Source organism: Tinamus guttatus, unplaced genomic scaffold, assembly GCF_059628265.1.
Source record: "Tinamus guttatus ecotype Peru unplaced genomic scaffold, ASM5962826v1 Tinamus_guttatus_pri_ptg000244l, whole genome shotgun sequence".
NCBI classification, from domain to species: Eukaryota; Metazoa; Chordata; class Aves; order Tinamiformes; family Tinamidae; genus Tinamus; species Tinamus guttatus.
Genome location: NW_028288778.1, coordinates 714,480 through 785,738, shown reverse-complemented (window position 1 = coordinate 785,738; position 71,259 = coordinate 714,480).

The window sequence follows — 71,259 nt, the reverse complement described above, 5'->3', positions numbered from 1 at the left end:
GGCGCAAATTTGTCCCTCCTGAGATTAATGTTCGCTGCATTCTGCTGTTTGTGACTCGAGGCTCATGATGTCATGTCATGTTTATCTGTGAAGGAACCTGGGTGTAGCATAATGCGAACATGACAAAGTGTGATGGAATGCCAAATGCTAAAGAGAAACATATGACTTCTGGACTGAATACCTGCTTTGCCCGAGTATCTAATAAGAAGAAAACTGGGATGTGGAAACAGGGTGAAGAGTAAGAAGAGAAAAAAATCTGGCACGTCTTTTGTTGAAATCCAATCCTCTCCCTCTCTACTATGCCCAGAAACCATCTGCAAACTTTTCAATCATTTTTTAGGATACAGTGAATTTTATCATAATTTTGTCAACCAAAACCATATGTGCTTTTTCTATTGACAACATAGAATAACAAAATCATATTTGTTCAGTCCACAAGGCAGGTAATAAATAACTGTGGACACAATGCTGCAACTTAAGGCTTTTCAGAAAAAGTATTGAATATTACCAAAAAATTTAATTTGGGAGGTAAAGTAAACTTTTGAAGAGAAAACCATCTGAGAGAGAGCTCGTGGCTCAATAACTTTTCCCTTCCTGTTAGACCAGTTGTAGTTTGGTGTCCTGAGGCCATAATAAAATGAGATCTTCTACCAACTGCCCTTGGATTTGCATGGAGTAGAGACCTGCCGACTGCGGGGCGACGGCCCGTTCCTGCTGCGCACCCGTTTGCAGGTGCTCTTGCACTCCACTGTTTTAGCTCATGCTGGCCATTATTCTGGGAAGTGTGAATCTGGGAGCTGGAAAGATTAAATGTGAATTGAGGTAATTTAGGGCGTGGTTCTTCCTAATTAGCAGGCCATGAAATATCTTTCCTCACTGGTACTAGTCAAGCTGATCTCTCAAATGTTACCAGGTATTGCTATGATCATGCAAAAATCCTCATTCTAGGTTATCAAAACAGGCCTGGTCTAGATAGGCTTTGGTGGCGGCCAACATTTATTAAACCTATGAGCCTAAAAATGCCAAAGTTTGGACACATGCATAGCTGAACAAAAGGTTGTGGTGGTTCAGGCTTCTGCACTCATCAGTGCGTGGCGTGGGACGTGGTGCCCGCATGCCCCTGTGCTGCAAGGACAGCCCATGGACCGAGGAATGAGAAGCTCTTCTGTCGCCCTCCCTTTGGCGTAGCTGGCTCCTTACACTTGTGTTTTTCTGCTTTCTCTTGCTTTTGCTTCTTTTTGTTTTGTTTTAAGTTTCTTTGTGCTGCGGTGGCATTCCTGTGACACAAGTGGCTTTGGGCAAGGCTTAGTGCTGGGAGCTGTGCTGCCGACAAGGTCGCAATGGTCTGGGAGAGCAACTTGGGGCAGGGAAGGCTGGGCAGTGTCTGAAGAACTGAGCGGTGCTGAGGGACTGGGGGAGAAAATGGCAGGTGAAATTTGATATAAGTGATACAAAGTGAGAGAGATGGGGAAAAAAAGTACCTAATTGCCCATTTAAAAGATGGGCTCTGAGCCCATCTGAGGGCATCTGACCACTACTACCGAGGAGTGAGATCCTGGAGTTCTACCAGACTGTTCACTGGGAATGGCGACTCAGGGCTCAGCAGCAAAGCAAGAGAAGAGCACAGGGGATAATCACGTACGAGCGAAGATGTTATCATTGGCCATTTCATATGTCCACGGTGCAGCTGCACCTTGAGTGCCGAGCGCATCTGAGCCCCAGCTCACCCATGTCAAAAGCAGGTGGAGAAGGTTGAGAGGAGAGCAAGATGGGCAAGCGGAGCTGCAGGGTGCCCTGCACCAGGAGCGGGATGCAGCGGGGTGCCCTGCGCTCCCCGGCCAGCCGCGGCCTGCAGCGCTGCGGCCTCGCAGGGCTGCACCGTGCGGCGGCGGGACGAGACAGCCCCACGCGGCGGAGGGGAAGGGACGGAGACATAGAATTTTTCAGCAGTGATAATGATAAAATAATTAATAGACTTTTCAGGTCTTTAAAAGCTTCCTGCTAAGGTTCTTGATGATCTTAACAAATAATCAATTAAAGCTTTCTGAGATTAGCAAGTATTATTATCCCTGATTTATGGATTAGGTGACTGAGGTACAAAGGGATTAAACTCTCTGTCCTGTATCTTTTGCCCAGGTTAGTCCTTCTTCTGCCCCAAATGCTCTTAAATATAGTTTAAATGCTGGCACACAGCAGATTACAAGAGGGCCTTCACCAGGATTTCTTTCAGGACGACACAATGGAAGCATGAGAGAGTCAGTGAGGTTTAGCTTGGACTCTGTGCTTTTATCCATTAGGCAAAACTTCTCTTTTATCCTGATGGTTGCCATAAGTCGCAGTTTTGTAGCTGTTTTTAACAAAAACTCAGAAAACAGGCATGGTGTTGGGCACGCTTCAGACAAAATAGTGCTTTAAACTTGGTGTCCCCAAGCCCTTAGGGATAAGTCCTCCTCAGAATGGATGTTCTCACAAAACCGGGCATGTCTGGGCACACATGTGGGTCATGGAGATTCAGTGTCTCCGTCACCTTTAGACCACAAAACCCACCAAGAAGTGAGCGGGAGACGCAGCAGCGCGTTAGCAATGGGCTGCCTTCTCCTGGTGCTGGTGGCCGGCTCCAGCCGTGGGGGAATTCAGCCCCTCCTGGGTCGTGGCCGCACCGGGAGGGCCCGGGCCCCGGCGCAGGGTGGGTGGAGGCTGCGCCGCGGTGCTGGCTGCTGCCTCTTGCCTCTCGGGCCCTGGGGCGCTCGCCCTGCCCTGCCTCAGCGGCTGCGCTCGGCCATCCCCAGAGGCGTCTTCCAACCTCCACCATTCTGCGACTCCTAAACTTCTTTCTTAAACCGCAGATGCCAGAACAGAATCCAGTGCTGAGGGCCGTGGTTCTGGACCCTTCCACGTGCAGCTCTCCTCCGGGCCCCGCGGGCTGCAGTGTGGGTCCGTGCCGGCCGCAGCTCGCTGGAGGCGGCTCAGCGGGGCCTCCATGCGCGCTGTCCTCCCCAGAGCGAAGCTGCCCGTCACGAGCGCTGCGTGGAGCGAGGTGCCTCCCGCGAGTGGCACCTTTCACCTTCCCAGTTGTGGCAACCTGCCTTTGGGCCCAGCGTTTAACCTCCTGTGCTGCTGCGGGGAGAAAATGAACTTTCTGGTTGAACTTATTAAGCTGCAAAAGGACTTGTTCGACATAAGCTTTACTGAGCGAATCAGTATCTCCGTGAGATTTAGGGAAAATGTGGCAGCTATCTGGTTAGTGGAAGATGCACTGGAAATATCCAAAATATATCCAAGTTTCCAGGCATAGCAGAGATAATATTTTTTGCTCTAACAAATGCTCTGTTTTTCATCCCTTTGACTGTTTACTAAAAGAGTCTGTTTTCTCTCTCTTTATGTCAAAAAGGGATGATATTTGTTCTATTAATACACAGACTGTTTCTGTCTTCTTAGAAATACTAAATGTTCAAGTCCAGGCACCTGTGTCCAGGCTTCCCCTGGGTCAGTTGAAAGGGAGAACGTACATTTTGGCTTGCAGTGAAGTTACAGGTATAGGAACTATTTGTCTTCCTTATTTTTGAATAGTGAATGAGGAGTGTTTTGTAACTGTTTTCTGCCACATGCTTGAACCTGCAGAGTCCGGGGCATCTTTTATAACTCACGTTCCCCTATTTGTTTGTGTTGCAAATTCAACTGTTTTTACCCTCCTCTTTTTTTTTTCTCAATGTTTAATATTGCATTTAATATTCAACAATCATAGAAAAAGTGCTACTGAGTGTGTGATGCAGAGCTGTGGATTGAACGTGGCCTGCTAGGAGTCCTGTGTTGAACAGGTTATGGTGTGTGGTTTTTCGCTTCCCGAAAACAGAAACTAGAACAGTACTAAAGTCATTTCAAGCGGATATGTGCTTTGCAGGTTTGCAATAAATGGAAGAACCCTTTCCTAAATATGTTTTAAAGAAAACCAAGATTACAGTTTCTTTCACAGCCACCTTACTTGGAGGCCAGAATTTTCCAAAGCGCCTTCTGTCCTGGGAAAGCGGACGGAGCGCGGCGAGGGCAGCGCCTGCGCCGCCGCGGGGGTGACGCTCGCAGGGAGAGGGCTGCGAGGGAAGCCTGGCTGAAGAAAGTGCTACTTAGAGTAAATGCTAATGATTTAAAACGTTATTCCTTCTGTGCTCTCAGAAGGGGTGGGGGAGGGAAGCAATAAAGGCTCCCAGCCTGTACCTCATCTCCAGTCACTCTAGTGAAATCCCCCAGAGAGCATCCAGGCTCCCCTCTCCCCCTCTTTAAAAATGGTGGACCTGGAACCACTTACAAGAGAGGCTTAATAAGAGGCAAATGTGTTTTATATTTTGTATCTTGTTAAGTGAAAAAAGATGGATTCTCACAAGTAGTCTCCTGGTGCAGATTTGAGTGGTCTATGCATGCAAATGTTGTGATGCTTCGTCTGCTGGCGTCCCTGCTCAAGTCCCCCTTGGCCACTTAAAATCCCACCCCCCCAGAGCAAGCAGAAATGAAATTGCTTCATTTGTACAATGGATCTGCAGATCTAGGAAACTTGTTTCTATCTGATTTGCTGATAATTTACTCCCCCCCCACCCCACTTGAAGAAAGAAAACCGTGTCTCAGCTCACATGCCTTCCCTAAGGAAGAGGGAATTGTTTCACAGAGCTCAGACTATGATTGAAAGCAACTGAAAAAATTAATAAAGATCTACACAAAGATGGCACATTTATTAGAGGACAAGAAAAACCCTTTGCATCTGAAAAAATAGTAGTAAAATTTTAAACTTACATTCCTGCCTGCAGAAAAACCTGCTAGAAAAATGTAACTATTAAATATATACAGTACGTTATGTGAATGTGTGTGCTGAACAGCAAGACATATTCCCCTTCTGATAATCTTTTTTATGACCTTTTGGTGCAAGAGAGTGCCATGCTTACTGTCTGCTTTCACTATTCAGTGTTGAGGAAACGCATTATATTCGTCTTTGATCCACAGATCTGGATTGCTAAAACTGATGGCCGCAATTAAAGACAGTCCTGTTGAAAACCTGACCTCTGTCTGCTCTCAACTTCATGTAAACTTTTCAATATGGATGTAATTTGGTATTAAATTACCCATGCTTTATTGCTTTTTAGCACAGCTCTGTCCTGTTGCCTTTAAAAAATATAAAGACTAACATAAAAGAAAAATTGCAGTGTATCTGCTTAATTATGTAATTATATACTTGTTTTCCTACACTTAGAAACCTTTTTGGATACGTTGTCTATAGAAAAGCTGTAATACTTGAGATGAATTACTCTTCTGTTCTCAGAGCATATCCAGAACAAAGCGTGTGACTGCGGTGAGAGTCGTGTCACTCTGGAAGAGCTTGCATGGAAATGTGTTCTGTTGTTAGGATGGCAAAATAAGCCCGCGAGGCATTTCCCCAGCCCTTAAACATGACATCAGCCCAGGATTTTCACTCTGTGGTCTTGTAGACTTTCTGTTTGAGTGAGGAATAAACTCCTCAGCTTTAGGAGATCATAGAAATCACAGACAACATAATTGGAACAGACTTGGAGGCATCAACTAGTCTCTCACCACTGCAAAAAAAAGCAGAAAAGGAGGTGGAATTCAGTGGCCAGGAGTTCCTGAGTTCCTGTTACCTTGTGCCATGTGCTACCGTGTCAGTGCTCGTGCCTCCAGCCAGCTCCTGCTCCTGCTCCTGCTCCGGCTCCTGCTCCTGCTCCTGCTCCTGCTCCTGCTCCGTGAAGGGCCGGGCTGGCTGCAGCCTCGGGCCGAGTCCGCTCCTCGAGTGTCCTCTTTGCCACCCTCTGTCACCTGCACCTCCCTATCCAAACATCCAGCACCTGAGCCACGGTGCCTCCTCCAGGCACTCATGGATCACACATTTTGATCTTGAAATGATAATTTTCTTTTTGCCGTGGCCTTCATGCATGGGGCAGCACATTTAGTAGCCGACAAGAAAATTACTGTTCATCTGAAAACAGCACTAAAATTGCTCCCTTCTGCTCACTGCTTCAGGGCTTCTCCAGCCTCTTCTAGCATAGCTCCGTGTTTCTGGCCCCTCGTTTTCGCTCCAGTGCTTTACGCTTTGCTGTTTGCGGTTTGCTGGGTGCAGCAGCGCTCACTCGGCTGCCGCAGCGAGGCCCGTCCTCACCAGCGCGCGGAGAGAGCTCTACGCCAGGTCCCTGGGCAAACACTGCCACGAAAGACAGCCCTGCCCTGACTGCTCGGCTTGCACCTTTGTAGGTCTCAAGATGCTCGGCTGCCTGCTAGAGGGTCCTGCTGCCGCTTGCAGGGAAAGCCGCCCCGTCAGCCCGTCTCTGAGATTCTTAGCCTTTGGATACGTGAACATCCCATTCCTAGGGCATGTGTTTGGTGTGATAAAATGCAGTTATCTGCATGCAGGCCAGAGCTTCATTTTTATCTGATAAACTTTAGGCAATGTGTCCAACGTCTAACCCTGGCCAAGAAGAGGCAGTGTAACCTCTCCTTAGACGCTGGCCCGTTGGCGGAGCGGGCGACGGAGCCTGCTCGCAGGGCCCGCGGCTGCAGCGGAGCCGTGGGGTGGCTGCACGCAGCACGTCTGGTTTGCCTCAGTCTGTAACACCAGGAGGAGGTTAAACCCAAGGGAGATTTTTCACCCCGGCTGAGGATGGGGGCGATGGCTCCTCTCCAGGCGCTGGGGAAGGAGGAGGTGATTCTGCGGCTGGAGGTGCTGCGAGCGCTGCGCTCGCTCACGAGCTGGGCACTTAGAAGGACAAGATCTCTCAGGGTTTTGATTTTGCAAATGTTTTAAGTTTCTGGTGCCTTCTAAGAGTAAAATGACAGCGTAAGGAATTCCTCTGTTCCAATTCTCATGTTGCTATTACCTTGACCAAATGGGTTATACAAGGAACCCAGATAAAGGATGGCCTAAACAAGCCCCCGGGTGGGCTTGTGAGCACCAGAAGAGGCTCAAAAATGAAGCAGTATTTTCAGAACTGGCAGCAAGTCTGGAATTTTTCATGCCCCAACAAACTCGTCTCCGATGTCTCTAGACCTTGTAGAGACAAAGTGAGAAGTAGTGGCTACATTTTCCCCATCCGCTTCTTTCTTGGAGGCAGCTGGTTCCATGCCCAGTTAAAAGCGACGCCCTGATCTATCACCAGCTTAAGCAAGAAGGACTCATCCCAAGTTAGGGTGTTGTAGCAGGTTCTTCCTCTTGCTGTTTCAGGCGGCCCTGCTGCTACCTAAGCTGTAATTCGCACATGTTATTGGGATAAACTGAGAGGTGGGCAGCAGGGCCTGTCCCCACTGCCGCTCTCCTGCTGCAGGACGAAGGACACGGGTCTCCCAGTCAGCAACATGGCACAAGGACCACAGGGGCTTTTCCTATGCTCTGCCACGTTACATACACTGTGAAAAGGCTTTTCCACCACAGCCGCTCAGGTGCGACAGTGAATAAACACACAGTATCCAAACATAGCACCCAAGGGAGGTAAATGCGATTTGCTAAAGACTTAAAATATAAAATTATAAGTTCAGAAATCATTAAAAATGAATCTAACAGGTGCAGTAATAAAAGAAGAGTTAAAGGTGTTTGCAATGTAATCTCGTTGTACCTACTGCCTTTCCTCTCTCATATTGCCTTACTTTGATCCTCTTCTCCTTTAAGAACAAATGCAGCTTTACCCAACTAATAATTTATTTATAGCTTATTTTGTAAAAATTGCATCTACCGGAAAAACAGATACTGCATGGAATTTTATTGACTTCCATGCAAAAATATAACTGCAGACCATCAGGAAACTGATGGAACTAGGTTTATATCTTATCTCACTTTGTTTATATATTTATTTTTGCATAGGTTCATATTTGGGTTGAAAGCAGTCACAACAAAAGCAAAAACAAATCAAAATCCACCTACAGGTGTGTTTTTCTTTTTCCCCCCTTCCAAGGCATTGTATGAATAAGGGTCCATCATTTTTTTGTTTGGTCATGCATCATCCAGCTCCCTGCTGTTGCATATATTTACTACTAGTACTTCATCTTTGCAGACATACTGCAGTATACAGGAGCATGTAAAATGTATGGACAGGTATCGAGAAGCAATATGCAATGGTGACAAGTTGAAAATACATTTATCTCCCTTACTGAGACTCAGATAAGTTATATATTTCCCAGGAGAGTGAAACTATGAATGACTTGGAACGGGAAGGTACTTTCTAAAGTGTCATATTACTATTGATGCATATTATTCCTCTTCTTCTAAAAGCAAGGGTCCAGTTTCAGTTAAATAATCTGAGTATCAAAATACTTCCTGCTGTGTGTAAGAGGACAGCCTTCAATGAAGCTCGGAGTGGGAGCAAAGGGAGACTCTGCTCTGCTCCCAATGCGGAGCAGAAGGGTTAGCGGGGGGCACGAGCAGGGCCCGGCCGGGGAGGAACCCCGTGCGGCCCCGTCCCCGGCAGCGCCGGCGCGTGGGGCTGCCGCAGAGCCAGGGCCGGGGTTACTGCCCCCGCGAGCAACGCGCCGGTGCCGGCGCTCTGGGCACCGCAGCGCGAGGGCGCTGGGCACAGCGGCTGCCCTTCCTCAGGGAGGAATCGGGGCCGCATTTTCCGTGAGCAGACACACATGTTTAATAAGGAGGCAGGTGAAATTGTGCTATATTATAGCGAGAGACAGAAAGCATCTTAAAATAATTATTGTAATTCCGATTATTAAGCCAGGGTCAGGAAGCTTTGGAGCTGCCTCTGTTTGGCGGCATATGGTGACCTTGGCAGCGGCATTTGAAACAAGCGCAGCTACTGGGGGCCTGTGAAATTTTGCGTGCGGGGTCATAGCAAAGGCTAAGGTTTTCCTGCATGGAGTACTGGTGAAGGGGAGAAACCACATTAAGCTAATTAAGCTAAGGAGCTGGAGAGGTTGGGAAAGAGCTTCACTCACACTTTTTTCTCCCAGCTAAATATGTGTTGTGAGGAGATGGAATTTTCACACACGCACACACACACGCAAATTTTGAAAGAAAATCGTAGACATTTGACCTGAAAAACAACAACTGATCTTTGAAAACAGATTTTTTTTGGCATTTTGATTTAATCAAGCAAACCATCTTTTTCTGTAAATGGAGCTTTTTTTTATGGACAAAAAAAGGGAAAAAAATGTTTGCTGACAAGCTTTAATAAAAAGACGGTTAAGGGGATGTTTTCTCACATGGATTACATTTCCTGGGATTTTGGATGCAGAAGCCCAGCACATCCGATACCCATGGGCATTTCTGCTGCACGTCCACGTAGGTAGGAGCTGTGCAGCTGCGAGGTGCACGTGGGGACGTGTCCAGGAGTAAGGTCCCCAGACAGCTGCGTGCTCTGCAGGCAGAGGCAGGGTGGGCCGCGCGCTGCCGAGCCGGTGGGGCTGTGCAGAGAAGGGAGCGCGTACAGCGAGAGCTCGTGTTCGGGCTGCCGCTGCGCGCCGGGAGCCGCGCTGGGACACGCTCCCGCGAGCCTCGTGTGCGCGTGCCCGGCATGTGCGGGTGCAGAGCCGCTGCTGGTTAGGGCCTTTGCTGGTGCGAGGAGGCGGCGCCTGGGCGCTGCTGCTGGCCGTGCTCGGCGCTGGCGGCCGACGGCCCGACGGGGCCGCGCTCGCTGCGCAGCCGCTCTGCGTGCCGGCACAGCCGCGGGGTCTCCCTGCACCTACAGGGAGCTGCACCGATAGCTGGGTGCCGTGGCGCCTGCGGGGACAGGGGCTGCGAGCAGGGCCTGCCTCATTTCTGGCTCTGGAGGAACCACGCGCGGTGCTGGGTGTCGCGGTGCAGCGCGGGAGGCTGCACTCGCCCCGCGCAGAGTGCAGCTACTGCAGGGGAGACGCAGCAAACAAGCGCCGAGGAAGGCAGCAACGGAGCTGCACGGGCGGACAGCAAGAGCGGAGATTGTGGATGGACAAATACGGAGACAGAGGATGGAAAGTCTAAAATAACACAGTGCAGAGGGGCTGGTGCTGGAGTCATTAGTTCTGACATAGCTGCTGAAATATGGTCCACACTCGCTGCTTACCAGGGGAAAAAGTAATTTGTTAAAGGTTTGCATCTCATGTTGGTGGTGGGAGAAGCCGGGGACTCCAGGCTGGATCCTGGGGGGAGGCGGGGATGCCCCTGGAGCCAGGCCGTGATGCCATCCCCGCTGCCCCTGTCCTGGGACACGCTGCCACCAGCCTCTCCATGGGCTCTTTGTTCATTAACATTGCTTCTTTCTGGCCTTTGTATTTTTTTAACCTGTTGAGGTTTAATTTCTGCCTTTGAAACACGACAGTAACAGTAATTTTCCCACTTGCAGAACTCGGGAGGGTTTTTCTTTTCCTGCTGCTGACGGACGTGCCCCTTCTCCTTGTTAGAAGTGACGCGATGCGTCGCTGGGTCAGGAGGGAGCCCTGGGAAGGCCCACGCCGACTCTTGGATGGTTCGTTGTGTGCATGTGCATTCGTATTACTGAGGAGCTCCCTGCATGAGCCGCTTCTCCACGCTTGTTCCAAATTTTAATTTGCACTTGTGGAAAGAAGTTCCCTTACTGATTTTGAATGCATCACCTTTTAGTTTCATGCGGGATGCCCAGGTACTTGTGTTATAAGATAGCCCAGAAGTGGCTGATCTATTCCCTGTAGGTTGATCATTATCTTATATGCTGGTTTTACTTCTCTTATCTATCGCCGAGTTAAGGTTAAAAAAAAAAAAAGTCTTTCAATTTCTCATCATATGAAAGGTTTTCATATCCCTAAGCATTCTTAATGGTTTGCTCTGAATCACCTCTATTATGTAATACTCTTGCTGAAGCAGAGTGGTCAATACTGTACATTATAGCTGGGAATATATACATATAGCTGAGAATCACATATTAGACATTATTTTTCCGTAATATTCAGCATCTTCATGTACTCGCATTTCTGAGCGTGGCATTTCAGCGCTATCTGTTCTAGAATCGGGTTCCAGGACTTCTTGCCTTCAAGCTTGTCCCAAAGAGCAGCTGCTCCCCTGCCCTCATGCAGCCGAGCCGCAAGGGCCCCACTCCTGGAATCTGCTTCTCAATCCCATGCGCAGGTTGCTTCACCTTTCTTCATTAGGTCTCTTCCAAAAAGAAGTTCATTTCTCCGTGGGCCTCACAGGCTCCCATCCATGCCATCGAGCCACTTTCATCATCCTTCAGTACTGAAGCAGAATTTAAAAATGATAAACTAAGTGTCTGATCCTGCAAATGGTTACACATGCGAGTCATCTTGTTGACTTCAAAGGAACTGCTCGCATGAGGAAAGTTATGTATTAGGGTATTTTCAGTAATGAAAATTCCTTAGGCTTCTTTTGCTGGTAGCACGGAAGAGAATTTTGTGTCTCAATAAATAACTATTCATTAGAACGGGAAGTCAGGAGGCTTACTTAGGTACTTCAGATTTAGATACATGCCTGGCTGTCTCTCAGGCTGGTTCTAAGTGCTAAACACCCCGCGCCGCAGCAGACGGTTTGGGCACGTGCGTGCGCGGCGAGGCGGGGAGGGCGTCCTGATTGAGTGTCGCCCATCGCAGGGGCCGTGCGAGCACCGCACGCCGCAGAAGGACGGTTAGTGATGTGCTTTTTCATTCAGAGTGAAGCACTGCTTATTTTGGAGATCAGGAAAAATGCAAAGATTCTTTTAGGAAGAAGACTGTTTAAAATGTAATGTCTTCCTTCCAGCTAGAGGGCCATATTTAATGTTCACTTTATAGTAAATCCTTCTAAAGTCCAAGATTCATTGGTCTTATAGGATTATTTGGCGCTTCATAAAAGAGTTTTAAGCCAAAGGAAGGAAAGGCATTACATTGAAAACCCGCTTCCAAACCAGGACTTTGCGTGGGCCCGTTTCTGTACTGCGAGTCGAGCGGTGCCGCGCGCATTGCGAGCTTGGGCGCGTCCCCTGGGCACCGCGCAGGCGCTGCCTGGCACGGCCGGAGCGGCTCATAAAACACGCAGCTACTGCACTGAAAAGGAGGGAGAAAGCACATGGATTTTTTTAGGAGTGTTGTGTGCCAGCGTTGTCAGACCTTCCACCTGACATGTTTTTTCGCTGTGTTATCCTTTGTTTGGGTCTCTTGCCACATCTTTTCTCATTCTCTCACCCCTCCGAGACGAGCGGCTGGTTTTGCAGCAGGACGGGGAGCCTGCAGCTCCGTTGCCCTGTCCCTCGCTGTGCAGCTGAGGGGATGCTGCTGAGGCAGGCTCGGTGGCACTGTGCCCAGCTCCCACAGCCCAAATCTGAGCAGCAGGAGGTAGATGTTAAGCCCCAGGTGGCCCCAATTTTGGGTGCCACAAGGGCCCCTGAGCCTCGGCAGGGAGCAGAGCGGAGTGACGGGGTCCCACGTGCTCATGTTAAAGGTTTGGAAAGTTAGACTGGCCTTGCTCAGGAGGCAGCCCGGGGCCACGCAAAGAGAAGCTCTAACGCCGTGGGGTTTCCCCATCCCGCTCCCAGTTTGAGCTGCCACAGATGCACGCACTCATCAGCACTAATGATGGGGACGCGAGAGGTGAACGGCGTGCTCGGTTTCTAAAACTGCTCCGATTTCTCCGGAGAACTCTTTGTACCCCCCCCATAGGATTGGCTCTTTGTTTGCTTGACTTTATTTGGTTCTTTTCATTGCAACAGAGACATGTTCAGCTTGGGTTTTTTTTCCTCAAATGTGCCCTTTGAAAGGGAAAATGGTAGGGTTCAGGGCCATAAAGGTTGAAATTAATAGCTCACTGTTTAGCTCTGACTGAGTAAGCACCAGCCAAAATGGGGCAGGTGTTTGTGTTAGAGCCTGAGTCCCCATATATACAGAGGGTTTTTTGTTGTTAGTATTTTTGTTTTCAAACTGCTCATTTTCTTGCTGTCTGGAAAATACTTTTTAAATATAGATACCTTCCTAATTTTGTTTATGCCTATGAAATTTTCAAGGTTGGGTGGCAGGAATAAGCCTTATCTCTTCTTTCCTGGTTGCTTTGCCAATGCTGGTTGCCTTACATGAGTAGTTTAAAACAGGAGCAGTTGCACATAGCACGTTCTGATACAAGGAAGGTGTGACCTGTAACAGCTGGGAATTTGTCTAAGTCCCTGCTTCCTTGGATGAAACATTTTGAAACCAAATGATTGATCTACAGAACTGAAGCTTAGCAGTAAAACTCTTTCTGGAGATCTGCTAGTAACTGCTTTTAACTTATTTTCTGGAATTAAATATTGTCTACTATTTTTTTCCATCTGTTGTCTGCTAGTCCATGTAAACATTTTGTAGCACATTGGCTGAACTGGAACTGCCTCTGTCCTTTTTACTACAGCAAAGAACTGCAGCCCCAGCCCTGGCCAGGCGCCAGGAGCTTTCCAGCCTCCTCCTGCACCTGTGTGCCTGGGCCTGGCATGGCTGGCGGGCTCTGCAGCTGGCCAGGGACATCCTGGCTCGGCTCTGCACCGTTCTTGGTGTTCACGATAGGCAGCAGCATAAGGGAAAGAAGCATTTTTGATCCAGAGGATACCTGCAGATGCATCAGGCTGCACATAGCCATTGATTCCCAGCCTGCATTTTCATCTGTCCTTGTTTTCCCACTCCTGGTGGTACTGCCTGAGATAGATCCTTGCTACTTCCCTTTCCTTCTGCAGAGAAGCCTGCAGTGGATCATACCCCGTGGTGCGGCTCGCGTGCATGCCCGGCCCCAGCTGGATTCTCAATGAAGAAAGCAAAAAAGTGTCTTGTTCCAAAAGGTGCCGTGTTGACTTGGGTTGTGTCAGGTTGGGTTGGGTTGGATTGTGTTGCGCTGGGTTGGGTTGTGTTGGGGTGGGTTGCGTTAGGTTGGGTTGCATTGGGGTGTGTTGGTTCAGGTTGCGTTGGGGTGGGTCGGGTTGGGGTGGGTTGCATTGGGTTGTGTTGTGTTGGGGTGGGTTGTATTGGGTTGTGTTGTGTTGGGTTGTGTTGTGTTGGGGTGGGTTGCGTTAGGTTGGGTTGCATTGGGGTGGATTGGTCCAGGTTGCTTTGGGGTGGGTCGGGTTGGGGTGGGTTGCATTGGGTTGTGTTGTGTTGTGTTGGGGTGGGTTGTATTGGGTTGTGTTGTGTTGGGGTGGGTTGTGTTGGGTTGTGTTGTGTTGTGTTGGGGTGGTTTGTGTTGAGTTGCGTTGGGTTGGATTGTGTTGGGTTGGGTTGGGTTGCGTTGGACTGTCCGCGCGACCCGGAGAGTCGTGCGCGCGGCTCCGCTAGCAGGGGCTGCAGGGCAGCCGGGGCTGCCACCTCCGTTTGCCTGTGCAAACCTGCATGACAGAGAGCACCCGAGCGGTGCTGCGGCCGGAGCTCTGCGCGTGGGGCACCCGGCGCACGCGGGAAGCGGTTCAGCACGTTTCCACACAGCGCAATTCTGTAATTTTGCCAATTACGGAATTTGCAATGAAATTAATTTAGGTGTGTTTTAGCATTATCACATTTGTCTTTGCTTTATAAATTAATATTTTGCATAGGTACAATGCTCAGAATAAAAAAGCTGAGCTATTAGCTTTTTAGCTAGTGTAAATTAGCTGTGTTTACTGGAAGACAAATGTCTTCTTTTTATCGTGGAGCAAAATTTGGTTGGCTTGGGTAATTTCTGCTATGAGGGAGAGCAATCGAGGCTAAGATGTCTGTTTGATATTTAGGGAAAGATTTGATGCTTTAATAAGGGAATCCTCTGTCTCCTTCATCCATCATTCGTCATCCTCATCCATCCAAACAGCACTGTAAATTTGTCAGAGCCTCTTCCATATTCAGTACTTGTATAAATAATGGCTGTTGTGAACTGAGAGAAGCAAATGTGCATTTTCTATTTCTGCTCTGTCTCCGCTCCCAGTCCTGCAATTGTTTAGCAGGTTTTGTTTTCAAAAGCAAAATGCTCAGATCATATAATATAATTGCATAAGCAAAAGTGCATTCCAGTGTTGCCCCTTATTGTGGTTCCTACTTGCCAAAATAACATTAGTTTGTGAGCTTCTCTATAATATATGAAACAGTCTGTGCTTCATTACTAGGCGCTTTTATCCCCCTTCATCATGTCTTCCTTCTTTTCCGTGCTATCTTAGGGATTATGCAGCTTCTCTGCAATATTCTGAAATTAATCAAACCAAGCAAAACCTCATGCTATATTATCCATCACTGGCGGAGACTGATTTCCACCATCCGGGCGGCGTTACATTGTTTTGTCCAGGGGCTGCAGCAGAATTCCATTAACGGGAATACAGAAATTTGATTTTAACAAAATGTATTTGTTAAATATTTGCAGCCAGCAAATTTTTAGATTGGATACCAAATACAAGCCTAATCATATTTTTTTCTTTTACTTTAATTAGAAGTGGTCAAGCACAATGTCCACTCCTTTCTTTGAATTCGCTCTCAGCTGAGCCGCTGCCTGCTGCTAATGCAGCTCGCTTGAAGAAGCTTTCCCATGCAATGGGATAGGCTAAAACTTAATGGATGCTTACCCAGACTATTTTATATTTTGTCTATTATATAATCAGCTCTACAAGTAATTTCTTTCAATAAATTAGTAACCGTGCTGCCGATTGCAGACACTTAGTTTGATTGAAAGTAATAAAGGGAGATTATCCATAGAGTTCGTTGACTGACAGTTCTGACTTGACCCACTGCCCAGAGAGATAAGAATTAATCTTATAAACCTCTCCACACTTCCACGCGCTCTGATCCTCGGAACGGGAGCGCGGGGTCCCATTAGCCCCTTTGTTCGCAGCAGCCCTGGCTGGGCCCCGGGGGCTGCACGGTGACACTGTGCTCCAATGACAGTGGCACCGAGACGCCCGCCCGGCGGCCGGCCCCAGCACAGCGGGGCCCAGCTGCTGCGGAGCGGCTGTCCAGCCCCATGCGGTTCTGCACGAGCGCATGGGAAACGCCGTGATGGCCAGTGAAGCCTGGCCGAGGTTTGTACCCTGTGAGAGACGGGTGCTTACGCTGCAGACCTCGGTGTCTCCTCGTAGAGCAGGTCCAGGTCCGTGCCCCGGGCCCGACGGGCAGTCCGGGCACCCCTGCCTCAGCTGCTGGCGCTGCCTTTGGTGGCTCCCGGCTGCAAGGCTGAGCAGCGTCGCTGGAAGGGAACCCACAGCCACGGCTCCTGCCCCGCCGACCTCGGCAGCGGCTGCAAGCACCGTGAAGCTCTCGGTAACTCTGGTTCATCCGGGGCTGTGAGCGAAATTCAGATCATTTCTGCACTCCAAAGTGACTGTCCTGGTTTTTCCTCCCGCTGCTGGTCCCCCCCTCCTGCTCACCGCTTTCTTCCTGGAGCCTCATGCTGCCACGGGCTATTTTTTTTGCAGAGATTTTACCATTGTCAGAGGTATTTCCTCTCTCCAAATGGCATTTTAATGAGTGCTTCCACAATTACTGATGATAATGTCATTAATTTATTTTCTACAGCTTTTGATAACAACAATGAGCTGTTTGCTTGTAATGATGCTGACTTATCACCTCATTCTTGGCATCTTTGGTGTTGAGTGTTATGTTAAGTGGAGAAAATGAAAATGCCTTTAAAAAGCATAACTGAACCATCCTGGGTGTTTGGGGAGCAAATCCTTCCGGAAGCCCTTGAGAAGAGGGAAGCAACATGGATCAGAGATGGGGTGAGGCCGTGGAACCGGAACGCGGGGTGTATCTGGAGACGGCAGCGAACACAACCTGGCCATCCTCTCCCTTGCAGCAAGCACCAGGCCAGGGCAGAGGCAGAGCAGGTTTCTTAGGGAAGAGGGGAATTTGGTTTAGACTTTTTATGTTCGATGGTTCGTTTGGGAAATGAGAGGGTCGTGCATTTTGTGCTAGTTTCTCAGCACGTGTCAATGGCTCTGCGCTGCCTTGGTCTGTGTTAACATTCCCCACATCCTTGTCCTTGTTCTCAGCATTGCCTGTAAAAATTGAGCTGTAGTCAAATATGCGACATAACTGTCAGGCAGATGTGATGAGCGGGGATGCTTGCTGTTTTGTGTTTGTTACTTTATTGTGAAATAAAATACCAATGTTTTCAATTTGTGTAGAAACTATCAAACTGCTGCTCTTCTCCCTTTTTTCTTGTCAGAATTTGTGACTTCTGTTAAAATTAAGAGATTAGGATAGCATAAATCTGTTATTTAACCGTCTCAACCCTCAAAAAAATAGTACACTTCTGTTTTTATTTTGTGCTTTCCATTAAGGATATATACTGTTGTAGGAGGACTTCAGTAACCGGTGAATGATGACGCTTCAGAAAAAAATTCTACCTACCAAAGCAAAGAAGTCAAACACCCATAGTGCAACTTCGGGGCATTTTTCAGCTGAAATGGCACAGTAGCCTCTTGCCCCACCACAAGCAACCCCCCCAGGAAAACACACATCTCATCAATTACTGTTGCGATGGGGTTGGTGTTTTGTGGTTTCCCTTTTTCCTCCCTGGCCCGTTTCTCTCCAGCTGGGCGCGCGGCGGCGCTTGGAGTCCCCCGGCGCGCTCCGCGCTGCGCGTCCCGCCCGACAAGACGCCGCGCTGGCGCGCCATCGTGCACGCCTGCGCTCGTCGGTGCGGGGCCTGACACGCCGCGAGTGAACGGGTGTGAGGGCGACCGCAAGCAAACCCCCGGTGCACATTATTTCATATCAATGAATAGTCATATGATTTGACACAATGGGGTAGTTTCGGCTCAGACACTGGGAATTAGGTCCAGCTCTACTGGTCTGGGAACCTCTCAGCTACGTGTGAATTCAGACAAACACTTGGCATTTCTCATCACTGAGAAATGTGGGAGACAATATGGAATAAGGAATATCTTATTTTTATGACTTCAGAGCCACCACAATAAGAGAATTGGAATCCCTGGGTGAATTACGCGATGTCGTTCCCCACTTCCAGACAGGCAAATGTAGCTCCTTCATCTTTGCTTCCTCTGTTGATAACATGGTGGAATTAGGGGTTTTTTGGGTTTTTTTGTTTTGTTTTTTTCCTTTTAAAAGCACAGAACAACTGCTCATTGACAAACTGAACATCAGCATGTGAGAAGGACATTCGTGATACTGCAGATGCTGGTGGTAACGCAATCTTCAGATATTCTGATGCAAATAACAGGTTTGAGTTTTAGGTCTAGATTACTTGATTTGCACTTTCTTTCTTAAGACCCTATGGGTGCGCTGCTTTGGGTTAAAGAAGCAGGAAAAGGTCAAGCACCACTGAGCTGGCCTCAGAGAGTAAACAATTATTTTAAACACCGTGGTGTACTCGCTTTCAATAAGACAGTTTCTGCTTGCAAGCAAAACAGTAGCATTCAAGTATTTAGGTCTCCTTAAAACTGTTTCTTCCCCACTTGTGTTAATACAGATATTAAGCCTAATAGTATCTACTTAGCATAAACAAGAAGATAAAAATGATTTCTGTGATTGAAATGTTTGTTATTTAGCATTAAGCATCTTCATACTCTCATGTGTTTTGCATTTTAATCCACTCTGTGCTTGGTTTTGGGATTGATAGATTAGTTTTAATCCCCTGTCTAATAGTGGAGTACTGGTGAGATTTATTAAACAGGCAGGGTTTGGTACTTGGATTTAAGAGGACTCACATGCACTGTTCATGCATATTAAATTTGGGAAACCACCGGTTCAGTTTATAAAGGGCTGTGATGTCCTTTATCACTGAGTGTTTCTGTTGTGCTTCACTAGTCCAGTAAGCCTTTATATTCCGTAATGGAACATTTCTGATGGTTCTTTCACACTGCATAAATCTAATATTCCAAAGACATGTTTTTCACTGTTAGAAGAGTTCCTGGAATCCAGTTTGCCTTGGGCTGGCCGCGTGGCGCCCTCCTGCGCTGCACCCAGCAGGGCGAGGGACGGAGCTGCAGGGGCCAGCGCTGGGCACCGGGGCGCTGGGAGAGGCTGCTGCCCACAGGCTGGTTTTCCTGCCCCTTTGCAGTTCAGCTGTACTTGAAATGGGCAGAAATCAAAACAGGTACTGACTTCTGTAGGTGCATTTAAAAACCAGCAAGAGGCGGAGGCGAGCGCGGGCCGCGGAGCGGGCGAGCGGCACATGGCGAGGGCGGCAGCCGCGGCGCCGGGGCCTCCCGCCGCGCGTGCGACTGGCACCCTGGGCGCGGGCGCTGGCGCAGGACGGGCGCTGCGGGGAGCCCTCATGGGACCTTCTCGACACAGGGCTGCGCGCTGCCCGCAGGCGGCACAGGGCGTGCGGCCGTCGCGCCGGCCGTGCCTGCGCGCTGCCCGGGCCAAGCACTGCGTGCGCCGTGGTGATCACACCACTAACATCACCGCCATGTGTGTCTCACTGCTGTACTGGGAAAAACAGAGTGTTGCCAATAGCTAAAAGCATAGAAAAAACATCCAAATTACAAATCGAGGCACTATCAGTAGAAGATCAATCGTCTCAAACTGCAGCTTTACTTCAGATTTACCAGTTAGGCAGCAATATTGTAATGAGATGTGTGCAAAATTAACTTCTTTGTTAATCTGATTATGAGGTTGCTGTATAAAGAAAAGTTGTTACCTGCAGAGGTGAACACAAGGAAATATCAGTTTCAGATGAATGATAAGGTAAAGAAACAACTAAAAGCTTTTTGCCATTAGATGCTTTATTACAGCACGTTTACTTCCATCTCTAGGTAACCCATAGTTTTGATTTACCTAACAAATCCATACAGCAGATTATTGTAAATACAAGAGGCAGTAATAGTAATAACCAGTGTCGGACCCCAGTGTTAAGACTGGAGCATGGATAATGAAGGAGTTCCTTCTGGTATTTAGACCCGATCAGCCCAGTAATAAACTAAGGCACCAAAAAAAGGAGAATCTCAACACCTGGCTAATGGAAGATGGTTTTTAGAAACTTAAATTGGAAAGAATTAGGTGAAATCCTCAATAATTAACAATACTCTTCTACCTCAGCTAAAGCAAATATTTTATTCTGCAAAAAATAATACAAGCTAAAGAGATAAACAGGCAATTTCCTGCTTCCTCCCCCCTCCCCTCACTTCTAATGCAAGAACCCAGTCAGTGACACTGAAAGGTGGCAAATTTAAACACTGATATTTTTGCACGATGCACTGTCAGCCCTTGGCTTCATTGCCTTGAGATGCTGATGCAAAGAGATTGAAAATATTAGATATTTTATGACTAACAAGAACATCCATGCTAATATATATATATATATATAATTTCAATTAAATAATCAAAATTCTACTGCTCCAGGACATAAGACAATCCCTAACCAATGGTAATGGGGAGGGAACTCCCCTGTGGCCAGGTTATTTCATAATTATCGGCAGCGATGGCTCCTGCACGTTGCAGTGAGCGAGGATCCCGAGCAGAATTAACCGTTTGTAACATGGGAGCTGGCAAGCTGTTTGGTTCGTCAGGTTTTTCTGTTTCTTCCAAAAAATCTGTAGGACATTTGCAGCGTGGGAGTTTTGTGGGAACCTTATTTAATCCGTGTGAATTTTCAAAAATATTTGTAGTTATGACACGTTGCCAGAAGGGCAGAAAATTACTTTATATCTTTTTTCCTGGTTTTCCCTTGTGCATAAAGCTTCAGAGACCCAGGCGATTTAACACAATTTAATATATTAAAAGGGGGGCCGAGAAGCTATTTTGTATGGAGATGTCACAGCATCTTCCGACCTGGACCACGGCAGCACTGCGGGAAAGGGGCTCTCAAGCAGTTGCATTTGTAGAAATAAAATCAGCTTCACGTCCTGCCTGATGGAGGGGGGCTGCTAACGGAGCGTCCACAGGAGAAGCTCTTTGGTTTCGGGCTTTCCTCGGACCGAGGGGCCCCGTTTTGCGGAGCCCCAGTTGCAGCCCGGAGCCCCTCGCTGGCTCCAGCGCAGCGAGAGCCCCGGCGGGGAGGAATCCAGCAAGCCTGGCTGAGCTTGTGCCCGTGCCACGCGGGGAGCACGGGCTGGTTTCCATTTCCAGCTCTACTGCCAAGGCACGAGGCACCACTGGAAACCATAGGCAGCGTATTTGGTTTTATTGTAGCAGCCACCTTTGCCTTGGATGTAGGAGGAAATGCAGCGATGTGGTGGGCAGTCTTCCTCCCGTTGCTGCTGGCTGCCCGTGGGGTTCGTGCTCGGGGTGGTGGTGCTGGACCGCCTGGAGCCCACCCTGCCTGGCTGCAGCCGCCTCAGCGCTCACCTGGGCACTGCTGGCAATCAAAAAAAACCCTTTCCTCACTCGGGATGATTTGTGGCATGGCAGTGCATTACTAGGGAAAACCTGAATGAAAGAGGCATTGGAGTTCAAAGCCTGTTGCTGCGATTCTGCAGCCACGGGCCAGCTACAGGCAGGGACTGTCCGTGGAGGTGATCATTTGTGGCCATAGGCTTGGCCATATCCTCACCCAGCTGATTTTTTTTTTCTTATGGATTAATATTGGACCCCAGAATGTTCTTTAATTCCAGCATATCTCTTATCTCAAAAGAGACACAGTAGTTCCTCATGTCTTTGCCATCTTTTCTCTATGTGGATAAATGAAGAAGTGCCTCTTCAGACGAGCCACGTGCACAAGCAGCCCCGGCACGGTCGGTGCTGGCTTTGGCGCCCACCGGCCCCAGCTTATCCCTTCCCTGGGTGCCGAGGTAGGTTCTGTCCCCGGCTGCCACGTCACCCGTGGGCCTCCCGACCGCAGCCATGGGAAAGGGCAGCAAGGGCAAAGCCCAGGGGCAAACCCCACGGAGGAAGGAATGAGCATTCCTCGTCCCGCCGGGATTCAGCTCTGTGCCTCGCAGCCTTCCTGAGCTTCTGCTGCAAGGAAGCGTTTCGCAACTGTAGGTAGTTCAGTTTTGCCCCCGTTAGGTGGAGATGCTTGGTGGGGAGAACAGCTGTGATCTCCAGTACTTACTTTTCCAAACCACTCACATGTACTGAGACATTTCATGATTATTCCTGCAGTTTTAAGTAGCCTAGAGATGCAGCACCAAGAGCAAGTTTCCGCTTGGCACCGAATTCTGGTTGCGTCCTCCAGCTTGCCCTTCGCCCTGTCCCTGCAGCGCTTCCCGCGGTGGCCTCGCCGGGGTGCCCATCGTCCCCGTGCGTTCGGCAATGCCGCGGTGACGTCGTGGCCCTGGGCCGGGCCGGAGCCAGGCCGGGCGCGCGCTGCCCCGCGCGGAGCAGAGCGCCCGTCTCCAGCGTGGGGACGGGGACGCTGCCAAGGCGCGCGGAGGCCGCAGACGGACGGAGCTGCCCTCCCCGCTGGGCTCGCGGCCTCGCTGCCCCCCTCGGCCGGCCCCGTCTTTGAAATTAATTCTCTATAACACGAAGCAAGAGAGAACAATGTCTGAGCGCTAAAAGTAAGAAAATGTCAACTTTCCAATAATTCCTGCTTGCCCCTGCTGTATGTCAGTAGTTTCTGCTGTTTGAAGAGAAAAAAAATGTATCTTTTTATGTAAACACATAATGTTAAAAAAGACAAACTATAAAATGTTAAAAACCCTGCAGGGTATTAAAAATACCAGTCTCAGTGCGTGTGTTCATCCCTTTCACTTTCTTTTTAGCTCACCAGTGTTGGTACAAAATGAGCCGGGAGAAGGAGAGAATTCTAATTAGGTTTAAAAAAGAAAAAATATGGCAGTTTATTTTGAGCGCATGTCTGATTTGCAAAGGCATATCCCATTTCAGATGCAGGCAGGATGAATCATTATTACACATTTATCATCATAAAAACGCTTATTTGGACTTTTTTTTTTAAAGAAAGGGAAAAAATTAGAAAAAGGGCAAAGCAGAGAGCCATCTCTGAAGGGCAGTTATTGCTTGCCCTTGCCGGGGAAGAAAGGCTTTCTCAATGGGATTACGTCCCCGCTCATAACCTATCAGCCGTCTGATCAGAAATTCATAACGCAGGCCATCCATTTCCAGCCCTGCGAGGGCTGCATGATTGAATTTAAATAGGCAAATGCCAGGCTTGAGCTTTGACATTCTCGCCGTCTCTCTCAATCTCGCTCTTCCCGGCGCTCCCCGGCTCGCGCCTCGCGCCCGCCCTTGCTGCCGGCGCCGCTCCCGCTCGCGCTCCCGCTCCGCGCGCCACCATTTCGCACGAGGCAGGAGCACGAGTTATCAGCAAATGGAGGCTGGGCGGGGGGAGGCAGCGGGAGGCGCGGCGAGCGTGCGCGAGGAAGATTAAGAGAACTGGACAGCAGAAAATTACAAATTGTTGCTGTCATGCTTTCACTGGGACAGTAAAATCTGTTTTTTAAAGCCCCTTCCTTTTTTTTTTTTCATTTAAAAAGAGATATTTCAAGATATATTAATAGTCCGCATCCTCACCCAACCTACAAGGTGCCTGTGAGCGCGGAGCTCCTAAGCTATGCTCTTTTTTCTCTTTTTTACACAGACGATAAGGATGAAAATGAATTCCAAGCTGCGTTTGCAGTCAGGCTCTCTAAGGTGCCACGCGTGGAGGCGCTGCCTGGTGGCAGGAGCTCCCCACGCCGCGCTCCCGGAGCCGGGCGCAGGGCAGGGCGCGCAGAACGCGAGCCAAGAGGCTTTGCCATTGGAAAAGTGGCCTCTGGCGGGATGAGCCGTGAGCCCGCCAGCCGCGCGAGGGACCTCACTTGTTTCCACAGTGTTTAAGCTTAGAGGGATCCTGCACTTTGTGTCCTCTTTATCAGCTGACATTTTCTCAATTACTGATTTTTCCAGCCAAAACCTGCAATCTGATTGAGGCTTCTCTAAAGAAAGCCACTGTATTGGGATTAAAAACATAAAAACTTGGAGAATCCACCCTTTCTTCCCTAATATTTTCTAGGGATAAACCCCCTCGTGGTTAGAAATGTGTGCTTGGTTCTTGCTTGAATTTGCCTGGCTCCAGCTCCTCTGCAGCGGGTTGTTCTGCCTCTCTCTGAGGCACAGGACACATGGGTGTCTGCAGTGTTCCTCTGAGAAGCTGTCTATTCGCTGTAATCAAGTCATCTTCGAACCAATTCTCATTAATTAGACAGATTCAGCTCCTCACCTCTTTTGCTATGAGGCATTTTCTTAAAACCTGAAATACCTTGGGAGCTCTTCCCTTCTTCTTCTCCAGTTCGTGGTTTTCTCAATACGCACACGGCGAGTGGAGAGCCGCTCTGTTGCACCCGCTCGGAGGGCCCTGCACAGCGGGAAGGGCCTGTGGTTCCCTGGCAGGGAGGCCCTGGGCCCTCTCCGGCAGCATCACCCCGGAGAGCCAGGTTAGGGGTGTCAGTGGTGTGGGGTGAGTGCTCCAGGATGGAGCTGCCTCCTCTGTAAAGCTGGCTTATATTCTTTATTTCAAGATGTATAACTTCACATTTGTTTGAATAGGATCAGTTTAGCAAATGATCCAAATTGCTGCCTGTCCTCATTATTTATTCACTGCTCTGGCACTTTCTATGTCATCTTTATGAACAGAGAATTTATTATTGTTATTAATATCATTAATAATATCATTATTAAATTAGCTCAGAGTTCTTGACACTGTCGCAAAATGCTGGGTCTAGTGCGAGTCCCGCAGTGCTCCCGCACACAGGTGGGTTTTCCGCTGCACCGTTAGCCTGATGATGAGATCTCCCTCTATTTACTGTGCACCCTTCCGATACCGCACGTTGTTGAACCTAAATCAAGGGCTGCAGAAAAGTCACCTTCAGGGGACACATCTGCCTCCTCAAAGAAGCGCCTCTGCTTGGTGACATCCATGGCCACAAAACTGCACCGACTGTCACCGATTCTATACGTGCCCCTGCCAGTTGTTAAAGCAGGTCGAGCCCCGTTATTGCCTTTCCTTGTTTCATGTGGGTGTTGTTGCTGCCTCTCCCTGCTGAGCTGCCCAGGACGCAGCGCTGCCCGGCTCCCTCCGGTGCTTCCCTAATGAACTGCCGGTGCTTCCCTTGCCTTCTGGGAGAAGCTTCTGTGGGAATCCCTCTGCTGAAGCAGGAGCCGGTGGGAGTGCTCTGATTTCTGCAGGACACTCTCAGCTTCCCCGTGGTCCTCTCGCTGTGGCCCCACAGGAGCGCGAGCATTTCTGCACTATCACACTTTAAAAAACTCCTCTTCCATACATAACTCTGGGACCATTTTTGTGCTGCCTTCGGGTGCCCTTAGCCATTTCCCACATCCCCAGCTCCCGGTTTATTTTAACTGTGAGCAGTTTCCCTTGTTCTCTTTGTCTTTTTGGTTTTCTGTCTTAAGTGCTGCCTTTATTTTGCTAATGAAGCAGGATGGCTTGTAGCCAGCGTTGTCATCTCTCTTCATGGCTGAATTCTCTTCTTGGCCACCTAATGCATTTCTCCTTTATTTTTTTTTCTTTATTTCTGGGTTGTTTTGTTCTGTTTTGGGAGTTTGCTTTTCTGTTTTCCTGTTAAATGCTTTCTTCTCCTAATTTTTTAAAAATAATTTTGGTAGCTTTGGGAAATACTGCATGCATGTAATTTAGAATAGTGATCTGTCTAATTATTTTAAATCTAAGGTGGAAATTCTTGAGGCCTTTGCTTTAGGTTTCCAAATATGAATTAAGATTTCTGCTAAAACCATATAGTTTCTGCTTTCTGTTCTCTGAGTAACTGAAAACTGCTTCTCCTTTTGTAGCTGAACAGTCTATCCCAAAGTTACAGCAGGGAAGAGGAGTATAAAACTAATAAGAGCGACAACAATTTGGTTACTCTGGGGTTGACAGGAGTAGCCTTCTGCCGAATCACAGCGTTTGTTCAATAGAATAAAAGCAGAGGAGATGATAGTTAGCAGCTCTGCAGAGGCAGCGCTCGGGATTACTGCCAGTAGCAAACAGTGGATGCGCAGGAGTTTCCCTCTTTTCTGTAGCTGCCAAAATAGAAAAACCAAACGCTAATGAACCAAATCCATGTGACTGACTTCTGGTGTGGGCTTGGCAAGCTGTCCTTTAAAACATAACGTTTGGCTCTTGGTAACCTTTTCCGCTTTCCATGACAAATTAATTAGAAAATATGTTTTGTCAAAGATACTAATGCTTGTATTTGGTTTACCTTTTCACCTTACACATGCCAAGAATTTAGCCAAGCGCCAGGAGAAAGGCTAAAGCGAGCGGGCCCTAGCGGAGTCTCCGCCGTGCTCGCTGGAGTGCGCGTCCGCGTTCCCGCGCTTCCCAAGGCGCCGGAGGGTGTTCCTGGCTCCGGTATTTTAACAGCAAGTTCATTTAAAGTCTCTGAATTGTTTCTGTTCTGACTCAGTGAGGTAGAAGTTGTAATGTTCTTATTCCTTGGTCCTTTAAAACATTTGTAGAAATAATGTCGTGGCGAGGCTGGGAGGAGAGCAGGGGTACTTTGAGTCTCAAGTAACGAACATTTAAAATGCAAATATAGTATCAAACAAACCAATTTACATTGTTTATTCCAAAGATATAAAATTTTAAATATGAACTTACAATAAATGAGGAAAGAGAAAATAGGCAATATATTACTAGTGTAATTTCAAATATATTTCCCTTAAAAATCTTATTTGAGATTCCAGCTGGTTTTGACCCTTGTCAAGACACTCTAGTGAAGTATGTAAAGCAGAAAAGCGTAGACGATTGTGCTAATGCCCCCCAAAACATTGCAGAGAGACTGAAGAAACGCGCGGCAGGGAGCAGCTAGATCGGGGCTCCGATGAGGGCGCCTGGCGGGATATCTGCTCTCACGGAACCAGGCGAGTTCCTCTCGACGACACCTCCCTGCGCAGGTCCCCGTGCGCTCGGCCCCGCGGCACCCTGCAGCACGGCGCGACCACAAACTTAACTTGTTTGCACGTCTTGGTTTTATGCGCACAGAAGTTCACCAAAGTGCCGCTGAGCTGTGTTAATTAAATTTAAATTTAAAGATCATAAAATATTTGCCGCTGATAGGAAATTCTTATGCAGCAGGCTCTTCGTTTCCTGGGGCATTTAAAAAAATCAAATATATGGAAAACAAGCATAATCTTATTTGATTTAATGTTTAAAGAGCTGCATACATGTATTTAATAATTCCTCACACAGTCGTATGAGCACAGAGTATCTTCTTATAGCAATGTTTCGGTTGCTGTGGTCCGTTCAGCAGATGCAGAGGAGGGGGTTGCTGAGACGGGTGATGCACAGGTCACACCGGCACCCCCGCCCTCTAGAAAGGATAGCCCCGTTTCAGACGGTCTACAGGGTTATTTATTAATTCTGTTGTATAGTAAGCTTTAAAAATATCTGTTAGAGCTGTTTACTATATCTAACCACATTATTTTTGAGAATATTTTTTCTTGTATACATTTTCCATGTCTTTGTATAAAAATTCTCTTCATATTGCATGGCTTTTTAGCTTAAATATAAACTAAGCAGTAGGATGCATGTGGTGTGTGTGTATTTTGTATTTTGCTTTAAAGACTCCGTGCCAGCACCCTCTGTGTTTACAGTTCCAGGAATAATCACCGAGTTTGTTCGACATCTAAGCGGCGCATGAGCCTTGTCAAGTGGCACCTACCCCAGTTAGCAGTGTTTAAAGGGAATGTTTTTTGTGCTTTTGTGCTTAAAGATATGAGCACAAGAGCTGCAGATAATGCTCAAGTGACTCTCTGTTCTTAAAATGCTCTTCTTGCTTCCCCTTTGAGATTTTATGTTTATTTCCTATCTGATATATATTTATATATGTGTGTGTGTATTTATATATGTGTATATATATAAAAAAGTGCTAGACTGGGAGGAGGAAGGAGGTGGGGGCATTTGTAACTAAGCTTTAGATAGAAAGAGGTAGGCTGCACTGCATGGTTTCAGAGTCTAAATATTGAACAGTGCAATTTCTTGCTGGTCATTGAGCGACATAAATACAAACATGGGAGCAGTTTGTGGCCGGTGGCATTGCCCTCCTCAATGGTCTTTCAGCTGGAAATAACTTTTTGGGGGGTTAACTTTTATTGTGGATATATTTGGCGTGGGGCACAAGGTCTAAGACGCTCTTTGGAGGCAGAACGTTTCCTACTGCAGGTTTTCTAAACCCTGCTCAGGGAGCAGTTGGCTCCTGCTTTGGCTGGTGCTTCTGGGTGCTCCTGAGCGCGCGGACGAAGGGAGGGCACCAGGGACCATCTGTGGGGTGACCAGGTAGAGCCAGAAGGTAAAAACAGTCATCTGGCCATTGTGACTGTTGTCTCGGAGGAGCTGCAGGACAAACGGGAGCAGAGGTTGGAGCGGCATCTAAGTGACCCGGGATCACAAGTGCCGTAGAGCCGCGGGAGGGCTGCGCTGCCTGGGACACCCTGCGGCCCCGGAGCGTCCTGATGGATCGCTGCGTCCGCACTGATCGGCTTTTGGGGGTTGCGTCAAGTTCTTCAAAATGCTGTAAACGAAACCACTGGCTCCTAAATTGTAGTCTATAGAATTACATTAAACAGTAAAATTTATGAATGAGTCTGTTCTTCGTGGCCGTGCAAGGTGACTCAAAGACATTCCATGAGTGGATAGCGGTCTCGTGGTCTTAGCTTTAAGAACCACAGAAATAAATAAAACAAAGACTTTCTTATTCCATATTAAGGTCCTTTGGGGAGTTACAACTGAGCATGTTTTAAGTTCATGCCTTTGTCTTTATTAATGTAGCCCCCAACTCACCGAGGAGTTTGAAAATCCAATCAGACTTCCTCCATAGTGTACATGGTACAGACCTACCCCTAAATCCCTTATGAAAACAGGAAAATAGTGGTAAGATGTAGCTGATGTAGGCTATTTTAGATCTTAAAATGCCTTTGAAAGAAGCACACATTTATCCCCCCCCCCTTTTTTTTGTGAAATAGCAACACTGAATATGTGATTCTAAAGTTTTGAAGCAGCAACAACAAAAAGGAAAGCTTTTCTGCCGTTACTCTGCATTCAACTGCCCATTTGTGGGGCTTGAGTTTTTTTTAAATGCCCAGAAACCAGATTTTCATGCTCAGAGATATAAGATGATCCTTAGCAAAAAAAATTGAGTATCACTGAAATTTTCCTAACAACAGAGTCTTTTAGCCTGTGAACTGATCGTCCCTGGAAAGTCCTAAAAGGGAGCAGGTCTCTGCCCTGACCCCGCGCAGGAGCCTTGCTCCGTGCCTTGCGTGCTGCGGTGGCTGGCGGTGCTGAGCGGCTGTCCGGTCCCGGGAGAGCAGGTCGCTCCAGGAGCCGTGCGAGCGCCGGGGACACCGGGGTCCTGCTGCCCGGGCAGCCCCACAGGGCTTTTTAAGAGCCCAAAGGGCGTTTTTACCCTTTGTCCCGCACTCACTGCGGGGCCCTGTCCAGCCTTGCAGCCAGGGTCACACTCGGGCTTTTTCCAGTGCTTCGTCTCCTGTTCCTTGCTGCTCTCTTTTTTAATTCTGACTCTCTGGGCTGGAATCCCAGTTGTGGTTTCAATTTTCTTCTATATTCCTTCTGCTTGTTTTCTGGAAGCGGTCAAGTACCTGCCACCGGAGAGGAGATACTGTGTGTGTCGGTACCAGACCCGCACCGCTCAGCAGCTCCTATGGGGTGTTTTTCTCCACGGATGATTTTGGCAGCGCTCAGCTGCAGGAAAGCAAAGACCTTACATTTCTGTGCCTGCAGGGTAGTCTTGGGCAGGCCACCACATTTTTATTATTAGCACTATAAGAGCATTTAGAGACCACAGCCAAGACCGGTGTTTCACTGTGTAGACACCTGAACTCATTTAACCTACAATTTTCATTTATTGAAGTTGGTGCCAAAACTCACTGGTTTGAAAGGAGCTAAAATTTCACTCCCTACCTTGCTGAGTTTTAGTTTAGATAGTTAAAGCAGATGAGTCACGGCGGAGGTGGATTGCTCGCCCCATTCCCCAGAAGTGCTGGCGACATCTCCGCGGCGGCCGCGCGCACCTGGAGCCGGGACCAGGCCCAGCGACTCGGCCCGAGGGAGCCGGCTCTGCTCCGGCGGCTCCCCGCTAAGAACGAGGAACAAACACGAATGCGGCCCCCTCTCCTAACTCCTCCGATGACATCCAAGGCTTCGTCCATCTGCGGACCAACTTCTGGATGCCAAAAGCTTGTGAGGTGTTTTCAATAATTGACACTGATACTGCTTAGCAAATTTAACAAATGACTCCTGTTATTTATAATCTTACGTTCTGATTCCCAGAAGAATGACTTAGAAATGTACCCATATATTTGTTATAGATACGTTAATTACAGAAGCCTTTTTTTTTTTTTTTTTTTTTGAAGTGTTATCTGGTTTTCAGTTGCCGTTATAATTGCAGAACTGGAAGAGGAAAGTCCAACACAGAACTGCAGTAGGGACACGGTGCAGGTGCGAGGCAGCTGGTACCCCGCTGGCACGCAGCGGTTTGCCGCGCGGAAACGCGTCTCCTGCCTGCGGCCGGCCGCTTTTCCCAGGGCACAGGTACCAGCCCCAGCCTTTTCCAGCTTTCTCATCCTTGCCAGATCTTCATTTCATTTTACTTTCATCTGTTTGGCCCCCTTATGACTTTGCCAGGAGTTTCCTGACCCCTTTTCTTTCCACCAGCTGCCCACATTCACTGCCCCACTGCTCCATGGCCGCTGCCCTTTGCAGATGCCCATGGATCACCCACATGCTGGGTAGTATTTTCGTTCCATGGTTTGCTTGATCATGATCTGCATATAGGTGTGTCTAGAAAATTATAATTTATGTTTAAATATTACCATATTTAGAAACAGTTTGCTGAAATGTGCTTTGGTGTGAACGTAACCCACAAGCTGAGCAGAATTCAGTGGCGGTCACCGGGCAGCACCGTGCCCAGCCCCTGCCCATCCGGCAGAGCAGGCAGCCTCACGGCACAGCCTCACGGGCAGCAGCTCCCAGGGCTATGAGGTGTGAGAAAGGTGGATGGAAAAGATCTTCGTTTAATAAAATGTGGTATATGGAAGAGACCAAATGACAAGAAAGTCATTTAAACGGTCAGCTTAAACAAGAGATGCAGAATTAAAGGTGAAGCAGGTTAAACGCTTAAAACACTGTTTTATGTGGGAGATATGGAACGGATATAATTTGATTAGGTAGGAAATAATTTTGTCTCTTGTTTTTATAACTCTGTTTTTGATGTCATTTCAAGTGGGTGTTCAGTGTCTCTGAGAGCTACGAGGGATTGGAAACCCTCGAATCGACCCCCTTTTGAGTACGCCTACCTTTGCCAGCACGAGGAAGTGACGCTTTCTCCGAGCTGAGCTGGCGGCGCTGGGCAGAGCGGTGTGCTCTGGGGAGCAGAGTTCGCAGCCCTCTTTGGAAGCCGCGTTTTCCAAGGCGGCCGAGCGCTGCCGCGGCGCCGGTGCTGCCGCTACCCGAGCGTGGGCAGCGGGCGGCCGAGCCCAGGAGCTGCCCGCGCCCTTCCCCGATGCCAGCCCTTTGCTCCGGCTGCGAAGCGTTGGTATCCTGCAGCAGGAACGGCTGCATGGGCGCCCGCGCAGCTGCAGGGCAGCCTAGGGGAGCGGAGCAGCAGACGGAACGCGAGTTCTTTCCTCCTCTTCCCACCTGCCTTTCCCCCAGCTGCTTACAGGTCTGAGGAGAACCCCAGTAACTGCATTTTGGCAGCCCGTTCACGTAACCCTCAGAGGTGGCCTTGCTCCGCCGCAGCACCTTTCCCCTTCCCGTCCCGGGATGGCTCTTCTCCCCCGGGGGATGCTGTGGGGTGTTTGTTCCTCTGCTCCCCTCGCCCTCGCGCGTGCGGCACACGGGATCTCGAGGGGAAGCACCGACGTTCCGGGAGCCGCGTGCCGCACCAGGCGGCCTCACCTGGGCCTTCTGCCAGGCGCTCCACGCGGGTCCTGTTTTCTGACCTCTGCCACAGCGCAGGGAGGAAGAGTATTTTTCTAAATCAGATTTTATTTTTGAAAACAGCTCAAGTAATAAATAACAACCTATTAACCGAGCATGCTTTAATGCTGCGAATGTTAGTATCAGGACGGCAGCGCGCCCAAACGCCACATTGGAAGCCCCGCGCGGTGCTCGTGGCGGCGGGACCCGCGCGGGCGCCGCGGGCGCGAGGGGCAGCCGGGCCCGGCCCCGCTCCTGCAGCCCTGAGGGCTGCGCTTTCGGAAAAAGCCGGTTGATGGAGCTCTTCAAATAAATGCTCCTTTTCCCCCCGTCCCCTTAAATGAAATGTATTAGAAGCTGTGCGGTATGGAAATGTGTATGTGGCGTTTTTATATGTCCCTATCTCCAAGCAGCCCCGTGCCTTCCCCCTCCCCCAGCCGCCAGTTCCCATCCAAAAATGAATGCAAAGAAATACTATTAGGCTGTCTGGTTATGTATTTTTTATGAGGCCATACAAGACACTGCCTGACCTCGTGCAGCTCATGTTATAACCACACTGAAGATGCTTTTCATTTGGGTTCTGCTTTTCAGCCTGGATGACCTCTATTAAATAAAAAAAAAAAAGAAAAAAATGGCCTAATATGTGACCCCTGGGACTAGTCGCTTCAAGGATTACATTTAATTCATATGATAATATTGAAATATAATGTTTCTGTGTCTAATGTTTTGGATGTTTTCCTTTCTTCTTTATTTCAGGGACTCTTTGAGTCTTGTCAAAGCTTTTTCTCTTTTAGTAAATGGGTTTTGGGTGGAGGACGCGTGTCTCCTTGGTGGGGGTCGCAGTGGTGAGAGCCCAGCCCTGGCCGCAGCCGCCGCGGGGACCCGGGGCCCTTTCCCACCTCCCCGCCGGAGCAGGAACAAAGGCAGCGACTCTGTTTGCAGAGCAGCGGCTGCCCGTCGCTCCAAACTCGGGGATCGCGCTTTGTTTTGGCATTGCTTAAGCACCGGTAAGGACCGACCTCCCTCCCTGCTCCCCTTCGCTCCCGCCTGGCTGCTTCGTCCGTCGCGGGGACGCGACGCCCCTCGCTCCTTGGTGCCGCCGTGTGTGTGGCCCCGCGGCGGGCGCTCGCAGCAGCACCTGCACGTGCACGTGTGGGGCCAGCACAGGTGTGCAGCTGCCTCCCCAAATCCCCACATCCCCAGGTCCCCATGTCCCTGCATCCCCACTTCCCCATGTTCCCGCATCCTCACGTCCCTGCATCCCCGCATCCCTGCATCCCCATATCCCTGCATCCCTGCATCCCTGTATCCCCACATCCCGGCATCCCCACATCCCGGCATCCCCACATCCCTGCATCCCCACGTCCCCGTGTGCGAGCGCAGCGCAGGTCCCGCTATGCGGCACAGGGTCCTGCCATGCTCTGAACTTGCCCTTGGAACACGCTCGGTGGCCAAACACGACTCACCGTGTTGCACCCCAGGGGCAAGTTGGCTTTTGCCAGTTGTAAAAATAAATTTGACTATTCCTAAATATTCTGTATGTAAAGATGTTGAATACGACATCTTGTGTTTCCTGATCCTCTAATGAAAGAAACCTCCTGATGTGCACAGTGGAATTTGGCAAGCAGCAAGTGTTGTGATCTAGGATCCGTGCGGGGCAGTGACGTATTTGTGGAACAGTGACCGCACGTCTGCATGGAGCAGGTGTGTTCGGCGCGCTCGGTGCGGGACTGACATGTGCGTGTGGCACGGGCGGCAGTGTGGGGTGCCAGGGCTCTGGGCTCCTTGCCTGAGCCGGTGGCCCGGAGCGGTGCTACGTGGGCCGTGCTTCTAGGGGACATGCAAATTCCACTCCTTCCTTTCTCCTGCCTTCAGCAGAGCTCTGAAATGCCCGTCTGGTTTGCAGAGCGTGCGGTGCGTGGGGCAGGGCTGTGTGTGGGTGCCGTGCGGGGCCGCGTGGGGTGCAGGCGGTGCGGGCCGCGCTCGGCCCTCGCCCCACGGCCGCCTCTCCACACAGCCAGCACCTTGACAGTCATCAGCGAAAACCTAATTAGCGGCATGGCCGCTGCGCCGCGCGCCCCGCGCGCCGTGCAAACGCGCGCCCCTGTTTTGTGCAGGATACTGCAAAAATAGCGAGGCTGCGGGCTCCCTTCGCGAGGCATTAAGCTGTGACCCTCCCCTCCCTCCTCCCTCCCGCGTAGCCCCAGCCTCGGCCGCCCTGGCTGCGCGCGGAGCATGGAGGCGGCTGCCGCGCGTGCTGCCCGCGCCCGGCACGGCGGGAGCGCGGCGGGAGGAGGAGGGCTGCAGCGCAGCGCGGGGGCTGCCGAGGTAGGGCCCCCCCGCGGGCACGAGCGCGCGCAAGCGGGGCAGCAGGCGCCGCAACTTCGCGCTGCTCTGCAGCCGGGCGCGCGAGCGGCGCGGCACGTGTGCGCGGGGGTGTCATGTGTGTACACTGCGTGGGTGTGTGTGACACGTGTGTGTGCGTGCGTGTCTGTGTGTGCCTGTGTCCGTGTGTGAGGTGTGCGTGATACGTGGTTGTGCATGTGTGTGCGTGTGCATGTGTGTGTGCATGTGCACCCATCGCTGCCGCCTCTGCTCTGCCTGCTGCATGCACTCTTCTGTGCACACGTGTGCGCTCCCCGTGTCCCTGCGCGCGCTCCCCGTGCCCGTGGTGCGGCGGGCGCCGCGGTGCGGGGCAGTGCAGCGCGGTGCAGAGCGCTGCGATGCGGAGCAGGGCCGCCCGCTGCCCCGCGCTCCGCGGAGGTGCGAGGCAGCCGAACAAGCGGCGCTGCCGTGCAGGAGCGCGCCGTGCCCGGCCCGCCGCGCCGCTGCTCGCTGCCCTCATTACAGCGAGCATTAGTGCTTGCGCGATTTAAATTGTAAAAGGGCCGCGCGGCGCGCGGGGCGAGCAGGCGCGGTGAGCGCCGCGGCGCGGCCTCCCGACGCCGCGCTAACTTGGTGTTGGGGAGAGGAGTCAGCACGCAGCACTCAGAGAATTATTAATTTATGAAGTACAGTAGGTTGAATTGCAAAGATTTTAATGCAGTTCCATTTTTATTGCGAATATACGAAGAGATAGCAGGAAAGATGGGAAAGACTTTTGTTATTAAAAGAAATTTTTTATTGGAGGGAGGTTTTAGAAATTTACAGTCAATGAAATTTAATTTTATCCTTTGCCTTTTGCTTTATCCACATTTTAATAAAACAGCCATAAAGAACAAAACTACCCCCGTGATCGCGGAACAAAGCCCGGCTCTGGCGGAGCTTTTGCCTCTGAACGTGGTCTAAAAATTGCGGTTTCTTTTTCGGGTGCTTGTTGGTGCTTTCGAGCCGTCCAGCGCGAGCAGAGGGGCGGCGGGGGGCCGTGCAGCGGCTGCGCGGTTGGCGCGTCCCTCGGAGTGGACCGGACCTTTGTGCCAGGCTGCCCTGGCCAGCGCGACGGGTGCGGGAGGATGGCGCCGCGCGGGCTGACCGGGGGCCGCCTGGGCGGCCGCGCCGGCGCGAGGTTAGCGAGAGGAAGGGCAGAGCAGCGGCGGGAGGACAGGGCTGCGCGGGCGCCCTGCTCGCGGGGCTGCGCGGGGGCCCGCACCCCTCGCAGGGCGCGTGCCAGGGAGGAGGCCGGCAGGAGGTGCAGCAGCGAGGGCACAATGGCCCCATGGCTGCAAAATCCCAATGTCCAAACCCAGTGCTCTGAAATGCTGATTTTGATTCCTGTTACTGACGTTTCCAAGTTTTCCACAACCCCCTGCAAAGGGTGACCGGAGGTGCCAGGTGCCTCGGCCTCCCGATTGCAGACGGAGGCTCCGTGGCAGCGGCCGCGGGGCTGCAGGCACCCACCCTGCTCTGACGGACACCAGATCCCCCAGATAGTGCTAACGCTCACGGGGACAGAGAGCGACAGGGCTGCCCCGCACGACAGCGCTGCCGAGGCCGCCCCTTCCCGGCCTCCATCTCCGGGGCTCCCGAGGCGCCGGCCTTTGGCCACCGCTGGCCACGCGAGCACCTGCACGAGGGGGCCTCGCTCCGTGCGCCGCGGGGCTGCACGCGCGTGTGTGTGTGCATACACGTGTGTGTGTGCGTGTGTGTACATGTGCATGTGTGTGCGTGCACATGTGTGTGCCTGCATGCGCACGTGTGTGTGTGTGCACGCACATGTGTGTGCACGTGTGTGTGTGTGTGCACGTGCGCGTGTGCAGCGCTCGCGCGTCGCTGCAGTCCGCGGTGCCAATAACCGGGAAGGCAGGATGAGGATTGTTGCTATTGATCTGCCCAAGGGGATCATTAGGCATCAGTATCAATCTACAAATCAGTGGGCCTGTGTTACTTGCTTGGGCAGTCATTGCCAATTTGTTCCTATTAGCTGGCCGAGCCCGGAGGTGTTTGATGAGCAGATTGGGTCTTTATCTCGGCGCGGAGCAGAGCTGCTCCTGGTTGTTTGGTTGCTGCTCCTGAGATCCGGCTGCCTTTCTGCTGCAGCCCCAAGATTTCTGCACGGCTTCGCTGCCGTTCTAGTTTGTATCCAGGTTTTCATATCATCTTATTAAACATATTGAGAGCTCAAGAGAAACTATTTTAAAATAAGCCGCTCTGTTTTATTTGGTGTGTTTACCAGCAGCACTCCCTATAAAAATACATATTCATGCCAGAGCCTTTTGTTGTCCTTTCCAGGTCAGCCGGCACATTAGAAGCGCAAACAATTTTCCTTTCGCTATCCCAGCGCCCATTCCCGGGCATTTCTTTAGCTCCTCTTTGTAAGGGAACCTTTCTTGCTTGTTTTCCTTCATGCTTTAATTCAACAAATCAAAAATTAAAGCTCGTAGGTTATATTCTGTTTGAAAGCATTATTTACATTTTTCCTCTTCCATGGTAGTCCCAGTTTTTTGGCGATATTAATTTGATACTAATCATCTCGAGAGGAGGACGGTACCGAGCGCTTCAGGGGAGTATTAGTTCTCATCTGCATATTTGCTTTATTTTGTAATGTTTTATGCTATGCAAAGTGATTGAACAACAACATTCTACTGTTCTAAAAGAATGTAAATTAATAGCAAAAGATGGATTAAAATGGATCATGTGAGGGTTATGATCTGACATCGACGCCTCGTTATTTAATGCAAACCTTGATTTTCCACTGTTTCGTTTCACTCGTGACATGAGCAGCGTGCGCAGTTTAAACATCTGTCCAGCGTTAAAGACCCTATCGATGCTCCGTTATTGGATTTCTGATTTTCAGGTTTTGTCAGGGGGTTTAGCAGACTATATGAGTGTTTATAATTTCTAATGAGTTTAAGCTGTAATTTGTGCCTATTACTTGTGACTGTCGAACCACTTTCCCAGGATTTGCTCTGTAAAAATTCCAAATAAAGAAACACAGGCTTTTAAATAACCTAAAATATTTGTCATATCTTCTCTATACAGATACATGTGTGGTAAACAGCACTATACATCCGTATTCTGTATGAGGAGCAGAAATGATTTTAATCCTGCATTATCATATTATCTAAATCCAAGTTTCTTTGAGGAGGGACTGCTTGGCTGTATGTCATTATTTCAATCGAGAGAAAACAGGGTAGGTTTGAAGGCCTGATTCTTGCTGTTTTATTAGTATTTGGTCAAATTCTTTTTTTTTCTCCCTGAGCCAATTCGGCTCCTCCAGGTTCAGCAGAGAATTCCTGGGTCTGACAAGTGCTGCTGTCGAGGAGCCGCCGGCCAGGGCTGGGTAAACACGCAGCTGCTTGGGACGGCCGTTTTGCAGGCAGACCACTTGGAATTTACTATAAACTCCATAGAACTCGTTAGCTTTTGGCTTTACATTGCATGTACAGAAATGAATCTGGACCCTGCTGAGGGAGGATTTTTTTCTTTGGAGCTTGCTGTACAAATATTTATGGACCTTTTCCTTTGTAGCAGGGATCGTGGTTGGAAGAGCTGTCCTGATATTAACAGCAGGCTCTGGCTGGGGAAGGGTTGCCAAAAGCTATTGTTTGTTTAGTCGCATGGCGTTTTGTAGGGAAATTTGTTTTGCTACTATTTGCAAGAATACATGACTCTCTCGGGATACAAAACCAGGATTTTTCTTATGCTGTAGAAAAAAGGGAGGAAAAAAAATCTCAGAAAATTAAATACAAACTCATTTGTATATATGACCCTAACTTTGGAATTGCTGCATATTCTGACTATTTTCAGCATAAGGTTTGTTGCCCATTCAGAAAACACATACATGGAGATTTTATTATGGTTTTTGTTTTAAAGATAATAATTTGCCTCCGAGTTCTGGTTGTTTATGTTTCTGTCTATATCTCTTTGCTCTTCCTTGTTTTATTTAGTAAGGTTTCATCCGCGAAATTTCTCCATGAAACAATTGATACATTCTCAGCACGCTGCGGTGAGTGAAAAAAAGCCCTTAGATTAATGGTCAGTGTCTCATACACACAAATTTGTGTTACGATACTACAGAGAAGCTGCGAATTACTGACAAGATCTAGAATAATTCCTAATGCTGTCGAAGGCTTCATTTTCTCCTCCGCATGATGGATGAGGCATAAGAAGTGCTTTCTGAGATCGTTAATGTGCATCATTCTGTTAAGTGTTATTAAAGTCCGTCTGTCTTAGGCAGCAGAAACAATATCTTATCCCTTATTTTGTCTCTCTCCTCTCTAAACTGTAACTGCAGCTCCTGTCTTTCACTAATGTGCCCTTTTGTTGGTGCTCTTCGTTTAATGGCTAGTTTACATCGTAACGTTCAGGTTGGTTTTCGGATTGCGCTTTCCCATTCCGTCAAAATATTGGCATGTTATGTGGGAAAGTACACAAAAATTCAAGATTAGCCGATTTGTAACCTGGAGATAATAACGTAACAGAGGAGGGTCCGTACGGCAGCCCTGAGCTTGAGCCTGGAAACACGAGAGAACTTCTGTCTGGAGCCGGCACGCGCCGGGAGGGCAGCGTGGCGGCCGCCCCCGCCCCGCCGCGATGGCCGCGCTCCGGAGCTGCGCGGCCGAGGAGAGCCCACGCGGGCTGGAGTCCCAGGGCACGGAGCCCCAGGGCATGGAGTGCGTGCGGAGCGGGCACGGGGCGGGCACAGAGCCCCAGGGCGCGGAGCGGGCACGGAGCGGGCACGGAATGGGCATGGAGCGGGCACGGAGCGCGCAGAGCAGGCATGGAGAGGGCACGGAGTGGGCACGGAATGGGCATGGAGCGCGCGGAGCGGCCTGTGCACGAGCCCCCGCCCGCAGGTACCCCGGACACATGGAGCGCATTAAAGCAGGAGGAATTTTAAGCAAACAGAAGAATTCACTTTAAAGGTTTTTAACCTCTCTTAAGAGCCAATTTTTCCTTAAGCCCTGTGATAATAAAGTACAATATAATTTATAGAGCGCTTTCCATGGCTATGCATTCCTCTTTTTTGTTTTTTTGAGTGGTTTTTTTTTTGGGGGGGGGGTACAGTCCGATAAAACATATCAAACCGCGATGAGAATTGAGAAAAAACAAAAAGCAACTGATCGTAAAGCCATGCCCTTTAAAAGAGATTCAGACCTGCTTGGAAAGCCTCTCTTAGATACTTTTAATAGAATTAGAGAAGTGTGATGCACAGCTGGTAAAAGCTCGCTCATCCACAGCACAGCTAGTTTTTGAGTATTTAATTTTATATTTGAATAATTCTCCAGATCAGGCTATAATCATGAATGTCATATAAAAAGATTTTTTTCATAAATTACATTATTTCACAGATGTGCAAATACTTCTGTGAAAAAAATTACATTGATCAGTTTTTAATACCCCCCTGTCTCACCCTTCAGTCAAAAGAAAAAATAGCTTTTTTCCCATCTTTGTCTTCAGAAAGGTGCTAGATTGTAAACATCTGAAGGAAATGAAAGGGGGTTGGCCAGTCCACCCCAAATTCTTTCCAGATTTTCATTCCTTTCACCAGCAGCCTTCTGTTCTTAGAGGAGAGGGAGGAACAGCGAGAGAGAGAGAGAGATGTCTCTGTTTCTGATTAAAATTTAAAGTGAAAAGCATTGCTATATTTTACTAATTTTCAGTCTGCTAATTTGGAAGGCCTTTAGCAGAGAGCAGCGCAGCGGAGGGAGCCGCGGGCGGCACCGCGGGCGCCCGGCGCTGCGCGAGGAGCCCTCGGCGGCCACGGCCCGACGGGCCGGCGCAGGACGAGCCCTCCTCAACCCAGGCTCGTTTGTGCTAATTTGGCTGTTAAACAGCGACTTATAAAATGGTGTTTATTTTTTATTAAAAGCGGCCCTTTTATAGAGAATACACGTGCAGTGCGGCCCGCGCGCCGCGTCGGCGGGGCCTGGTTGGGCTCGCCAGCAGCACCGGGGCACCTCGGCTGGCGCTCCCGGCCGCCCGCTGCCTCCTGCTCCAGCCAGCTCGAGAGCAGGAGGGAATCGTGGACAGCATTCCTGGTAGCAGGGCACAGCGCTGGGAAGGGCAAGGTTTGCCTTCATGTTTAGCTCATGGTCGGCAGTTGGGATGAATGTGTATTTCAAGGCTTTCTCATCTAACTATTTAGCTACACTTTCAAGGGAAAAAACACTAAAAACTTTATAAAGAATAAAACAAGGTGTTGTACCCTGCCTGTTGGGTATCTATCTGCTTGCTTGTTTTTCAAGAAATTTAAGTACCAGATGCACTTGGAGAATCTAAACATCAGAGTTTATTTTCAATATGCAAGTGGTATAAAAATATGCAAACCCCGATCACAGTGCTATGGAAACTGCTCCACAAAAATGTGGAACGAAAGCTGTTGCTGTAAGTGTGGTTCATGTACTGTAACAGCTGTGACAGCCCGATGCAGTTTAACACTTGTTCAATTATAAGAAAATAGTCAAGAGAAAGTGCGATTAAAATCAAGATTTGTAATAATCTTCCAAATTGACAAAACGAGGCAGGAGCAATCCCGCTGCACCTCGGGGTGGACTCTAGATTTCGGCAGACTCTAGACGACGGTGCCGGGTCTCCCCTCGCTCCAGCTCCAAAAGCATTTTTCAGGGTTTACGTTACAGTTATTTGCAGATTATTTTAGGTCTCTGTTCTTTTATATCCACTTAGCAACTTGCAAGGAATATTTCAGGAGCAGGAGGAATGGGTGTGGGGGATTTAAAAGCGACTATATATTTATGGCAGATGGTTTTTGGTTTAGGCAAGCAAGCCTAAATAGACACTAGCGCAGGGACAACCATTCTTGGAATCTGGGTGCTTATCATTAGGCTCTTTCTGTTAATCAAAGGCGAGAAACACCATAAATGTATTTTTATACATGACCCATGAACAAAACTGGCCAATATATAATATATTCATACATATATATTTTTATATATGTATATTTTCAGTTAAACTTTTTTTTTACTTGTTGCAAGTTGTACATATTATCAGGCTTTTAAGAATGTTAAGGCTTAAAACTGTCATCTTGCATAAATTTTAGTTATTTACTGTAATTTATAAATATCATGAAATGACCTTTTTTTTCTGGCTTCATAGAATCAGTGACTTGATATAATTTAGAATCTGAGAGTGTAAGTTCCTTGATTCATTTATCACTTTCTACTGAAATTTGTTTAGTCTAGGTAGAAATCCTACTCTACTTTTCCTACCAGCAATATATGGTTGGAAACTACAAAACCTTTGTGTCTTTTCTTTTTCTTTTAAGCTTGACCAAAAATAGTCATTATTGATTTCTCATAAAAACTGAAACCTGATAAATAGGAGCTGTTGACTGGTGGAAGATCCATGCCCAAAATGGAGGCCCCCATGGCTAATTTTTCAGAATTGCAAGGTGTGTTAATATACAATATGTGTTGAATTAGTGCTAGGTTTTGACTGTATCCCAGGCAACTCCTTTATGAATATAATTAAATATATAGTTTTAATAGCTTCAACAGGTTCTGAACTTTCATACAAACAATGTTTATATATATACATGTGAAAGTAGGAAGATATAATGTATTTTAAAGTTTGTGCTTTAGTTAGTGTGAGTGATTTCAAATGGGATCCGAAAATCTCCAAACTGGAGCTCTCGTCTTCTAAGGAATTTCAGGTACCTGGAAGAAACCGTTGCCTTAGAAATCACTGACGCAACAGGCCCCTTGGGAAGCCCGGAGCCGTCAAAGGGAAACCCAACAATAAATCCAGGGCCACCTGGATAACTACCATTAACGGCTCTTTTTCTGTGGAAAAACCCTTAAAAGCTTAATTCTTCCTAAATGTGAAGTTCAGTGGTCAGGCTGCTATAGAACTTCCCTAGCCAGGTCTTTTGCTGAGCTTCAGTAACTGTTCCAAGCATCGTGGCCGCCAAGGGCCGTGTTTCCCACGGGGGCAGCGCTGCCGTCGCCAGCCCCAGCAGCGCCGCCGGGTCCCAGCGGTGCAGTGGAGCTGGGAACAGCTGGCGTGGCAACAGCTTGGCATTTTTTCGACACTCCGGAGCCCTTCTAAGGAGCCCGTCCTGCGCGCGAGCTCTGCCCCGAGCCGGCGCCTGGCCGGGGGCAGCGCCGCAGCTGCCTCCTCGCCCAGCAGTCCCCGCAAAGGCAATTGAGTTTGCAGCAGCAATTGAAGGGAGAATGTACCTGAAAAAATGAAAAGGGCAAAATTGATAGACGTAACAGCTGGTAGACTTTGGCAACCGAAAGATGGTAAAAGGTTAGTCCACTTCGAGATGTTATTCTGCTCTCGTGCTGCTGTAAATCAGGATTAATTTCATTGAGCTGAGGTGTATTAAAACAGCATAAACAAGATACGAGTTGGACCCAACGTGTGAGTATTTCTGGAGCGACTGTTTAAACTACTCCTGGAGATACCTGAAGGGAAAAGCAGGCGGATCCTGGAAAAAGATCCTGGGAAGCTGCAGAGCTTCTTAGGGTTACTTGCCACTTTTGAGGTTGGTTTTTAATGGTATTGCTTAATTATGGAGTGGAATGGGGGTGTAACTAGACAAAATAAGGCCATGCCCTAACCCAAAGACCCGATCATTAGCGATTATTTGCTGTGTCTTTTTTAAAGCGGACTGTGGTGGCCAGCGCAGTCCCTAACGTGTACGAGCAGGCTGGCAAAATAGCTGAGCCCTGAGCGCGCAGTGCAGCGTCCAGGTTGGCGTTCCTGTGTGACAAAGCGAGCGGCTTCCCTTGCGCTGGTGCGTGCCGCGGCTGCCCCGCTGCGGGATGGGCTGTGCAAACGGCCCTTCGTTCTTGGAGCTGGCAGCGACCGCACAGGCCGCGGCCGGGCAGCCCTGCGAGCGACGGGAGCGCGGGCGCTCCGGGGAGCCCCTGCTCCGCCGCGGCGCGAGGGCCCATCGCGGTGCCGGAGCCGCAGCCCCAGGGGCGGCCAGCGCGAGTCCTGCGTTCGCTTCGGGCGAGCAGAGGAAGGTTCACGTGGTGACAGGCCGGCAGGCCGAGTGTGCGCTGCGTGTTTGCAGTCAGCTCTGCCTTCCTTACCCGCCGTCTGCCGCTTTGCTGCTCAACGTTCTTCTATCTCGTCTCAAATTGCAGCGTAAGGTCTTGGGGACAGGCTGGCCTCCTCTTTGCTTCAGCTGTACCCAGCCATCACCAATGGCCTCCGTTCGAACACAGGCATCAGCTACATTATCTATGTAGGTACTTATGGATCTCATGTATATACTATATACACATATACTAGATTGTGTTTCCCCAGAATTCACATGTTTTTTGCTGTATCAAAAAGGCAACATCTGACTTAAATTATAAACATTAAACACCAAACAGTGCCCCTCAAACCAGTGGGAGTTAAGGCAATGATGCAGCTCATTAACAGAACGTTTGGAAAGCAACAAGGGAGACCAGCGGGTTGAGCTTCCCGAGTGTCCGTCCGTATCGGCCAGGCCAGCTCTGCCCTGCGCGGCCGCGTGGGTGCCCAGGCCAGGCGAGCCGCGTGCCGCGGGCTGGGGTACTGCAGACCACGCTGCAGACAGGCCCGTAGAGCTGTACACAAATAGCTTTGGTTTCGTGCCTGTTTACACACGGCTGTTTCACAGATAACCCGCCCGGGCCTGGCAGGTGATCCTCTCGGCCATTATTCTGGTCTTCACTAAATTTACTGCGTCCTAGGTTGTTACTAGAACGCAGAATTTTCAGTAGTTTTGTACAGATACAGCATTTGCTTCATTTTTTCTGTAGATTTTCAATTTGAAACAATCTCTCTTTTTCATATCTTTCATATGTAATGTGTGATATTTTTTAAACAGGCCAAAATAGTTAACTTGAAAATCAGATTGATTATTTCTTCCCTTTTTGGATTATTTACCTTGTGTGCTGCTTATCTCCCAGCCCCTCTTTTTGAACACGTTTCTTTTCGGCTGTCACTGTTTCCCCCTCAGTCGAGTTCTGCTGTTTGGGCAAGCGGGTTCTGGTGGCCGCGTATCGCGGCCGCGTTGGGATGTCCCCCGCTCGCGCGGGGATGTTTTGTCTGCGGAGCCGCTGCCCAGACCCCCTGCGCGGAGCAGAGCTCGCCCCGCAGCCCCAGCCCCGCCGCGGGCGCAGGAGCCACCGAGCGCCCCTGCGTCATTTGGCTTTTGGGACCATTTGGCCAAACGGAGCGTTTGGGCGCTGGGGAGGTGCGGGCCGCGCGCGCCCATGGGAAGGGCAGGGCTCCGTCCTGTCCAGCGCGCAGCGGAGGTGCTGCACTATGGACCGATGCTGGGATGACTAGGGATCAACCTGCGGAGAGCGCGCGGGGGCTCAGCGCCCGCCGCAGTGCCGCGCTCAGCTCCTGATGTGGTGGCCAGCAGCTTTGCTGCACAAATTCCTGAATTCTTTGCTGTTCCGTTTCCCACCTCAAACAACAGCAGGTTTTGCTCGATTTTCCTCGTCTCGGGTGCGCGAGGGCACTCGGTGGAGGCTCGGCCGGTGCAGGCTCCCCCTGCCCGGTGCCGCGGTCCTGCGCAGTGTCAGTCGGGGCAAGCAGCCCGGGGTGGGCTAGGAGCCGGATGCTGCCTGAAGGGCTTTGGAAATGCCCCCGGGGCCGGGAGCGCAGCGCGCGGCCCTGCCACCCGCCCTGGCACGTGCTGCTCACAGGAGCCACGGCCGGGCCAGCTGCCTGGGCCAGGCCGCTCTGCTGGGCCCTGGGGCGGAAGAAAGGGCACCAGGCAGGGCCGGGCACGTGGGGATGGAGCAGGGCACAGGGAAGGAGCAGGGCACAGGGATGGAGCAGGACACAGGGATGGAGCAGGGTACAGGGGTGGAGCAGGACACAGGGAAGGAGCAGGACACAGGGATGGAGCAGGGCACAGGGATGGAGCAGGGCACAGGGATGGAGCAGGACACAGGGAAGGAGCAGGACACAGGGATGGAGCAGGGCACAGGGATGGAGCAGGGTACAGGGGTGGAGCAGGACACACATGGGATGGAGCAGGGCACATAGGGATGGAGCAGGGTACAGGGATGGAGCAGGACACACAGGGATGGAGCAGGACACACATGGGATGGAGCAGGACACAGGGATGGAGCAGGGTACAGGGGATGGAGCAGGGCACATAGGGATGGAGCAGGGTACAGGGATGGAGCAGGGTACAGGGATGGAGCAGGACACACACGGACTGGAGCAGGACACACAGGGATGGAGCAGGATGCACAGGGATGGAGCAGGGTGCGTGGGTGGCAGCGCGCTGCCCAGGGCACACGGCCTGCCCGGATGAGGCTTCTCCTTGTGTTCGGGGCCCAATGCTGGACTGGGCATTTTCCAGCTATTTTCCAGGCTTTTGGAACAGGAGCGTGTTCGGCGGGTTCTCTCCCTGCTGCCTCTTCCTTCCCGGTAGATGGCAATGTCGCCTGCCCGCGCGGGAGCCTCCGGGCGCACCGCTTCCTTTCGCCTGGGTATTTTCCTCCTTTTTTTTTTCCCTTCTCATCATTAAATACCAACTGGCTGTTATAAATAAGCATCCTGCTTTTGTAGCTACGTGCGATTCTGAAAGCCCTTGATTTCTCTCAACGCTTTCCTTTGCCTTAGTTATCCCTTCCAAAGGCAGAGCTGTGCTCAGCTCAGCCCTGTGTGTATGGGAGCGTGTTCCGCTTCCAAAATATGAGAGCTGCCTTCTGTTTTATTTAAATAGACTTTTAGTCATCCCTTCTCTTACTGTCATGTAGGTAGCACATTCAAAATTCAATTAATTTTGAAGATTTTTGTATTCAATGTGTATTTCTTATAGCCATGTCCCTAAAATCTCACATTCATTATTGTTAAGGAAAAATATGCCTTAAGATCATTAGGAAACAAATTAAATTTTCACCAGAAAAATAAGGCTTTATGCCAAATAATTCTACTGTATTATTAATTTTAAGAATATATATTTATAAAAATTTTTCTTCAAGAGGTGAGATGAGAACCGGGAGCAGCCAGGGTCTGCACAGTGCATGGCAGCTCTGCTGGGGGGGGTCTGGCATTTATATTTCTGCCTCAGATATTTGTGTTTGTTTTCCGTGGGCTTTGCTATACCTAGGGGAACCATTAATGCTGCCGAAATAACACGAGATCTGATGTTCTCATGGTATTTTAGTATTTCAATTCCTAGACGGAAACACCATGAGAACCCCAGATCTCGCGGTGTTTGGGCCCATAAAGAGCTCCCCGGGGGTTTTAAGCAAGCCCATAAAATCCATAAACACAAGCACGGAGCGGCCGGGCCCGCGGCGGCGGCGCAGCGCTGCAGGGCGTCCCCGCGTCCCCGCGCGGCAGCACGGCCGGCCCTGGCGCCTGCACCGGCAGCACCCTTGCTTTTCTCTAAACGTATTATTCATATTTGGAGTTTTGGCTCAGGGATAACGTTCGTGGCATATTTAGTTGTAGCGAGTTAATTATTTAATCAAGTAAATGGTGGCTTCGTCTCTCAGCTGAAACAAGATAACATCCCCGTATCAGGATTAAGTTTTCATCTGTATCAACTGGCTTAAAAATACTGAACTTGATTCCTTTTGAATTAACTGAGCCTTATTTTATTTTTTTTCAATATCACCTATCACCATAGTAACGGCGAGCTGTCAGTTCGCTTTCTGACATTTTTCTCATTTGGTAAGATTTCAGAATTGCCATCCTCCCTGCCAACATGTCATGAACAAGGGGAAAAAAAATTGCATGAAATATCTAATGGGTGTCTGGTCTGATTGTCCTCACTCGTGGCAGGGAAGACAAAAACTGATGAATTGTGAAATGTATTCAGAGGGATTCAAGAAAAGCAAGTGTCTCGGACCCCCTCCTCACCACCACCTCCTCGCTCGCCGCTTGTTATGCTTGATGCACCATACATGCTGGCCCTGACACTCGGGTTTGTAGAAATTTAAGATTAACAGTTTTTACATTCACCTCGCTGATCCCCGTTTTTTAAAGTCATCATTAAAAATAAAGTTAGCAGAGCTCGTATTTAGCACCGCTGCCCACTCACCGATGAGATTTTAGCACCTCTAAATTTGCAACGAAACCCTCTCGCTGTCTGAAGTCAACAGAAAATTCTGTGTATTTCTACATTTTTTCTGGATTGTATTTTATGTTCATCATAAAGAAACCCTTAAAAAGACCAGTAGGTGCTAAAGAGAAAAGCACATTCTGGGGAACACACTGCTCTGATGTTATGTTAATGTGGAAAAAGGGCGATAAACAGCAAAATTGTGCTTTCTCTTTTTCTGATCATCTTAACTGAAAAAATGTGAATTTAAAAAAGTCGGATCATGTTCAGCACGTGCTTTCCTGATGCAAAACCCCCCACAAGTATCTGGTTGTTAATAGCATGAAGAGGGTAGCGGGAAGGAGCGGGTGACTCGGGGCAGCGCAGGCACAAGCGCGGGCTGCGTTGTGCGTTCGTGGGGAGGCTCCTCGCGCCCGCGCCGGTGGAGCCATGGGCTGCGTGTGCCCGCGGCCGCGCGGCGGAGCCGAGCGGGGTCCTGCCGGCCTCCCCGTGGCCCTGGCCCGCGGCGCGCGGCCGATGCGCCGAGCGGCTGCACCGGGTCACTGCCTGCGCCGAGCGGCTGCGCTGCCTCGAACCGGGCAAGCCCCATGCACATAACTGAAGCGTTAGACCCGTTTGGGGACGTTCGTGAAATTGTCATTTGTGAGTCGCTGCGCTCACGACTCCATCCTCTGTATGCAGTAAGATTGGGAGCTCAGAGCATGTAGCTCTTTCCAGCAAAAATATGCATTGATATTATAAAATTGAGACTGCATGTTTGCAAATGTTTTTCTTTCCCCCCTGAATTTGTATCTGAGTCTTTTCAAACTGCATCTTTTCAGTTCTTAAAATAGGGTTAAGAAATGCAGTCAGAATATCACACTGAGGGTAAGCACCCTGCTCCTCGTGCTGTGGCAGGGATAGGTAGATGCAATTTTATTTAAACACACACACACACACTTGGGTGTAGGATATATCTAAATTAAATGGATTTCTTAGTTTTCCTCTTTTTTAATTAAACGTTTGAGATACAGGTAATTCTGTTAATTTCCTATACTCTAGAATAAAAAAAAAACATAATCCTTGAGAAAGAAAATTGTTATATTTAATGCATATTTCAGACATATATTTTGCAAACTGTATTTTAAAAAAATAGCTATTTAAATGTAGCTCATGAAATAAATAGGCTGGGAAAGTGCAACTCTTTTAATGAAAATAATATTGTTCTATTTAATATTTGAAAATAAATGGTGTAAACAAAATGAACCTTAATGTCTTCATGGTTTATAAGATTTATAACAATAATCAGCAAAGCCTGTAACACTGTTTGCACCTTGCGTGCCCTTAAGCCATTGGATCACTCAGTTAATTGTATAAATTTCATGTGCTATGGAAAATCATGATGTATCATTTATATTCAGCTATGTCAGGTGTATAAATATTAAAATATATCGGCCAAAAATGGCTGATTATCCCTCAAACATTTGCGATAAATCTTATCTTTTTTATGGTGGTGTTAGTGTTGAGGATGGGGACTGGGGGGGCTCGGACTAAATATTTCATGTTATTTGGAAATACTCTTTAAATAACCTGGATTTATTATTAATGTTTCACAAGCGCGTTAGGGATCCGGAAGGTGGTTTTGCGCTCCGGGAAGGCGGCCCCGCGCCCCGAGCAGGAGGCCTCGTTGGTGCCGCGCGCCGGGGCCGGGGCTGCTGCTCCGGGGGCAGCGGGCGCCGCTGCCGGCCTTTCCCGGGAGGGCCCTGGGCAGAGCCCAGGTGCTGCCGGCAGCGCCGGCCCCCGCGCTCACCTGCGGCCCCCGGGAACGCTCTGCGCGCCGGCACGGCGCACGGCTGCATTTTTACCATTTTCATATGTGCACATATTTCTATATATCTTTACCGCATAGCAGGCGACTTAAAGCTATTACTGTGGGAGGAATCTGTATGACAATGCGCAGGAAATATTGTTATACATATTTATTGATAGTAATGTATGTTTTTTAATGAATAAATAAATAGAGAGTTGGACTGTGTGGCAAATGTGTTCAGCACCGAGCTGAATGCAGGGAGAAGGCAGGAAATGTCAGAACAGGGTCTGTAAATACGTGGGGCTGAAAAGAATGAAATCAAAATGATGGCTGGCCCTGACAAGCCGACTTGGGGTGTACGCGATCCTCGCTTCATTTGGCTCTTAGAACTCAGTCGGGGTTAAATTGGAATCCAGACATCAAAGAATTCTTCCAGCAGACCCAAATTTTGTCCGTATAATTTTTTTCTTACAGTTGTCATAATTTTAGCTAATTTCACAGTGCAAAATTTTTTGCTGTTTGAAGTATTTTCCTAAATATACATATAATACAGCAGTGGGATATACTCCTTACATGTAATGTGTTCCTCTGATGTTCCAGATAGGCAGGCGGCTCGGCGGCTGCCGGAAACCTTCCCGTTTGATGCTGCCTGTCTGCGTGCACCCTCACATGTGCCATATATGAGCGCGAGCCTCAAATGCCGAGGGAGGGGAGGCGAAATCCATGGAATAGCAACGCCCTGATTTCTTTTTCTGCCCCCGACTGTTGTGTCTGAAATGCTGGATGCATGTGGTGCTCGCTGCGTATTTGGTGGCTGTGCAGATTTCTGCGCGATTCCTATCTGAAGGTCAGGGCTGTGGAAATACATCAGGTTGCGATTTGGGATGTTTGCCGCTTGCCATTTAGCCTCGCTCCTGCTTATCAGATCGCTTGGGAACAGCGGCCTAATAAAACAGGGAGCGGCAAGAAAAAGGAGAAATAAATATTGCTGCGGTTCGAGGGAGTTGCAGTGCTCATACATAGGATGCTGTTTCCAGGGTGTTTACTTAGCTTTGGCTTTTTGCTTTGGAATTGTTGAACCAGGCAGAAAAAAAATAATGGTGGCGATTTATAATTTCACTGGCTATTTGCATATATTAATATCTTTCAAATTAAAAAATTCTTGGTGTTTCCCTATTAAAAAGAGAAAAGCTTGTAGGAAGGTAGTTCCAGAAGGAATGCCCAGGGAAGGAGGCTTCCCAGGCAGCCCGGCTCAGTCTGACCCCCAAATCTCTCGTCTGTGTCGCAGATTCCTCGCGCGTCCTGCCCGGCCTGGCGGCACGCGGCACGCGGAGAGGCCACCGCCATCTTCGCGAAACCCCCTTTTGCTCTTCGAATATTTTGTAAAGATAAACACTTCACTTCCGTGGTGGCACCTCTGTGCATTTCATTATTTTGCTGCTAATTTACTTGCCCATTAGCAAATGAAGGTGGATTGCTGCTCGGCGGCATTCGAAGCACCAAGGAGTTGTGGTCCTTGTGGCTATTTCGGGCAATGTCATAAGCACACTCTTTTTTTTTATTGTCCTCCCAGGGAGCAGAATTTGAACTTAATATTCCATGAAATAAGCCATTGTAATCACGTTGGGTTAATAGAAGAAGTAAAATTGCCTCTCCTCTCACAAGACATTAGAGCAAGGCTGCATTATTAAAGTTTTCTTGCGGACAGGCGGTTTAAAATATATCCTCAGTGGCTGACGCAAGTCTTTTCAGCGGGGATGACAGCTTTTCAGATCTTAATAGGCTGTTCATTTCTGGCCTGTGAGTTTGCAGCATTTCTTCTTTTCAAGCCAGGCTGTGACATGATGGCTAAAAACTGACATAAAGAAGTGCCATGTACTGTGAAAACCTTTATTCACTAAGTGGCTCCATGTAAATTGGTGTCAATAAGCAAACAATTAGAACTTTAAAAATTGTTGGTTTAAATTCCTTTTCTCCTTAATCATTTGACCTAAAAATCTCTCCTTTATTTTTTCCTACTTTGGATGCGGTGCATATAAAACAGCAGCAAAGTGTTTAGCAAGTTAAAGCGGCTCAGATCTTCGCTGCGAGTCAGTAAAGGATATTCAGTCAAGGTGAGCTTGTTGCAGAACACTTTTTCCTTCCAAATGGAATTTGCAGTGGGCGAACCTGCGGGCGGGCGGTGCTGGAGCCCGCGCTGCGGCGGGCGCTGCCTCGCCGTCCCGCTCCGCGCGGTGCCCGGCGCGCTGGGCCCGCGGGGACGCGGAAGCTCGGCACAGCTCACCAGTCTGGCGCTGTTGGCCGGGTTTCTGGAGCGTTTGCCTCGCTTCGCAGCCAGACGGGTTTTCTGTGGCATTGGAAGGAGAAGCAGAGTCCGGCTCCACGCTTCTGTGCTGCTGAGGTGCCCGCAGAGTGTCGCGCCTCTGAGTTCCCGCTGGGCCTCTGCCCCTGCCCACGACCGCTGCGTCCCCTGCCCGCGCCGGGGCTGCCGCGACCGCACGCGTCCCTCCTGCTGCGGCACCGGCGCCGAGGGCACCCAGGGCACCCAGGGCACCCAGGGCACGCAGGGCACGCAGGGCACGCAGGGCACCCAGGGCCTGGCTCCTGCCCTGGGCTTTGCCCTGGGTTTTGCCCACGCCAGCGCGCCCACCTTCCCCGAGGAGCTTCTCCTTCGATGCCAGGCAGCCTGCCCCAGGCTCCGCACTGCCAGGGGTCATTCCGGGTGCCAGGGGACCTCGGGTCAGGGTCGTGGCACAGGTGACATCCCCAGCTGCCCCGCTGCTGTCAGCCGCTCTGCGTGCAGGGAGTTGGTCCTTGGAAGTCGCTGCGATCCGGGTTGGTCAGCTCGGAAACACCAGCAGGCAACGGGCAGCTCAGCCCGGGCGAGAGGAGCAGCCAGGTTTGGGGCATTGAACCTGCCCGAGTGCTGTTAATCCCTATGAGTCTGCAGTGACACGTTGTTTTATCTGAGTGGTTTTTTGGCAATCATTTCAAAAAACCATACTTCTACATGAGGAAACCTTTTGCTGAGGTACAGTAACAAAAATGCCGAATGTGCCTCTTCAGAACTTAGCCTCATCCTGGAGGAAAAGTGTCCCTGCGGCGGTGCGGAAGGGAGGACTTTTGGCAGCGGGATTTGTGGGATATTTACTTGCTGCGCTTTCCTAGCTACTGTTACTTTTAGTAATAATGATAATAATTATTGCTTGCAATAGTACTGTTAGTGATATGAATTAATATATCAGTGTAATTTTAGAAAGTAAGACAATGCTCGTAATTCCTGTAGGGTAGATGTCTTCTCCCAAGGAAAGCGCACGTAGGAGAGTGTAAAAATAATGGGAGTGGATAAAGTGGGGCTTCTGAAGGTAGGTGTCTTCTAGGGGATGTGCAGCAGACTGAGGGTTTTGCTGACGGCAACAGCTAGCACTTCCCAGCATGTGTGACCCAAGGCCCTCGGGATGTCCCTCCCTCGTCCGCGCGGGCGTCCCCAGCGGGAGCACTTGGACGTCTGCTCGGCGTGGGGCAAGCAGGGAGGCTGCCGCAGGGATGGTGACACGGGGACGGTGCCGCGGGGACGTTGACACGGGGACGGTGCCGCGAGGACGGCCCCGCTGGCGCTGCCCACCCGAGCTGCCGCACAGCGTGGAGCCATCCCGAGGGCTCCCAGCACTCCGGGCGCCCGCGCGCTGGGAGAGCCCATTGCCGTGCCGGGAAGCGCCGGGACCGAATCCAGGTCACTGGGCTTTGCAACCCAGGGAGCTCCGGTCACAGCCGGGTTCATTCGGAGCCTTCCTTCAGGCGCGTCTTGCAGAGGCTGAACATGAAGCAGGCTCCAGCCGTGGCCAGAACCTGTGGGGTTTGGAGCGAAGCCCCGAGGAGATCCCCCTGCAAGGCCGGGAGCAGGGCTGCGCGGGGCGGCCTCGCACACCGGGACCTGTAACACGGCGTTGCCTTTTTCTTCTTAAAAGTTTAGAGCAAAAGGACCTGAGCAATATAAATATAATTAAAATAACGCAAAGATAATATAATGAAAGAGTTTGCATGTATGTGAACAAAAGCAGAAAACATTTATTTTAAATATCCAGAAATAATTTAAATTTTTAGGAGTTGTTGTACTGCTTAGCACAAATTTGTTACAGTCAAAACATAATTCAAAAAATAATATCACTGATTTTGACAATTTAAAAAAATCTTCTAATTACACAATATTTCATAATTATGAAAGAAAAAAACCCATTGCTCTTTTTCCTCTGGAAGCAATGGACAATGAGCTATCAGCTATTGTTCTTAAAGGCTGGCTACCCTGACCCTAGATTTATGTGTGTATATCTTGCAATATTTTTCAGTAATCAAGGCAATGTCTTTAAATAAAAGTGAAAAGTTATGTGACCTTGACTGTCAGACTCAATTCAGGCTGTGCCACAACACTTTGCTTTTTATTTTTTAAATTAGCTCTTGCCATCTTTTACAATTTGTTTATAAGCATAAAGACCCCACAAAACACACAATATCCATGGGAGGCTTACAGCTTTTGTCTTCTTCACAAATATACCCATTTTTAATAGCCTTAAATTGCATAAGGTGCTTTTTTGTGGTCTTTCTGTAATCCCTCTTCTTAGGCAAGCCCTTGATTAATTCTGATTTGTTTTCTTTTCAAAGAATTTGTTCCTTTTTTTGGGAAATGTTGAGCTTGTGTTCCCCTCTTCGTTTTCATTTCCCTTCCCTCCGTGCAGATTCTGTGCAGTGCATCATTAGGGGAGGTGCAGCCAATGCCCCCTCTTGTGCCTCACTTCTTCGAGCATTTTGTGCCAGCTGTTTTGCTGCATCTTACAAGTAGTCAGAAAAAAAAGTTATGCTGGACCTGAAGCTTTTTCCTGGGAGTTATTGGTGAAAATGAGTTAATTTGTATATTCTGTGTTTATTTGTGCTTGATTTTCGTGCCTCCCAAGGGTGACCCCCCCAGTGTGATTTGCCCCTTCCTCATGGCGCAACGTTGATCATCCCTGTTCCAGTCGCTCATAAGCCCCTCTCCTACCTGATTTTAACTTTCCTCAGCTATATTTTGGAAGCAAATGTAAAGTAGGACTTAAGATAATATCCTGAATGCCAGCAGGCCAGTTGCATCTTAGAACTGTTGTGTTTCACTAGTTCAAACAGATAAAGTAATTGGACTCAGTAAAAACCCAGTAAAAGCAAATGGGAATGGAGCAAAGCTATAAAATATTTTGTAGCCCCTTGCCTGGCACACAGAAAGGCTGCTAGCTGCTTTTGAAGATGGAATGTAAAAGAGAAAGGTGAGACTTTTGTTCATGTGAAATACAAGGATTATTTTGCTTTCAACATAACTTTAAGGAAGATAATATGGCAAAATTCAGGCATCTGACTGCAATGTCCTCCTCGATTGTTTTTCAAAAAGAAGGATTCACTTAATATTGTAAAATCAGAGGCTGACTGAAGGGAAGCGACGGGGTGGGCATCACCCTCTGAGCTGCCGTGTAACAAGTAGGATGGGAATGTATAATTTGCCCTCTTCCCTTTTCTTTCACAGCATTGGTATGCATTTTCAAATGAATGGTTATGCTAAAATAGTTACTGGTGAGTATTAAGGCTATATAGAATCAATTGTGTTGTTCCATATAGCTCTTCTGCTACCAAAATTTATAATTAGTTCATTTGAGTTGGTTTTATTTTTGTTCCTTTAATAAGAACAAAATTATTATAGTCCACTTGAATGAAAATAGCAAATTAACACTTATTATAATACATCCTTAAAAGCTGTAACCTGGCCTTTCAGTGTGAGAGATAATGTGCTACCAATTATTTCATGATGGCAGAGAAAGCCACGTAGCTGGGTAACTTACAGCGCAGTGCAGTTTAGAGACGTCGTTATTTCCTCTCAAAACAGCAGCTTTTTTAAATGTAAAAGTAGAAGGCCAGCTCCGGAGAGGATCCTGCTGTTTCCACTGCAGCATCTGAAGTCCTGAGTCGGGAACAGAAACCTCCAGGGAAACACGTGTCGCAGACACCCCGTGTCGGGCGCGCAGGTTTTTGGGTGGCGTTTGCCTTTTCCTCCCGTGTTTTCCCAGCTCTCAGTCGCATTATCCTGATGCTGCAGGGACGCCTTGGACCTGTGCCTGCTCTGCCAGTGCAGCATGAAAGCGCGCGCAGCAGCCCGTAATGCGGGGGGACAGACGCGGCTGGGCTGCCGTGTCCTCTTCTGAACATATTCTAGCCCCGCATTATTGTATCAAACGGGAGTTTTAATACAATACCACAGGAAACTAAGGGCCCTATTCAGAGATTACATGCGCCCCATGCCAGGGTGCTTTTCATGTGTTGGAAGTCTGATTTAAAAAAAACAGCGCTACGTGACTCTTCCATATACTGTAACTTGCACAAAACGGGTCGTTCTTGAGGTTTCCTGCATTAGTACCTGCTCCTTTGACATGTCTGGCACCAGCCCGACAGGATCTCATTGTGGCATTTTTATTAAGAAAGAGGATGCTGATTCTTTTTTCTCTGTCAGCTGCTGAAATAAGAAGGTTTTAAGAACAAAGGAAAAACTTGGGCCAAGGAGAGACACAAGAGGATTATCCTTCCCTAAAGAAGGGGGACGTCCCGCGCACCAAAGACTTGCCATCCTAATGAGCCCATAGATTTTCCAAGCCTGGTAAATATATTTAGGGAGAAGCACGTTTGGGTGCCATCTTTACTCATTTATTCCTCAAATTGTAATGCTGCACATTTTGGGTTTCAGTATATTGCATTTTAAAACTAATGATGCATTCATTCTCAGAGCAAATCTTATTTCTAAGCCCTAATTTAATAGAATTAAACTCTAAGCTGAATTGGTTTTATGAGATAAAACTCCGAAGTTGATAACTGCATTTAGGAATAGTTCAGGTATTGAGTTTCTAATTTGCTTCCTGAGCATGGAAATCCCTCAGATAGTCAATATTGACGACCTGTAATTGGTAAGAGGGTCTTGCTGAGCTCCGCTGCGCAGCGCGAGGCCCCGCGCGGAGGCGGTGGCGGCCGGGCCGGGCCAGGCCGAGCGCGGCCCGCGGCCCTGGGGCCACCAGGCCCGGGCAGAGCCTGTGGCCTGGCGGCTCCTGCCACCGCGGCCTGTAGCCTGCGGGGCTCCTTCCTCCAAGGACGAAGCTGGTGTCCCGGAGCCGGTGCCGCCGGCAGCGCTGCCCGGCCGTGCACAGCGGCCGAGCGGCCGTTGCGGTGGTGGCCGCCTGTCCTGGGCGCTGAGGAGGAGCGTCCGGAGGCCGAGCGGGAGCGGCCAGGACACGCGCTGCGCCCGGACGTGGCGGAGAGCCTCGCCGTGAGGCGGAGGCCGAGGGAAGGGGCAGCTGGCCCGAACAAACGCGCGCCCGCTCATGGCGCCGTAATTCCAGGCTATTCACTGAGTCGGAGCGTTACCACCTGCTAGGCCGGAGCCCTGTAGTTTCGAAGGTGCTGCCTGTGAATCAACGCCGTGCGATGCCGAGGATGCCGCTGGGCAGCCGGGGCCTCTGCGGCCACGCTCCCGTGTGCGGCGCCGCGCTGGCTCCGGGGCTCATGCCGCCGTTGTCCCCCACGGAGCGAGGTCTTCTCGAAAGCAGCTAGCGCTTCGCTTGGGAGCTGCAGGCCTTCGCCATTGCCAGATGCGGGATGATCTACCTTTGATATTCACAGGTAAAACAGGTTTTAATTCTGTTCCTTTCAAGCGTATGGAAGCTCTCGCTGGCGACGCCAGCTGCGCATGCCAGTTCCTGCTCCTGCTGCTTTACATCACGTTTAGGTTTTGCTCTTGGCTTCAGAAACCTCCATTTAATTATTTCACCTCAGGAATGGCGTAAGTTTTGAGGTTTCAATTCTGCTAAATAGTAGGACTAGAAGACCTAGATTTAGCAAATTTACCAATGTTTACTTGTAAATATGTACCGCTGCCAATGCAACATAATCTTCTCCCAGGGAAATAAATAGCTACTTAATTTGGAGCTACCTGAAGCTTGGCTGAATGAAGATGTGAGCGCATTGACATTTCTGTGAGTTTCAATTTAGTCGTGAATTAGTTATTCTAAAGGGACAGGCTTGTTTTCTGAGCGCTTCTGCTGGGGAGATCTCCCATGGTGTGGTTTTCACCAGGAGAAAAGCTTCGGTAGCAGGTGTTTGACAGGGCTGTCATGGAAGTCCTTCCAGTCCCCTCTAGAGACACGTCCCAGTCCCTGGAGCTGGCAGGAATCCACATGGCAGTGACTGGGGACACTTTTTTGCTTTATTTGTGAGTATCAAAGTTAAGTTGTGGTTGGTATTTTAGGAATGCCCATGCCTCAAAAAGAAAAAAGAAAGTTATATGGGAAATCAGAGAGATACTGTGGGAGACTTGCAGGAAGCCAGCAAGAGCATGGAGGAGTCGTCCATGGTAAATTGTAAAAGTAAATAAAAATTGTAGAAGTAGCTAAAATATTTTAAGGCAAATGTGGGCATCATAAGCAGATGAAAAACAAATACCCTAAGCAAAGCAAAACTACTTTGTCAAGTTGCAGCCCCATGTAGCTAAACAGACTCCCCCAGAACACACACCAAAACCAGGCACGACCCACTTTCCTTCTGTGCACTGAATTTCTGCAGCGTTTCCGTGGAAAAGCCCCTCTTTCCCCAGCACTCTGCCCAGCAGCAGCGTCGCGCGCGGCGCGGGGCACGTCCGCGCTGCCGGGAGCGCCCGCGAAGCACCCGCGCTGCTGCGGGAGAAAAGTGGCTACTTTCACGCAGCTGGATGGTCATTCCTGTTTTCGTGCATGTTTAATTTTTTATTAAAGTACTAACATGTAACCTCAGGCATAGGATCCTCCACAGGTAAAGGACATGATTGCATTTTTGCGCACGTGGATACCCGAGCGGCAGGGTTGCTGCAGAGCAGTTCTTGCCGTGGTTTTTGTGTCTGCACGGCTGCTAAGCGTCTCCTGTGTCAGGCTGCGCACCGAGAGGACCGGAGCCCGCCTGCCTACCCGTGTGAGAAGAGGCAAAGGGGGAAGGTGGGATAGGAGAGCTGTGTTTTGTGTCACTGAGATGGAAGTTAGACCTGTTGCATCGTGTAGAAGAGCTGCCAGAGCCTGGAGGTAAATGATGGCCTAACACAGTTCGCTGATTGACGCCTCTTTCACCCTCGGGTCTGTTTTTCGGAGTAGCTGTGCCCATCCTTCTGCGGATGCAGTTCTTCATGGGATGCCTTTGCAGCACGGTTTATTTATCCCGTTGCAGTCTGTGGGTTGCTGCTTTGGCACAATGCTCTTTGATCTGGTTTTGTTGCAGTTCTTCACCCTTTCTTTTTCTGGTGGGAAGCCAAGAGCCTTTCTCTTCCCCATAGAAGCAGCTGCTCGTACAAAAGTGGAAGCAGAGTCAAGAGCAGAACTGCCTGCAGGATGGGAGAGGAGGTGTCCGTCTTTTGCAAACTGAGTTTTGCTATTGATGGTTGGTGTTTATTTGATTTTGTTTTCATTTATCTTACATAATTTCACTCTCCCACCTGAGGAAATCACAGTTAGCATTCTCATGAAGTTTGTGTATGTCTCTACATACATCTCTCCTGGGGCAATTTTATTATACTTGATTAGCTTGCTGGGATGTGAATAGTGAGTGGTTCTGCATAGAAACTGGATGTGGAGCCTGTCAACTTCCAAAATTAAATAAAAACAGAGAGTTGTGCTATGTTAAAAAAAGGATATAGAGAGAAACAATCTCGTTTCTTAATGTATCTGCTTAAGGAAAAAGTTTGTGTTTTACCCTAATATGAAACAATTTAAAGCACCAGGAAGAAACTTGCTGGATAATTTGACTTCCTCATCAGGCTAAGGAGATTTTCACGGCAGTGTTTCCAGGCTGCTCCCACAGTTGCTGTGTTCACGGCCGCCCACCTGCCCACGCTGCAGGGACGTTCTCGCTGCCGCGTTTCCTCAGGCCTGTGTCCCCGTCGCGTGTGATGATTAAAGATCAGCTCCTGAACTCCGGGCAATTACTGGCAGGCCAGCGAAGGTAACGATGCGCCGTGCCCTGCGCCGAGGGCAATCCATTTAACTCAGTGGGAAGAGACCCTGTGGTGACCCAGGTCCATCTTCAGAGAGGTTTGATGTGTCCTGTAGTCAGAGCTGCTCTGGCCGCAGCCCTCGGGCACAGATGGGCCCAGGGCTTGGAGCTTCTCGCTGTTAGCAGCCAGCCCTACTGTAAAACGGGTTTCCCAGTTAAATCTCCAGGGATTTTCATATAAAAAGTTCTATTAAATTATATATCCAGTCATTTTGTGAAGTGACTAATTTTGGCGACTTCATAAAATGAACGGAACTCTTAGGGCCGCGTCTCGTGAAGCGCCGCGATGTGGTGACTCAGCCGCGTGGCCGAGGTCCCCGCGCGTGGCCGCGGAGCCGGGGCCTCGCTGCACGCTCCCCTTGTGCTCCCCGATGCGGGGGCTCGGCAGAGCTCCCATCATGAGAGTTTCCATGGTCTTACCGGTCATCCGAATTGTTTCATGCAATGCCTGGAAATTTTAGTCATTTTGTGAAATAACTGGTTTCATAATACGGCTGCAACACGTACGCTGAGCAGGCAGAGGCGCGCCGGAATAGAATTGGTTGCTATTTTCTGCTGTAGTCAAGGCACTGTCTAGTCTGCATTCTCATAGATTAAAGTTTCTTCCCTCTATAAATGTTATAAAGTCTGCTGTTTAGCTATAAACAGTTGCAAATGATAAACAAATCAATATTTGTTAATGTTATGATGCACTAGCATCTATCAGATACGCATGGAATGATTTATAGAGTACAGCATTTCAGGGCTGACCCTTGCAGGTCTCAGAAAGCACTTAAAAAATAAATTTACCCTGGCCTCTCTCACCCCATTTCAAAAAGGGTGACAAAGATGAAGTAATTTATAAGTCACACTTTTATTAATGCTTTTAACTTTCATATACTTGGCTTTCTTGCCCTCTGAGCAGCTAAGTGCAGCTCTTGGTCGAATGGTAACCTTCGGCGCTTTGACGGGGGTTTGTACAAATGATCAACTCATAAATAGGTGCTGTGCTCCACATTATCCTGCCATAAATTCACAGGACCTTTCAAGTACATCAAGAGGGAGCAACTTGAACTAGGCGCTTTGCGCTCGAGTTTACTGACTAATGCAGTCCTAATGAGCAGCTGGACAAGGGTTTCCAGAGCCCGTCCACGCTCCGTGTGCGATACGGGGCGCGCGGCCGCGCCGGGACCCGGGCGCAGGGAGGTGCTGGGGAACGTCGGGAATCCTCGCCAGGGGACAGGACAAAAACCACGCATGATCCCTCTGGTTTTGATATTGTTATAAAATTTCCTGATAAAGTTTGTTATCGTTACACCGCTGAGGAGAGAGTATTAAATGAAACAGCTGGTTGTTCGCAGTCAGCTCTGTGCCGTTAAGCCTACGCTTAAGCAAACGAGGGAGCGCATCTGCCTGGATGGGAGCCCTCGGCCCGTAAAAGCTCCAGCATCTGCCTCCACAGAGGCCTCTGTCCTCGTGGCGGGTCCGTGATGACAAGTAATTTAGTGTGTTGGTGATGCAGGGTGGCTGGGAGCTGCCCTAATGGCCACTGGGGGCATCAGGAAAAAAGGCAATTCTCCGTGAGAAAGCCGAGCGGCCCCGGGGTCAGGGCGCCGGGGCCCAGGCGTGCAATGGAAAATGCCTTTTCTTAAGGGACGTGTAAGGATATGAGGCCAGTTAGGACATCTTGATGCTGCTTGAATAATTATGGAAAATGAGGAAGGCAAGATGTGCTTCAGGAGCTGCTAGCTCTTCCAGAAGCAGAGAGGCCCCTGCCCATTCGCCGGTTCTCGGGACAGGAATCGGTGTTGCTGGTGCGGGAGCCAAGTGCGTTTGGGTTTCCTTTTCGTGCTTCCTGGTTAAACTTCTTTGTAGTTGCAGGAATTAAATGAAAACTTTTATTCTATGTGCCTCTTATCAAATAACCTTGTGTCATAGTTAAGTTTGAGAGGCTTTGCTGCACTTTTCTGGAGTTTGGTTTTAACACAAGCAGTTTTTCCCAATCTCTGCTTCTCCTGTGCTGTGCCTGGAAAACATGGGTAAAGGAGAGAGCGGAGCCTCGTCGGGAGCTCTGCTTTATTTGCACTTACACTTTTAAGACAGTTGCATTGCAATTTCTTACTTGTCCCCCATACTTGGCATTAAAAGATGATGGGTCGGATCTCTTAATTTTCTTTTCTTTCCTTTTGCTTATCCCTAGACATAAACTTTTAATCTTTAAAAACCCACTTATATAAAAGTTCTCTCTAGTCCTTTTCGTGCATTTTTTTTAATTGCTATTTTTGGTGGATTCTTTCCTCAAAATCCCTTTTCAGACAGTAGCCAAAAGTGATAGTCCTTTTCGTGCATTTTTTTTATTGCTATTTTTGGTGGATTCTTTCCTCAAAATCCCTTTTCAGACAGTAGCCAAAAGTGAGGCCAGCATTTCCTTAGAGCTTCCGCAATCATTTCCTTGGGAGTTTGGGCTGTCCTTGCAGTAAGCTCCTGTTCATAGTTCATAGTTCAAAGAAAAGATTAAGCCAAATAACACCAAAGGTCAGGGACCATTGAGCAGATAAAGGGAGCCCCGACGTGGGCAGTTTGGGGGAAGGCCGTGCTCTGTGTGCAGCCCTGCGTGGATCTCCCTGCGGGACCTGCTGGACGGGATCCCGCAGCCCTGGCGGGAGCCGGGATGCGCTCGGAGCGGGATGGGAGCGGAGGTCAGCGGGAAGCCCCGGCCTCTCGCGCCGTGTGCGGAGCCGCCAGGAGCTAGCGAGGCCGGCGCTGACATTTCATTATGTTGATCTTAACTGGCGTGAGGAAAACTTGCGGACAGGGGCAGGGGGAGAGCTGGAAAAGCAAGCCATAAATTAAAGTAATAACAGTATGGGCCAGCAAACAGCACACACGTACACAAAGAGAGTCCCCGAATAAATACATTCGCTTTGATTTACGGTGCTGCGATAATCCATACCGTCATCCTTCCAGGAGATGGGAGGGCTTTTCTGTGTGCTGGTGAAGGACAAAATCAATGTTGGCTCTTTTCATTCTTTTAATAAGAAGAAAATAATTCCCCCTCCGCGTTCTGCCAGTCTTGGGACTTGCCTTCAAAACCCATATAAATCTGTAAAAAGGCACCACTGCCTTAGGATTTCCTTCCTGCTTTTCCTGGAGGTTTCTGCTGGAGATGGCTCGTAAACCTGGCTGCTCCTTCGCCGCATTGGGCAGCAGGTCGTGGAAAAGGCCTGGGAACAGGCCCGCGTCCCGGGGACCCGTCACGCAGGAGTGCTCATTCCTGACACGCTGCAGGTTGTTTGCATTTTATCACATATACTCCTGGTAGTATATTTTTAAAAAATGTTTCTAAATTGGTAAGACTGTTATTAAAATTAGCCCATTTCATCGATTTTTTATTATCTTCTAATATCAGCCTCGTCACCAAAGTCGTACGAGGTTTCTCCAAGAGCCAGGAGCCATCGTGGAAATGCTATTCCCAGCACAGCTAGTCATGGCAGAGCTCCTCTCTGCGTGGCCCTCACCAGGGATATTTTGAAAAGTTAAATATTTAAACAATTTTCTTTCCTCTGTGGAATTAACTGATGAGTAACTGAATATATGGGCGGGCTGTGCGTTATTTTGAAGTACATTCGGTACCTCCCCGTGCGCTGGGCGGTGTTTTGGGCCCGTGCAGAGGAGCCGCCCGGCTGGGACACGCGGGTGCTGGCGCTGCCTGTGCGGAAGGACAAGCCGGGCGGCGCTTCCACCCTGGAGCGTGCCCTTCCTTTCCTCCGTTTCCCCCGGAGACGTGGACCCGCTCCACGTCACTTGTGTGTTTGTGGCGCTTGTTGCGCAGAGGGAGGGGACGCTCCCGGCAGCGGCGCTCCCGCTCCCGGCGCTGCAGGGACGCCGCCGTGTGCGGGTCGGGCGGCCCCGTCGCGCCCCGCGCTGGGGAGCGGCCGCGGTGCCGGTGCCGGTGCTGGTGGTGGCTGAACGTGCGGGGGCCGTTCCCGCCCCCCCGGCTGCTGCGGCGCTCGCGGCGGCTGCGCTTTGCGGCTCTCTGGGCCTGCCGGGAGCCGGCGCTTTTTAAATCACTTTCCTGTGGCCTTTAACCTGTAAAGATTACATTTTTGGGAAACTGCAGAGGACAAGCCTGCTGTCAGAGCAGAAAATCAGATTTTTTGATGTGATGTTGTTGCATTAAGGGGGCCAATCTCGTGTCATGTAACATGTGAGTAATGGGGCGAGCATGTGATGTCAAAAATCGCCAAGCGGCTCATAAATAAGGGCCGGGCCGGCGCTCCCCCCGGCCGCCGCTGAAAGGTCACCCTGCTTGAACCTGCCCTTGCATCCCCAGTGCGAGCGCCAGCCACGGCTGCAGGGGCAGGTCCCCTTGCAAGGGCCCGCGCGGTGCCCCTGCCCGCGGGGTGAGTGAGCGGGTGCCCCCTGCCAGGGCTCCGCTGTCGCTGTGCGGCGCCAGGTCTGCGGCAGTGAGGGGCGGCCGTGCGTGCCGTGCCCATGGCCATGCCCATGGCCATGTCTGTGCCCATGGCCATGCCCATGTCCGTGCCTGTGCCTGTGTCCATGGCCATGCCCGTGTCGGTGCCTGTGTCTATGCCCATGCCCATGGTCATGCCCGTGCCTGTGTCTGTACCCGTGCCCATGTCTGTGCCCATGCCCGTGCCTGTGTCTGTGCCCGTGTCTGTGTCCATGCCTGTGTCCGTGCCCGTGTCTGTGCCTGTGTTTGTGCCCATGGCCGTGCCACCATCGCCATGTGCATCCAGTTCCTCCGCCCCCACGCAGAACTGACTCTTCTCAGGAGGAGATTGGGGTGTTTTCCCCACTTGTGAAGTGAGTTGTTCATAGGGTTTAAAGGCAGATGAAATTGCAGGTTAACCGTGTTTGTGCCCAGGGTCACGACGGCAGCGACACGGGTCGGTGTGGGGCACAGGTCGCTTACCCAGGCTGCTGCCTTCCAGCCAGCAGCTGATTTAGTTGTTCTGTGCCTACCCGGAGCGTCTCGGCCTCCTGCAGAAAACACCAAAGTCGCTTTACTTGGAGTGTCCGGGACAGCACCTGTGCAGCACAGACACAAATTAAGGTTGAATGAGGTACCTTTAATTGTGGACTTTTCTAGCTCCTTGCAACTTTACCATTTGCTACTTTTGCCCCTCAAATTGTTTTGCTAGGAAGACTGAAAGGATCGCTGAGTGTGTTTGCGGGCAGTTTTGCTTTCCGGAGCGCAGCGGTTTGGAGCCGCGGCTGCCCCGGGGCGCAGCGGGGAGTGTGGCCGCCGCGCAGGCAGCAGCAGGGCCGCTCTGCTGCAGCCCTGCTCTGTTTAGGTGACGATCGATTAAGGGATTTTCATAGTATCTCTTGGCACACATTTGCACATGCTGATTACGCTAGATGACCAGCCTGAGCCCATCACGTCAGATCAGTGTGCAGCCACGTCCAGTGTGTTCATAAAGTGTCGGCCTGCCCAATAGCGCGAGTGCCGGAGGCGCTCCGAGGGAAGGGGCCGGAGGCTCTGCTGTGCTCTGGGAACCTCAGGGCTCGTGTCTTCCTCGTGCTCCTCTCGTCCGCCTCGCAGCAGGGTTTCCTTTCCGAAGGGCCTTCCCCTGTGCTGGTGAAACGCTCGGGGCCCGGCGGGTGTGCGCAGAGGTCGTTCCTGGGAGCAGATCTGCAGCGTGGCCCCCACTCCAGCAAGAGCTCGTCTTCTCCTTGCCGTGACATCCCTCCCGTCTGCGTGGTCAGGTAACGGGGTAGAGCAGCTCAGCACAGAGGAGCTGTATCCACGGGTACTTAAAGGAAAGCAATGAGGATTTTGCAGGGATGCCCGGGCCGAGCTCCATGTTGTGTCCTCGCCTGCAGGAGCTGCCGCCACAGACCGTGTCGCAGAGCAGGGGGCTCCCCTTAACTCCTCAGCTTTCCTTTCAGTTTGCTAATTCGCTTTTAATCCCGCTGGCCTTGGCTTCTCCCTTAGCCTTGGGTTTTACCTCGCCAAGCCGGGCCGTCAGCCTCTGCCCGGCCTCTCCCCAGCGTGCGCGAGGCCGCACGGCGCCGGCCCCGGGGCGCCTCCAGCATCTGGAAGCACTTACGGGCAGCGGCCGTGCAAACCCGAAAGGGAAAGTGCATTTAGCATTAATAAAACTTCCCTTTTTGTTGTGTCCACGGTTGTCTTTTCCTTTTGCAGCTCACATTATTCTGTTGATTTAATATTGCTGATTTCTGTGGGCGGAGGTGGGGGAAAGGGCCTCTGGTTCCTGCGGAAAGGTCGTCGGAGTCGCTTGCCCGGTCAGGACACATTTTCTTAGAGAAACAAGTATCAGGAGAAAGAATGGAAAACTTCCTGCGTGTTCGTTAAAGAAAATACAATATAGGGGTGTTTTGCGACAAAATGGTAATTCTGGGTAATGCCTCAGGTGTCTCCATGACAGATGGAGCAATATTGAAATAAAGTGTCATGGGGCAGTTCACAGAGACCAGGACACATCTCACTAACTCGAGTGCCCGCTGATTCAGGAATAGCTAAATGTGCCACTGCTGCCACCGAGTCCTGGCTGCTGCCGCCATGTGCAGAATTCCATGGTTCTAGAATTCCAGAGGGAGAGGAGACCGAACCGTAGGCAGAAACGAAGGGGTTTGTTGTGGAGAACCTTGTCCGAGGAAGGGGAGCACTGCGAGCTCGACCGTGCGGGGCCTGGTGGAACGAGGGCCGCGCAGGCGCCGCGACGGGCAGGACGGGGCAGCCCCGGCGAGCGCCGCGAGTGTCCCCGGCTGCAGGAGCACGGCACAGCCAGACCGAGAGCGTCTGGGAACCCCCAAGTGCCCTGGCTGCTTCAGGGCTGTTTGCAGCTTGAGGAGGGGGAAGTTAACGCTGGGTAACAGCTCAAACGTGTTTCTCACTGATGCTGCAGTGTTCCGGATTTGATGGCACAAGCAAAACTATGTTCTATATTAATTAATAAGGAAATTCTTGAGTAAGAGGCTATAAAACAGATGCCATTTCCCTGCATAGTCTTTAAATCTTCTCCCTTTTCTTGGGCAATTATCTATTTATTATTTGTTCCAGCATTTTTACACAGATATGTTGAGACATAATCTGCACTGAGCCAAGATAACGTAGCAGGTTTAAGATTTAGCTCTTTATCTGATACTGCAACAGGAACATGTAGAGTATTTTCACTACTATTTAGAAAACTGCAAAAAACTCAATTCGGAAAATACTCCAACTTTTTAAATGACCGGTGTGAGGGTCATATTTCTTTGCAAGTCTGTCAGTAATGTCAAATGGCCAGTATTTTTTCCCAATATTTAGCTAAAATTTTGATCGGCGATGAGATTTTTGCGTGTTGATGCTTTGGCTGGTGCAGGTGTCTGCAGCTTCCAAGTTCGAAGCCTTTCAAAGTTGGTGTTTTCATGGGACTGCCCGCCCAGCCTTACCCGGCGTGGTGTGAACGCCGTGTGATTAAAAATGAGGCGGAACAGCAAAGTGCTGCTTTTAATTTATCACTTAGTGCTAGGAAAAGGCTTGTTTTCTTCTTTTTCATCTGCTGCTGCTCCTAAGACTTTCAGCCATTATTTTGAAATGTATTTTATAATAAAACCTCCATGGTTATGTTGCCTAGGGCCACAGTGTCCATTCTCAAGCAAGGAAGTATTTTGAAGCTTAAAAAAATACTGTGTTGACTGATTACCTTTCAGCCTTTTAGTCAGATGCCGCTGCCTTCAAATCTAGTTATTACCGCAGAGATCAAAAATAATGTCGTGATCCTCAGGATTGCAAGGGGTCCGCAGCTCTTTGGAATTTTACGCACTCTGCGGTTTTTGCTCTGCTCGAAGCCGTTGCTGTGGCTGTGGGCGCCGGGCCCGGCAGCGCCGCGCGCCCGCTCCTGCGCTGACGGCTCCCCGGGCCCGCGGGAACGCCGGAGACGACCCCGCGCGCGGGACCGCGCGGGCAGGAGGAGCCTCTCGGGCTGCGGCTGCTACCACGAGACCTCAGGTTAATTCTCCTCCATGTCAAGAGCATTTGGCCTTAGACACAGCGGATACAGTCACATTTCATTGCAAAGTCAGGCTTCAAAACCTGTTTGCCCAGGTGCTTGCTCAGTTGTCCTCAGCAGAACAACCTCGGGCAACTCTGTCTTTACAGCGCAAATAAACTGAAATAAACTCTCGCAGCCCCACACTAAGGGCTCCCCGGAGCCCCGCGGCCCCGTCCTCGCGGCCGCCGCTGGCCCTCCGACCACGACGCGTCCCGGAGACAGCCCTGGGCTCAGGGCCGCTCTGCTCCGGGGGCGAAGGGACGAGGAGAATTCAGCGAGGTCACTCCGGATGGGCTAAGACATCCCTAGCAGAGGAGCTGGGCCTCCCCTGTCAGCCCAGCACCCCCAAAGACTCCATTAAACTCCTGTCCTTCATACATACCAATGTGAAAATACCAAGAATATGTGTCTCATTCCCCAGGGACAAACAGATATCTTCATGAGGGCTAAGTGAGATCTACTGCAAGCAAAATCACAGTGATACAGACACGTTACAGAAGGAAAATCTAATTGAATGCAGCCTGTGCAGCATAGGTTGCTTTTTCAAGGTTACATCCAGGGAGGGCACCCAAAGCAAGTGTCTTCTGACATAAGGAACGTTGCTAATTATCATATGCCACAGATGGTTAATGCCTGGGATTATTTTCACAAGCTTTGCTTGACTTTTCTGGGCATCTGCAAAGAAGGTTGAGGGGCAAGTGTGGAACAAGATGTGACTTTTCAGATGTGAGAAGACATAAGAGGTGAAACGTGGGTGAACGCATCCTGGGTCTGCAGAGACAACGCGCAGGAGGTTGCTTCCAGCTGTGTAAGCTGCATTTGTGTCGCTATCACACAGGAAGACTTCAGGTTGCTTCAATTACCATCCTTACCATTGAAGCCAAGGGCTCTGTCTTCAAACAAAGAAGTGGAGCAGTGAGTAGCCGTGAGCCCTGCCTGTCTGCTGTGCTCGTGCAGCACTGGGCACCTCTGCCCAGCGATGCCCAGCCCAGGGAGCCCCGTGCGAGCGCTCAGAGAGCGTCAGGGACCCCCCGGCACGCAGAACCACGGTGCTGCACGTTTGAGCATTGAGATTTTGGAAATCTGCAGTTACTTTTGAAGATGGGCATTGAATTTCATCATCTGCTGCTTTTTTATTCCTGTGCACTAGAATAATAATGTTTACTCAGCTTTTAAAAAATACGCTTTACCAGCCTAGCTGGAGGAAGCCAGTACGTGTGAAGTGTTGTTCTGTTGAGTTTTGCCATCTTGTTTCTGCAGGTATTTACGGGGACTAGCAGCAGCGTTTGCTAAGTTCATGTGTAAGTGCCAGTAAAGCAGCTAAGGAAGCGATGGACTTGAAAAGCACCGTGTGTCAGAACACTGCTTTGGCCAGAAGTCTTTCCTTACAGTGTGCCCAGGACGGGACGTAGGGGTAGAGCCGATGAGGGCTGCGTTGGCAGGGTCATGCCGGGCACCAGGAATGCTGCACTGGGGCTAATGTGACTGGTGAGCGAGGGCAGCGTTCCGGCCCCGTGGGAAGCGCTGCCCTCCTGCCTTTAGCTGGAGCCGTCAGTGCGGCACTTCCAAAACAGGAACTTTGCACTGGCTGCATCTGGGACATGGCAGAAGCCTCATTCAGCTGCACTCACTGTCACATTTTCCAAGAGCCTCAGGATGGGGAAGATAATTGTCCCCCCGCCCCCAGACAAGTCTATTTGCCCCTCGCATTGGTCACTTTGTGGCTGTTCAGCTGGAGTCTCTCTCTTTTTCCCTTGTTTAAAGAGTACAAAGAGGCAGATCAGGCTGCAGCACTCCTCCAGTTTTTCCATAGGCTGCAAACACCAACATTTTGTGAAGATAACTTTGCCTGGGTTCCCCTTCCCCCAGATCACCTTATAAATCTGCAGGTCACACGGTTCGTTGCGCCTCTTAAATTAACAGGTCTGTCACGCTAATCACAGCCTTCAGGTAGGGCTCAGCCCATCCTTGAAGATAAATCTTGGAAGCTTTTGGGTTGCTACCCCAGACCGAGACTCCAGCCGGGCACGGGAGCCGCTGCGGCAGCGCGGGGAGCGCGGAGGGGAGCGGGGCCGGGTGCTCTGCGCGGGGAGCGCCCGGGAGCAGCGCGGGGCTCCCCCAGGGACGCAGGAATCCTCGCTCCTCAATAAAGGAAAATCCGAGGTAGCTGGTTGTGCTGGGGAAGGAGAAAATATAAATTTCAGAAGCGGAGGGGAGAAGAGGGAAGGGATTGCCCTTCTTTGCATTAACAGAAGATGAAGATTAATTCTGCTGGCAGGTTTCTGTCTTCCTGTCAGAATTCAGTGATTTTCTATTTTGGATCAGTGCAGTGCCAGAATGTAAATCCAATCGCCTTGTGTCTTTCAAAATAAAATCAAAAAGCCTTACTGATTGCTTCTATGGGCAGCTAGCACACCTTAAGAAGTAAGAAAGGTTCAGACAGGAATATAATAAGGCCCAGGAAAGTGGCAGCATGAAAGGGATGACCTTTATTTGCAATCATAGCTGAGATTTACAGTTTATTACTGATAGCTTTTATAAAGAGCCATTCAGTTCAGAGGTGAGAGGTTTGTCATCTGGAAATGCAATTAACTTTAGCCTTATCCCAATCCCCCTGGTCTTAGTGTGAGAGCAGCACTTCAGCAATATCATGATTTTCCCTCTAATTTCTTTTTTCCCTACATTTTTGTCTCCTATATCCCTCGTTCTTTGGCATAAATGCAGGTGCATGTTTTTTCTCCTATTATTTCATTATTATTAGTGTCTATAGCACCAATGCTTAGATACACTTTTGAATTTTTTATTAGATCCAGCTTGATTTCTGAATGAGCAGATTTCAAAGAAGAGTGACATTTAAACCTGAGAAGAACTAAGATAACTCATGGAAGGAGATTGTGCAATATAAGTCAAAAATTAATTACGGGCATGGGGGATCTCGCCCAAAAAAAAGGAAAAAGGGAGGAAACCAGAGCTGCTTTTCAAAGAGCGGCGGCTGTGGCTGCCGCAGAGGCCGAGCCCCGCGGGGCCCCCGCGCGCCGCGGCGGGACGCCCGGCACCTCCTGTTCGCTCTCGCACGGTCCCTTTTACGACCCCCTCAGTCAGGTCTGCAGGAATTTAAGAGCCAGACACAAAAGCAGGAGTTCAGCACGCTCGGCCGGGGTGCGGGTTGTTTGCAGTGGCTCCTGCGTGTTCTCCGCGCGGGAGCCCGCCGGGCGCTGGAGGGGACGCGGAGGCCGCAGTGCCCGCGCGGGCAGGTTTCGGCCCCGCTGCCCTCGCGCCCGGGAAGCCCCCGCTGGAGGGGGCTCAAACCCTCCCGGCTCGGGGCAAGCCAGAGGGGAATGACGCTGCCACGCTGGTTTGCGTCCCTATTTCACTGTGGCGATGATTTTCATCAGTGTTAGAGGTTAATATCCCTATTTTTCTCCTCTATTGCCTGTATACAATGGGGGCTTAGCACGTAGCGCGGCCAGAGCAAGGGGAAATGAGGGTGTTTGCACCGGGAGCTCCGACGGAGCCGGCCCTGGCCTGGGTTTGCCCCACGCGCCTGTCCTGCTGTCAAACGAGGGCTTTGCACAGTATTTCTTCTGCTTTTAATCTTGGCCAAAAACACAAGGATCTGGGGAGGAGCCGATGCAGCTGCAGAAAGGGGCAGCCCGGAACCGGAGCCGTGTGGTGGTACAGGTGGATGGATCCCTGACCCACCCGGGTACCGCTAAGGCACCTATCCCAGCGGTGTGTGAGCGGCTGGTAGGTGGAGAGGAGGCAGCCCGGTTTCCATGTCCTTAAAAACACCTTTCCATGGTGCAAACAAGTGTTAATGTGAAAGGGGAGATTGCCTCCAACCACACGCTCTGGAGCTGGCAAAGTAAACACTGCCCTTTTCTGCAGAAAGCTTTTGTTCTAAGGTGCTCTTTATCTTGATGATATTCCCGTCCAAAAAGCCTCCTTCCTGCCTCTTGACAGCAATAAAGGAGCATCAGTTGTATTTATAGATTTTTTTCCCTAAGATCCAGAGCTGGGTGAGGGTGTCCTTGGTAAGGATGCTTACTTTTTTCTCTTTTTTTTTCCCCTTTCTTTTTTAAGTGAGTGCTTTTATCTTAAAACTCTTGGTTACACAGGAGAGAGCAGGCTACTTGCAGTGCAATTATTTATTTTGTTTGGAGGCAAAGGATCTGCTTTTCCTCAGCTGAGAAACAGGATCAGTTTGTAAATCCTGAGGAAAGTGTTCCCTTCTCCTATGCGAAAGGGAAGAGCAGCAGAGCCCCCGAGT